Source organism: Lithobates pipiens, unplaced genomic scaffold (genome assembly GCF_037356315.1).
Source record: "Lithobates pipiens isolate NorthernLeopardFrog02 unplaced genomic scaffold, aLitPip1_a1.2 Scaffold_3, whole genome shotgun sequence".
Lineage (NCBI taxonomy): Eukaryota > Metazoa > Chordata > Amphibia > Anura > Ranidae > Lithobates > Lithobates pipiens.
This window is the reverse complement of record NW_027507790.1, coordinates 172,868,546-172,940,634: the sequence shown is the minus strand read 5'-3', so window position 1 is coordinate 172,940,634 and position 72,089 is coordinate 172,868,546.

Sequence of the window (72,089 nt, the reverse complement as noted above, 5' to 3'; positions counted from 1 at the left end):
ATTCATTCTATGTATTTAAATAAAAAACCTTCAGTGTACAGCAGCCCCCCTCAGCTCCCCTAATATTTACCTGAGCCCCCTCTCGATCCAATGATGTTGCACGAGAGCCTCAGCTGTCTGTAACTCACCCTCCTGGTTGGCTAAAACACACCAGCGGGCACTATTGGCTCTTGCTGCTGTCCATCAAAGTTAGTGAGCCAACGAGGAGAGAGAGGGGTGCGGTGCTGAGACACAGCTTCATATCTAAATAGACACAAAGAGCAGTGGTTTAGTTTGTGTGCCCCCCATAGCAAGCTGCTTGCTGTTGGGGCACTTGGCAGAAGGGAGGGGCCAAGAGCAGGGGCGAGAGACCCAAAAAAAAGGAGGATCTGGACTGCCCTGTGCAAAACCGCTGCACAGAGCAGGTAAGTATAACATGTTTGTTATTTTTAAACAAAAAACAAGACTTTAGTATTACTATAAGTCTCAGTGCAACAGTGAATCATTCTCAATGTTCCCACAGTGCAGGGAGCCTCATGCTGACATCATACACTGCTGAAACCTTACTGCCAAAATATATTAAAAATCGATTACATTTTTTTTTACCTGCTGTGTGTTTATTTGGATGTAGTTAAAGTTTTTAATAGCACATTGCAGCTTTCTGTTTCCTGACCAGTTTTTCTGATTGCTATCTTTTGGGGAAGTATCGGTGCTATTTACCGAAGGTATAATAATAGCGTCTTTTATATGCAATGTATATACACACTCTGGATAAACTTGTGAAGAAAGGCTCCCTGTTCATCTGCAGTGTACTGTGCATGTGTGAGCAGCTTCATAATTCCTACTAGCAATTTGTCAAAAAACTTTTCCTCCTAGGGCCTAAATACACTAATTATATCATTCTTCCATGTGGTGAACTGTACAAATAAGCCAGTTTGTACTTTCTTCACAGAGGGAAAAAGGACCAAATGTAAGCCTCAGCCAAAAACGATCCAGATTACAAAGTGAAACCTTTATAAACTGATTCTCCCATAAGCTCTTCTTTATTAACTACCCAAAGGAACAGAATGACTGCTGCTGTAGCTTAAGAAAGCACCGTGGTGGTCCTAACTCCTCACACTGCACACATGCTAAACAGATTAAGATGCCTGGGCTGACCCGCTCCGTACAAAGCCTGGATAGAGTTTCCCCCCCCCCTGCTCCATGTGGAAATTAACCTGTAAGTGTCAATGGTCAGCAGTAAAGAGGCAGTTCCAGGACCGGGCCAGCAGTGTAAACAACCCAGCCCAGGCTTTGTTACTCTTGGCCTACCTTGCCTTGAAACATCGGCCTAAATATTTATTAGAAATGATTTGGTTCTTGTGCTGAACTGAGGCACATTTCTTAGGCACTTTATTTGATTATTTTTGGCACAGGCCTGTCGTCTTTAGACTGGAAAGCTTAGGCAAGCGTTTGTTTTATAAGAGAGAGAGTGGAAAAGAATGAGAGGCGGCCTGAAAGGGAAAAGGGAGAGACAGCAGAGCAAGGAGACTGAGAGGAAAAGATCAGAGGAAAGAGACAGGAAGGGAATAAAGAAATACAGAAGGAGAGAACGGGGGTGAAGGAGATGGGGGAGAGGCTGACAGCAGTGGAAAGAGATAGGGAGAGAGCAAGGAAACACAGAAGGAGAGAAAAAAGGTCAGGAAGATAGGGAAAGGCCAAGAGCAGAGGAAAGAGACAGAAAGTGAATAAAGAAATACAGAAGGAGGGAGAGGAGGTGAAGGAGATAAGGGAGAGGCAGGGAGAAAAGCAAAGTGAAAGGCAGAGAGCAAGGAATTACAGAAGGAGAGAAAAAATGTAAGGAGGATAGGAAGAGGCCAAGAGCAGAGGAAAGTGACTGGGAGGAAAAGAGCAGAGGAAAGAGACAGGAAGGAAATAAAGAAATACAGAAGGAGAGAAAGGAGGTGAAGGAGATAGGGGAGAGGCCAAGAGCAGCGGAAAGAGATAGGGAGAGAGCAAGGAAATACAGGATAGAAAAAAGGTAAGGAAGATAGGGAGAGGGCAAGAACAGAGGAAAACTGAGAAGAAGGAGAGAATACAGAAGGAGGGAGAGGGGGTGAACGAGATAGGGGAGAGGCAGGGAGCAGAGGAAAGAGAAAGGGAGAGAGCAATGAAATACAGAAGGAGAGAAGAAAGGAAAGGAAAATAGGAAGAGGCCAAGAGCAGAGGAAAGCGACTGAGAGGAAAAGAGCAAAGAGAAAGGGAGAGAATAAAGACATAGTGAAGAAGAGAAAAGAAATGAAGGCGGTAGGAGAGAGGCTCAGAGCAATGGAATGAAAAAGGGTGAGAGCAATGAAATACGGAAGGAATGAAAAAAGGTAAGGAAGTTAGGAAATGGCCAAGAACAGAAGAAAGAGACAGAGGAAAAGATCAGAGGAAAAATACAGGGTGAAGAATAAAAAAATAGAGAAGGAGAAAAAGTATGTAAAGAAAATAGGGAGAAGCCAAGAGCAGAGGAAAGAGACAGGGAGAAAGTAAACAAATACAGGAGACAACAGATGTAAGGAAGATAGGGAGAGGCCAAGAGCCGAAGAAAGAGACAGAAAGAGAGTTAAGAAATACAGAAGGAGATGAAGAAGATGAGGAGGATTCAAGAGAGCCTGACAACAGAGGAAAGAGAGAGGGAGAGGGCAAGGAAACATATAAGGAGAGATAGAATAAATGGAAGATAGGGGATAGGCCAAGAGCAAAGAAAAGAGACAGGAGGTAAGAAAGAAAGGAAAGGTGAAGGCATATAGCACTGAGGAAAAAGGCAGAGAGAGCGAAAGAAGGATTAAGAAAGAGAGAAGAGAGAGAGAGAGATGAGATAGGGGGAAGAAGAAAATATTAGGTCTTGAGAGCAGAATAAAAAGAAAAAAGGAAGGGTCTGCTGGAAAGAGACACCAAACAAGCAATTAGAAAACACACAAAGAAAAGATCAGAGACAAGAGAGAGACAGGAGGAGGAAATAGTCTACAAACATAGGTAAAGAAAGCAGAAAAGGAAGGAAGTATGCAGAAAAAAAATACATGAGAAAAGAGACACTGAAGAGAAAAGCAGTAGACGCATAGATAAAACAGAATAGAGACAAGAGGGGTAGAGAACAGCTAAAGACATATAAAGAAATCAGAAAAAAAGACAAAGTGCAAGTGTGCAGAAAAGAGAGATAGAAGAGAACAGAGGAAGAAAGCAGAATGAGATACAAAGGAAAAGAGCAGGGGAAGATAGAAGGAGAGGAAAAGCAGAGGAAAGAAACCAAGAAAAGCAGAGTAGAACAGAGTTACAGAGGAGGAGAGCAGAGAAAAGGTGGCAAGGTGTAGAGCAAAAGAAAGAGACAGAGGAAGAGAGCTGAAGAAAGAGTATAATAGGCAGAAATGACAAGAAAAAGAGCAGAGCATGGGAAGGACACAGAGAAGATCAAAATAAAAAGACAAAGCTTAAAGGGTCAGCCTACCTAAAAGTGATGTATGAGTTAAAGAGGAGTTCTGCCCACCCCATGAAAAAAATAAAAGTCAGCAGCTACCTATACTGTAGCAGCTTACTTTTAATATTAGGACACTTACCTGTCGGGGCTCCCACGATGTCGGCACCCGAAGCTGATTTTTCAGATCGGCTCTCGGATGCTGCCGCCGTCATTCAAGGTAAAGGAAACCAGCAGTGAAGCCTTTTGGCTTCACTGCTGGTTCCCTACTGTGCATATGCTTAAGCAACCTGTGCTTTATAACTGGCCCGGCAGCGGAGGAACGAGGAGGGACGGTGCAGTGTCTCCCAAGAGTTGGGAAGGGGACCTGTCAAAACCAGGTGCCCATTCCCCACTCCCCCCTAAAAGGTGCCAAATGTTGTACCGAAGGGGGGGGGGGAAGCATATATGCGGAGCTTCCAATTTTAGGTGGAGCTCCACTTTAAGCTACTACTTGGATGTTTTGGATGTTCCCACCTACCTTGGGGCTTTTCTGCTGCTCTCCGTGTATCTTGTATAATATAACATGATAAAAAAGTGTGATCCTAATGGCCACAGTGAGTGTGAACTCAATCACAGAATTCTTATGGAGTTCTCCAAAGTTAACCTAAAGGTAACTTTAAGAATGTCAAGCTTGTTCTGTCAGTGAAGGTGGGCAATGGTCCCTCTCCATCATCCCCTTGTTTGTGCATCCCTGTGCAAGAGCAAGGATGGTCCCATGGGCATGAACAGTCAGGCTGAATGGTCAGTAGGTGGGTTATACAATGGTGTACTGCAGGTGATTTATAAGTAAAAATATCTTATCTAGAACTTTTCCAGAATTGTGTAAAACAATTCAAATACCAGTAATTTACTAAAAATTTGTGCAGAAAATGAAATAAACTGTTTATATATCCAAACAACATTTTTGAATCACTATTATTTATTACAGGTCAATTATGTCAATTTATGCAGTGCTTTACATATATATTGTACAGTTTCTCACAAAAGTGAGTACACCCCTCACATATTTTATTTTATTTGTTTATGTGACAACACTGAAGAAATGATACTTTCCTACAATGTAAAGTAGTGAGTATACAGCTTGTATAATAGTGTAATTTTGCTGTCCTCTCAAAATAACTCAACACACAGCCATTAATGTCTAAACCGCTGGCAACAAAAGTGAGTACACCCCTAAGTGAAAATGTCCAAATCGCCCCCCCCATTTAGCCATTTTCCCTCCCTGGTGTCATATGACTCATTAGTGTTACAAGGTGTGAATGGGGAGCTGGTGTGTTAAATTTGGTTTTATCACTCTCACTTTCTCATACTGGCCACTGGAAGTTCAACATGGCACCTCATGGCAAAGAACTCTCTGAGTATCTGAAAAAAGTATTATTGCTCTACCTAACGATGTCCTAGGCTATTAGAAGATTGCCAGGACCCTGAAACTGAACTGCAGCACAATGGCTAAGATCATACAGTGGTTTAACAGGACAATTTCCACTCAGAACGGGCCTCACCATGATCGACCAAAGAAGGTGAGTGCACATGCTTAGCGTCATATCCAGAGGTTGTCTTTGGGAAATAGACGTTTGAGTGCTGCCAGCATTGCTGAAGAGGTTTAAGGGGTCGGGGGTCAGCCTGTCAGTGCTCAGACCATACGCCACACGCTGCATCGAATTGGTCTCCATGGCTGTTGCATTAGAAGGAAGCCTCTTCTAAAGATGGTGCACAAGAATGCCCACAGACAGTTTGCTGAAGACAAGCAGACTAAGGACATGGATTACTGGAACCATGTCCTGTGGTCTGATGAGACCAAGATAAACTTATTTGGTTCAGATGGTGTCAAGCGTGTGTGGTGGCAACCAGGTGAGGAGTACAAAGACAATTGTGTCTAGCCTACAGTCAAGCATGGGTGGTGGGAGTGTCATGGTCTGGGGCTGCATGAGTGCTGCCGGTGTTCTGGCATCATATAGTGTCCGCCCCGTACTGCGCATGCGCAGTACGGAGCAGATGAAGCTTCGGAAAATCTCCGAAGATGAACGGCGCGAGTGGAGGTGGTAGCCCCACCATCCAAGCAGACATAGGGTTGGGAAAATTAGAGGGCCGCTCGCCGCGCTCGGCTCTTTTATATTCCAACTCTATGTCCACTTGGATGGTGGGGATAGAACCTGGACTCACGGCGCAGGTGCCGTTCATCCTCGGCTATTTTTGGAATCTGTGTGTGTTGTGTACTGCGCATGCTGACCTTCTTTCTGTTCAATTTTGGATGATGGTACATTTCCACTATCTTTTTATCTAACTCACTCATGTAATGAGGCCTTTTTTTCTATTTATTCTCTATATACTATCCAATGCGGGACAGTATATGATAGGACACCGGCACTGGGGAGCTACAGTTCATTGAGGGAACCATGAATGCCAACATGTACTGTGACATACTGAAGTAGAGCATGATCCCCTCCCTTTGGAGACTGGGCCGCAGGGCAGTATTTCAACAAAATAACGACCCCCAAACACACTTCCAAGACAACCACTGCCTTGCTAAAGAAGCTGTGGGTAAAGGCAATGGACTGGCCAAGCATGTCTCCAGCTCACATTCATACATACACATACTAGGGACAATTTAGACAGGAGACAATTAACCTTCCAGTATGTCTTAAGATTGTGGGAGGAAACTCACACAGGCACAGGGAGAACATGCAAACTCCAGGCAGGTAGTACTGTGGGTGGGATATTACCTGGATTTTAACCGATGACCCTAATGCTGCTAGGTAGAAGTGCTAACCCCTTAGCCAGTGTGCTGCCTATATTTAGCAATTAATATATTGCTTAGATAATCAGATATATATGATAATATGTACAGTAAGTACACTTTCAAGCAACAAAATATTTTAAAATATTTTTTTTTACATAAAGCATACTTGCCAACAGATTTTCCCAGGACATTCACAGATTTCAGCCACATGTCTCAGGCTGAGGCAGTGCTGTGTCTTGGCCTAGGCCTAGGGTGGCACTTTGCTGGGGAGGGCAGCAAAAAAGCCACCTCCCCCGTGAAAAATATCCCACCTCGACCCCTTCTCCCTCCTCCTGGCTCCTGCCACCTCCCTAACAAATACAGCTTCAGGTGGCCGGCTTGCTGAAGCGTGGCCCTTGCTAATTAAATGGTCAGTATGAGGTGTACATGGTGGGGGGGGGGGGGACCAGTGTCCCCATAAAACAGCCGGTGCCTGGGTAGATTGGGTACATGTCATTTAACTAGCGGAGTCGGAGCATTAGCCTCCACCTACCCACCTCCACACAGCATCCTTACCTTGCATCTTCTCCGTGGCCCAGAGGTCTGTCTGTGACAAGGAGGAGGAGGAGAGAGAGAGAGGGGAGGATGATGGGAACACCCAGGTGGCGGCCAGGACAGCAGCAGGTACAAATCAATTACAATCAATTACTATTACATTTGTAATGCCCCGTACACACGATCCGAAAATCGTACGGAAAATACCGCTTTCGAAGCGATCGTACGATAATCGGATCGTTAGTACAGAGCTTTCGAGAGCCGATTCGGACAGTTCATCCGATATTATTCTATCGGACATGCACGAAAAAAATTTTCGTACGATGCCAGATCGTACGATTTTCGTTTAATCAGTACAGCTATCGTTCGAAAATGCAATACAAATGCATTACAACACATGACATCACTTCCGAATTTTTTTTCTGTCGTGCGGGAATTTTCGTGACTTTAGTAAACTCATCAGATTCGATCTGAGATTAGCATGCAATAAAAAACGGACGATCATTCGTCCGATAATCTCATTGTGTGTATGGGGCATTAGTCATCAAATGTGGTCTGTTTGCATTGATTTCAGTGTGCATGGGGCACTTTGCATTACATGAACTTTTACTGAATGTGGACTGTTTACTGAGTTTGCATTGGTTTCAGCATGTGCAAAGGGCTCCATGCTGAAATCAATGCAAAACCATTAAACAGTCCACATTCAGTGAAATTCATGTACTGCAAAGTGCTCTGTGCTATATTCAATACACAATTTATAAACACTAATCTGTGATATTATGAAACTGATGAGGCAGTACTCTTAATCTGCACTGATAAGGTGGCACTCATAGGCTGCACTGATGAGGCTGCACTGATGGACACTGATAAGGCTGCACTGATGGGCACTGATGAGATGGCACTGGTGGCCCCTTATAAGAACGCACTGATAGCCACTGATGGGCACTAATAAGCTGCACTGGTGGTCCCTGATGAGGCCACACTGATGGGCACTGATAGGCTGCACTGGTGGCCACTGATGAGGCTGCATTGATGGCCACTAATGAGTGATTGATGTAAGTATTGAGTAAATTGTGTGTGATTGTGTGTGCTAATGTACAGATATTAAAAAGTGGAGCTCTAAGAGAAAAAGGTGGAGCTAAAAAGGAAGGAGCTTGGTTTACAGGTGATAGGTGGGTAAACAGGAAGGGGTGTGGTCTTGACAGGAAGGGGTGGGCCATATTTAGATTAGGGGTCTGTATGAGTTTAGTCAGGCCTAGGGCAGCATAAAACCTAAATACAACACTGGGCTCAGGCCGTCTTGGCAAAAATCCCGAAAAATCTGTTTTGTCCCAGGTAGGTGTTGAATGGGCTGGAGTGTCTGTTCCTCCTTAAAAAAAGTTGCACGGCTCCGCCATCACCCAGCGCCACCCACATAGTAATCTGGGTGGGCTGGGAGTTGTACGATACTTGCAGAGCTGCCTACAGCGGTGCCGGTGTGCTGAGTGTGTTCCTGCACAAGTATAGGACCAACCCATTCCCTTTCAGGCAGTCCCGGAGTGATCTTCCCAACAGGAGCTTCCCAGCCCAGCGTCATTCAGAGGCCGGGAGGCAGGACAGGAGAGGAGAGAGGGGTGCTGCAGCTGCTTACACCTGAGAGGAACCTGAGAGCAAGTGATTGAGCAGAGAGCAATACCAACTGTTCTTGCTGGCAGATTAATATTTCTAATGTTTTGTCACAGTGTCAATGTGAACTGTAAGTAACTGAAGTTGTAGTAATCTCCCTTTTTTGCTTGGCAAATAATTTCAACTGTACCTTGTGGAAAACTTTTTTAGAAACCTGTCTTTAGTCTAGAAAAGAAAACAAAGGGGGAGGTGACTAACCTCGACTGGACTTTTAACGGTATCGGGCATAGCATATAATAACAAAGGATCAAATAGCAATCACTCAGAGAGAGTTTTTTAAGAAAAAAGATTTTTTTCAAAAAATGTATTATACAAAAAAATATAAAAACTAACAAATTTTTTTTTTGCTACTAAAACAGCACTATAAATACATACATACCGTATATACTCGAGTATAGGCCGACCCGAATATAAGCCGAGGCCCCCAATTTACCCCCAAAAAAACTGGCAAACTTATTGACTCGTGTATAAGCCGAGGGTGAGACATGCCTGTCCATCCCTGTGTGTGTGTCCGTCCATCCCTGTGTGTCCGTCCATCCCTGTGTGTCCGTCCATCCCTGTGTGTCCGTCCATCCATCCCTGTGTGTGTGTGTGTCCATCCATCCATCCATCCCTGTGTGTGTGTGTGTCCATCCATCCATCCATCCCTGTGTGTGTGTGTGTCCATCCATCCATCCATCCCTGTGTGTGTGTGTGTCCATCCATCCATCCATCCCTGTGTGTGTGTGTCTCCATCCATCCATCCATCCCTGTGTGTGTGTGTCTCCATCCATCCATCCCTGTGTGTGTGTGTCTCCATCCATCCATCCATCCCTGTGTGTGTGTGTCCGTGTGTGTGTGTGTGTGTGTGTGTGTGTGTGTGTGTGTCCAGCCTACCTGTGTCCCGAGCCCGTGCCTTGCCTCCGTCCCGTGCCGTGCCTTGCCTCCTTGCCTCCGTCCCGTGCCGTGCCGTGCCTCCGTCCCGTCCCGTGTCGTGCCTTGCCTCCGTCCCGTGCCTTGCCAGGATCGCCGCTCTTCGTCGGCGCCTCGGCGGCCATTCTATCCTTCAAACGCCGCGCCTCCGCCTCCGCCTTCGCCTGTGATAGGCGGAACACTGAATTTCCCAGCAGCCTGTGTTCCGCCTATCACGGACATCGTCTCATCCTCGTCCGTAGTACGAGGATGAGACGATGTCCGTGATAGGCGGAACACAGGCTGCTGGGAAATTCAGTGTTCCGCCTATCACAGGCGAAGGCGGAGGCGGAGGCGCGGCGTTTGAAGGATAGAATGGCCGCTGTCTGTCTGCTCGACACGCTGATCGAGCAGGCAGACAGCGATGACTCGAGTATAAGCCGAGGGGGGCACTTTCAGCCTCAAAAAAGAGGCTGAAAATCTCGGCTTATACTCGAGTATATACGGTATATATCCATACAATACATTGAGATCAAGAAGAATCGTTTGTGAACTCAGTCAATGTAGTAGGATGCTCGACATGTTTCACTTATAGACGAGTTTCTTCGGGAGCTTTGAATATCATTGACAAGTATAATACTGCATGGATAAACACATACAAGAAAGTGATTAAATAATACAAGTGCCCATATTTACAATAAGCTTTAAAGAAAAAAGCACATAATTGAATCTGATTGCTACAAACAGCATTGATATATACATAGTTATGTGTATGGGGGAACAAAGCATTGGGGTCGTATAACAATCTAGGAGGCTGAAAGATCAAACACTCACCTACTGTGTATTCACACAACTAAAGATCAACATAATCCCATAATTCAAGAAAAATGAATGAAGAGCCTCTGTGGTGAATAGGAAGGGAGATACCCGGACTGTAGATGCGTGCAGGGAGGTGCTTCAAAATATCAGTTTAAATGTATGCTATTAAAGAAAAGGAGAATCATACATATTAACTCCCAGGAATCGCTCTGATTTTGCGACTTCTGAGAGAAGCTGCATGGGTTAATAGGCTAAAATCAATTACCTGATAGGATCCACGTTAGAAAACCTGAACCCATATTTAGGGGTCAGGAACTGCCATAAGTAAATCACAATATCCAGGATGGGCAGAGAAGGTATCCTCCTAGCCACTCTCATACAGGGTAAAATGGACTTTATATTCCCATAGGGCTTAACGAGTCTGGTGTGCATAAAAAGAAAACAAACCAGCAAATAATAGCCAAAAATTAGTTGCAGTATGTTGTTAAGTAAACAATCAAGTCAAGAATAAAGATTGGGCTGAAAATCAAAAGCAAAAAGAAAGAAAGAAAACACCTACATACCTGGTTGCACAGACATAAAAGTCTTGCATGTACATAGCCCTCCACAGTGTGAATGAAAGGCAGACAAATGCTGCCTTATAAAGCCCTCTCCCCAACACAGCGGCATCTGGGAACGCCCACGTTGGGCGGGCGAAATTATCTCAGCACTGAGTCTCGGAAACAACCGAGGGGTGTGCCGCACATGCGCGCCGTGACGTAAACCATCGTCACCCGTGCACGGCGGCCATTTTGGAAAATCCAGATTGCCATCCACAGTGCTGGCAAAACGGAAAATTCCCCAAATGCACCTACATGCGCCTGCAAGGTTCCATAAACACAGGAAATGCCGAATACACCGGGGGAATCCATGATAAACTGTGCATGGATTAGAATGAAGAGAGCAGTGAGGAAAAAGCAGGTGTTGAGAATGAACAATCACTTAGCTCTGATGCTGACATCAGTGGGAAGGAACAATACCAATACCTAACCAACCTGCTCATCAATATATCACAGCGACGGATATACATCAACCTTCATTGAGGAGCAAAAAAAAAATTTTTTTTTTTGCTCCTCAATGAAGGTTGATGATTCTCCTTTTCTTTAATAGCATACATTTAAACTGATATTTTGAAGCACCTCCCTGCAAGCATCTACAGTCCGGGTATCTCCCTTCCTATTCACCACAGAGGCTCTTCATTAATTTTTCTTGCAATATGGGATTATTTTGATCTTTAGTTGTGTGAATACACAGTAGGTGAGTGTTTGATCTTTCAGCCTCCTAGATTGTTATACGACCCCAATGCTTTGTTCCCCCATACACATAACTGTGTATATATCAATGCTGTTTGTAGCAATCAGATTCAATTATGTGCTTTTTTCTTTAAAGCTTATTGTAAATATGGACACTTGTATTATTTAATCACTTTCTTGTATGTGTTTATCCATGCAGTATTATACTTGTCAATGATATTCAAAGCTCCCGAAGAAACTCGTCTATGAGTGAAACATGTCGAGCATCCTACTACAAAAAGTGTGTTAATGAATTCATGTAGAACAAAGTGCACAGAACCTGTATGTAGTAGACAGGAGCAGGGTGTCTCTCTCTCTCTCCCTCCCCCTTCTCTCTCCCGCTCTCTCTCCCTCCCTTCCTCCCTCTCCCTCTCCCCCTCTCTCCCTCTCTCTCTCTCCCTCTCTCCCTCTCCCTCTCTCTCTCTCTCTCTCTCTCTCTCTCTCTCCACACCCCCTTAAGCCATGCCCAATATTCATTTTAAGCCATGCTCATTTGTCCCTACGTGCGCCACGTTTTTTACAAATGAATACCCTGCCCCTAATTAAAATAAGACTCCGAATACAGATTGAAAAAAGTGTCCCTATGCATTTTTGGAGAATGTTGGAAAATATGCATGAAGTGAAACTTATAGTAGAATTCCTATCTAACACCATTTTTAAAAATGTGATCTCCCAACCCTCCCCTACTGCCTAACCTATGTAAAAGTGTATGTACCTATTTGCACCCGGCTCTGGTCTAATCACATGATCCGCAACTATGTGTTCCCTGTTTCAGTAGCTGCGGGGTCACTTCTCCTTCCTCTCCCCTGTAGATGATGCCCATTGACACAGGAGATCATGTGACCATGAGTGGGAAAGAGAAAGAAACTCTGTCAGGCCTTTATTGCTGTGTCACCTGTGCAGAAAGTATCAGAGAAACATCATTTGATTTTTTTTTCTAGTAGATGTAGAAGAGTAGCCCTCTGTCAGGTTTTTATTGCTCTATCTGTATGCCTTTTGTGCTTTGCCCTCACTTCAAGTCCTGGGTGCAAATGTCAAAAGGGAAGCTTTCTGAGGCGTCAATATCAATAGCAATGATAACTTTAAAATATCTAAGTGCCCTTTCACATGCGTGACCTGCTCAAGTCCACCTGTCAATTTTTCAGGTGGACCTGATCGGAAAGGTCCATACATTCCTATGGACCACGTGCCTTCGGGTCTGATCAGTGCCGCTAAAAAAATTAAGGAGAACTGCTTCCTCTTCCATTTGAGAGGACTGGATTGGGGGCAGCCGGGTGTAAACGGACAGCAGAATCCATTTACAGTTGGCTGCCCATAGAGCAGAGTGGGGTCTGTCCGCTCTGTATGAACTGTACAGACATAGATCTGTAATCCAGCAGGCGAACAGTGGACAGATACCCTGCTGATCTAAATGGAAGGTGTCCGTATGAAAGGGCCCTAACCCTTCCCCACTTTGTTAAAGAATATGTTATCCCAAAATTTTATATTCCTGATATGTGCCCGCTATACCATGTACTTGTATGAAAACCTATCCTGTTCTCTTTGTATTGCTTTCTTTGTGTGAAATCCCCGGTGTTCCTACCAGTCCCTCTGCTTTCCTATTAAAAACTGACTACACAAGGCAGGATAACACACCGTGGTTTGTTCTCTAGCTGTGCTGGGACCTCAGCCTGCTCTCCTCCAATGATCAGACTTGTCTTAACAAACCCCGACCCCTTTCCTGAACAGCTTTTCACTGGGAAGCACAATGTACTGCTGTTTCTCCTCCCCTAGCTGCTATGTAGCTGAGAACAGAGGGTATGCCATCACTCATAAAAAAGGGGGAAAATGCATTTATATATATATTTTTTTTTATATATATACACAAATGTTTTGCCTTTAATTTCAGTTTTAAACTGAATGAGTTTTTTTACAAGGTGAAGATTTACTATCACTTTAGGAGGGGTCCACATTGATCTGAATGTTTGCTGACAGCTTACCGATTTCTATAGAGCCAGTTTTATGAAGTTTTATTTGCACGTTAGCATCCCTTACCAACCATTGAAACATTCCCATAGCAATAATTTCCATGTTTATAAAAGTAGTAGAATATTGTACTATGCTAGCCATCAATCAATGCAGAAGGTTTGGAGTTTAGGTGATACCCTTTATTTTTAACTTAAGTTATTAAATATGAAAGCTTTTGAGATAACTCTGTGGGTTTGCAAACCATTTTCAGAAATGTATAAAGCCTTTATAAAGAAGGAATACAATTCATCCCAAATCTTGCATTCATAGCTTGCATCCTTAACCACTTGACAACTGGGCACTTAAACCCCCCTCCTGCCCAGACCAATTTTCACCTTTCGGTGCTCTCACAATTTGAATGACAATTACTCAGTCATGCAACACTATACCCAAATGAATTTTTTGTCCTTTTCCCCACAAATAGAGTTTTCTTTTGGTGGTATTTGATCACCTATAGGTTTTTTATTTTTTGAGCTATAAATGAAAAAAGACCGAAAAATGTGAAAAAAAATATTTTTTCTTTGTTTCTGTGATAAAATTTTGCAAATTATAAATTTTTCTTCATAAATTTTGGCCACAATTTATACTGCTACATATCTTTGGTAAAAATTACCCAAATTAGTGGATATTATTTGGTCTGTGTGAAAGTTAGAGAGTCTACAAACTGTGGTGCAAATCATACAAAATTGATCACATCTGATGTACTGGTGGCCTATCTCATTTCTTGCGACCCGAACAAGCCAGGAAAGTACAAATACCCCCCAAATGACCCCTTTTTTGAAAGTAGACATTCCAAGGTATTTAGTAAGAGGCATGATGAGCTTTTTGATGTTGTAATTTTTTCCCACAATTCTTTGCAAAATTAAGATTTTTTTTATTTTATTTGATTTTTTTCCACAAAATTTTCATTTTAATAGGTTATTTCTCTCACGTGGCATGTGTATTGCACAAATAATGCCCCAAAATAAATTCTGCTCCTCCTCCTGAGTATTACGATACCACATGTGTGGGACTTTTCCACAGCCTGATGACACATGGCACTAATACGTGGCACTGATGACAGATGGCACTATGTGACACTGATGGCATGTGGCACTGATGTGGCACTGATGTGGCATTGATGACTGATGGCACTATGTGGCACTGATGACACATGGCACTGATGTGGCACTGATGACAGGTGGCACTGATGACAGATGGCACTTATACGTGGCACTTAGGGACAGATGGCACTGACAACAGGTGGCACTGGGACAGATGGCCCTGATGACAGATGGCACTGGTGACAGGTGGCACTGATGACAGGTGGCACTGGGGACAGATGGCACCGATGACAGGTGGCACTGGGGACAGATGGCACTGACAGGTGGCAGTGGGGGCAGTGGGGACAGGTGGCAGTGGGGACAGATGGGCACTTTATTTTCATTTTTTTTATTATTTCTTTTTTTTTTCACTAACCGCTGCATCTCTGCAGCGGTTCATCTCTCCCTCCTCACATGCTGTCTGTGTGAGGAGGGAGAGCCGGCGATGAGAGATGATCTCATATGTTTACATATGAGATCATCTCTCATTAGACACGCCAATCACGCTGTAAACGGCCGCTGTGATTGGCCGTTTACAGCGATCTGTGACTGGCTGTGTCCGAGGGACACGCCCAGCACAGAACTTCCCCGATGCGTGCCCCCGTGGCGGTGCACAGAGGGTAAGTAAATAGGAGGACGTCCAGGGACGCCCTCCCGGCAGATAGTGTCCGCGCTGTAGCCGTCTTTTGGCTATAGCGAGGGCACGAAGTGGTTAACTAGTTACATTTTCCGAGTAATGCCGTGTACACACGCCTGGACTTTTCGACAGCAAAGGTCTGATGGAATGATTCCGCCGTACAAATCAATCATGTGTGGGCTTCATTGGACCTTTGCCGTCTTAAAATCAGACGGACTTTAGATTTAGAACATGTTTCAAATCTTTAAGACGGACTCGACTCCAGACGAAAAATCCATTCGTCTGTATGCTAGTCCGATGGATGAAAACCGACGCTAGGGCAGCTATTGGCTACTGGCTATGAACTTGCTTATTCGAATCCAGTCGTACGTCATCACGTTCGAATCCGTTGGACTTTGGTGCGATTGTGTGTGGCCAAGTCCGTTCGTTCGGAAAGTCCATCGAAACTCCACTGATAAGTCCATCGGAAAGACCATCGCACCTAGTCTGCCGGAAAGTCCAGTCGTGTGTACATGGCATTAGGGTGTTACTTAAACTTAAATGCCCGGAGGATTACATAGCAAGGCTGTGCATAGAAGAAGGTGAGGGGGAGAGATTATAGGGTACAGGGTTAAAAAGAACAGAGAGAAGAAAATGAGGGAGAGTGGAAAGTGATAGAGCAATAATATTGGAGAGGGGAAAAGAAATACAGGCAGGAGAAGGTGAGGTAAGTAAGGACAGACCAAAAGGTGAGGGATAGGGATCGTTGGAAAGTAGGGAAATGAAGAATAGACAAACAGTAAAGTAGAGAAAGGAGAGAAAAAAATCAGGAGAGAGGAAAAAGAAGAGCAGACTGAAGATTATAAGACCTAGGTGGTTAGGCTACAAAGGCAGATGGAAGAGGTTGTCCACATGTTGTGGCTGTGATCTGTTCCTTCCCAGCAACGGCAAAACCTTTACCCCCTGTTGTGTCTGGCAAGCTGTACTTCTGCTGAATGTGACAATTCAAGTGAATTGGGCCGTGCTGCAACCTCCCTGTATGGTGTGGGTGTTGCAGGCTTACAGGGTTAAAACTAGGACTGTAGTACAAATCTGCAAAACGCAAAAAGCACTAGAAATGCATAGGTGTGAATCAGGCCTAAGGGTGGGAGATAATAGGGAAGAGAGGAAGAAGAAGAAAGGACAGAAGAAGGTGAAGGAGAGAGGAAAAAGGAAAGTATAAAGGAGAAGGTGAGAGGGAAATAATAGGGGATATGGGAAAAAAAGAAGGGGTAGATGAAGGAGAGAGGGAGAAACAATGGGGGAGAGCGGAAACATTATTCCAATACAAGAGAAGTGTGTTATAAATAAAGAAAAATGCTGATTTATTAAATGGCCTACAGTAATCCAAGATCTTCAGCAGAAATGCTGTTAATACATTAGTATAAGGTACAGGCTCACAGTTTCCATTGTCAAAGCCATAGATGTAGATGTGTGTAGTAGTAATAAGATTGGTGTCAGTAGTTTTTTTGTTTTTATTATTTCATTTTAGTATTTTTTCCAATTTTCTTTTTTTTTTACTATATATATATATATATATATATATATATATATATATATATATATATATATATATATATATATATATATATATATATATAATTTTTACAATTTCTTAGGAGCCCATTTGAGGGGCTTTGGTGAAATAGCAGAGAAAGGGGGAGAAATTCTCCAGTCCCTTTCTCTGTAGCGGCCACAGGAGTAGGGGCATTTGGCAGTGGAAATCTGCATTGCACAGGGGGATTAGGGTGTGCCTTGGCACACCATGTGCGCACGCCTATGGTCAGAGCATACAGTAAGTGATTAGAGTGGAATCTGAGGATGTGAGCATTGCGTGGTACTTATGGGCTTCCTGCTTATCCAGAGTGTGAGAAGGGACTGGGACAGAACTGATCACTATGATAGTGCTCTGCCTACCCAAACATGCAACTAATTCACTCAGCCATGAACTGCTCAGAAACAACTTGTTGTGCAGGTTGATGTAATGTTGAGTAATAAAACTATTAGTGCATGTGATCCACAGGTTTCATCTGGTAAGATCTGTATGTAATTCTGCTTTCATTGTACCTCCTCTTGTAATACATTTAAACGTTTCCCATGAAATAGTACACCAACTGTACCGTATATAAGACAGGTAATTTCTCCTTCATACATATACATCGCTCACCTTCTTCTGTCTGCTTCTCTGTCAGTGAGAGGATTTGGCAAATATGCTAACATCCTGTACGGTCTTGCTAATTCGCACATGTGCATTAGCGAATGCCATTCTATAGCGAATTTGCGTGCGCCACTGGTGCACACAAAGCACGCTAATTGCCAGTATGTACTGGCCTATGTAAGAACTGCAGTTCTTCTCTCAAATTGCTGGATTATCATCACCCCCCCCCCCCCCCCCCCTATGTTTCTGTGCCTTTTGTATCCTGATCTTGGACTTCCTGTTACTGACCAGGCTTGCCTTTTTACCCGATTCACCTTGATTCCTAGCTCTGATCCCTGAGTTGAACTTCTGACTTTGCTCCTGCTTGATCTACTGTGTTTGACCTTGGCTTGTCTCACTGACTCTGCTATTACCTGTCAACCCTTGTATGATCCTGGCTTGCTCCAGTTCCTGCTACCTGCCTATGCTACTGACTGACCCCCCGTGTATGACCCTTGACCTGGCATCTGGTTCTGCTTCCTGTTTTGCCCTGCTGCTAAGTATGTCCGGAACTGCTAAGGACACCTGCCCCTGCATCCTGCTTGTTCCTGCTGCCATTCTGTGATCAACCCTGCAGATTACTACAACTGGCAACCCATGCTTCTTTGGGCACTGCATTCCCTGTACCACCCCCAGGGGTGTTCTGCACTCAGCCGCAAGGGGAGTCCTCTCAGCACCTCGGCCTCCGACCAAGTACATGACATCATCTGTTACAATTACACTGATTACTGGTCTTTATAATTTGTACATTTAAGTCTCCTTTCAGATGGAGCGTAGTCTGTCAGGTGGGTCTGCCTGCTCAGCGGGGATCTCTCCACTGATTCCCACTGACCAGGCAGATGATAGGTTCAGGTTCTTGTTCTTCTTCTCCGTGAGACGATCGTGGGACCTGCGATCACACTCACGGAGCTTGCGGCGGTGAGTGTGCACGCAAACCGCTTCTTAAAGGGCAATGTACAGGTACGTTAATATGCCTGTACGTGCCCTTCTGCCGACGTATATCGGCATGAGCCGGTCGGCAAGCGGTTAAATAGAAATTAGAATGTACTATTTCAGAGATAATAGCCACAAATACTGTTCAGACGCTTTCAGTGGATATGCAGCTTGGTTAGGCTTTAATATAAGAGGGAGAGACGAGGCAGGCTTTTTCTTTCAATAAAAATTTTAGTGAATTACCTGAGAGACAATAGCTATAAATATCATTCAGTGGCCAGACAGTATGTAAGCAGCTTGATTAGGCTGTTATATAAAAAGGAGAGTTGAGGCAGGTTTTATAGTGAAAATAAGAATTAGAGATGACAGCCATAAATATTTTTTAATTCTGGAATAGGCCACAAATGTTAAGGCACATTGAAGGATTTTCCTTGTAGCAAGTATTAGAAATTTGTCAGGTGAGGCCCAGCTGCTGAAACATTGTGTGGCACTTTAACAGTGAATAGACCATGAGAGTTGACAGGAGCTGGTAATGGTGGCAGGTATAATTTTTTCGGGGGGGGGGGGGCGGTTGTGGGGGTGATAATTAAAATCTTAGTCTGCATCATCAGAAGCAGTTGTAGTCATTGGTAATCAATGTTTTAGTTTAGTTGAAAAGTGTTGTTGGTAAACAATAAACAGGAGGGCTGCTGCTGCATGCTATGTCATCTAGAGGTTGGTATTTCAAGCTAGGTTTTGTAGTTTCACAGTCACAAGATTTTTGCATTTTTTTTAGAAGACTATGCATACTAAAAGGCTGGGGCTGTGTTGTATCATATGCTTAGATTTGGATAATTCTGTGTTTTATTCTTTCTAAAAAGAAGGTGGAAATTTGCATTAGAAAAGTAGCAAATTCAACCTTGGCTCACCTGTATTTATTGTCACATCAAAGAAAAGTCATTAAGCTTCTGTTGAATAGGGATGAGCCGAACACCCCCCTGTTCGGTTCGCACCAGAACCTGCGAAGACCTAAACTTCGTGTGAACTTTAGAACCCTATTAAAGTCTATGGGACTCGAACGTTCACAATCTAAAGTGCTCATTTTAAAGGGTAATATGCAAGTTACTGTCCTAAAAAGTGTTTGGGGACCTGGGTCCTGCCCCAGGGGACATGGATCAATGCAAAAAAAAGTTTTAAAAACTGCGTTTTTTTCAGGAGCAGTGATTTTAATAATGATTAAAGTGAAACAATAAAAGTGTAATATTCCTTTAAATTTCGTAGCTGGGGGGTATCTATAGTATGCCTGTGAAGGGGCGCATATTTCTGGTGCTTAGAACTGTCCCTGCACAAAGTGTCATTTGTGCAGGAAAAAAAGTCTTTTAAAATCACTTGCGGCTAAATTGTCGGCTCCCCGTAATACAGAGAACATTCAATGAGTGTTCTCTGTATTAGTCGACAATTCATTCATTCATTGATAAAAAATAAAATAAAAAAAAGCACGGGGGTTCCCCTAAATTCAATTACCAGGCCCTTCAGGTCTGACATGGATATTAAGGGGAGCCCCGTGTCAAATTAAAAAAAAAATTGACGTGGGGGTCCCCCTAAAAATCCATACCAGACCCTTTATCCGAGCACGCAACCTGGCAGGCCGCAGGAAAAGAGGGGGGGAAGAGAGAGCGGCCCCCCCTCCCTCCTGAACCGTACCAGGCCACATACCCTCAACATTGGGAGGATGCTTTGGGGGTCTGTGACCCCTCAAAGCACCTTGTCCCCATGTTGATGAGGGTCTGCGGGCGGGGGGCTTATCAGAATCTGGAAGCCCCCTTTAACAAGGGGACCCCCAGATCCCAGCCCCCCCTGTTTGAAATGGTAAGGGGGTACAAAAGTACCCCTACCATTTCACAAAGAAAGTGTCAAAATGGTTAAATAAGACAAACACACTTTTGAAAAATTCCTTTATTAAAAATAAAAAAAAGAAAAAATATAAAAAAAAGATTCCAGCGGTGCTAATCCACTCTTGCTATCCAGTGACGAATCTCCGGGGTCCAGCGATGGATGATCATATCCAGCGACGGGGGATCTCTCAGTCCAGCGCTGTCCATACATCCTTCTTCTGTCTCCATTGTGGAGACACTGCGGAGATCCCAGCGCTGACGTTTCTTATATTAGGAGGGCGGGGCCACCCGTCACCTGACCCCGCCCCCTCTGACGCTGGTGAAGGGAGCCAGGGGTTCCCCAGTGACGTATGGGTGACCCCGCCCCCTTTGATGTAACGGAAACCTGCGTTACATCAGAGGGGGCGGGGTCACCCACACGTCACTGGGGAACCCCTGGCTTCCCTCTCCAGCGTCGGAGGGGCGGGGTCAGGTGATGGGTGGCCCCGCCCTCCTAATATAAGAAACGTCAGCACTGGGATCTCCGCAGTCTCCACAGTGGAGACAGAAGAAGGATGTATGGACAGCGCTGGACTGAGAGATCCCCCGTCGCTGGATATGATCATCCATCGCTGGACCCCGGAGATTCATCGCTGGATAGCAAGAGTGGATTAGCACCGCTGGAATCTTTTTTTTATTTTTTTAATTTTTAATAAAGGAATTTTTCAAAAGTGTGTTTGTCTTATTTAACCATTTTGACACTTTCTTTGTGAAATGGTAGGGGTACTTTTGTACCCCCTTACCATTTCAAACAGGGGGGGCCGGGATCTGGGGGTCCCCTTGTTAAAGGGGGCTTCCAGATTCTGATAAGCCCCCCGCCCGCAGACCCTCACAACCACCGGCCAGGGTTGTGAGGATGAGGCCCTTGTCCTCATCAACATGGGGACAAGGTGCTTTGAGGGGGTCACAGACCCCCAAAGCATCCTCCCAATGTTGAGGGTATGTGGCCTGGTACGGTTCAGGAGGGAGGGGGGCCGCTCTCGTCCCCCCCTCTTTTCCTGTGGCCTGCCAGGTTGCGTGCTCGGATAAAGGGTCTGGTATGGATTTTTAGGGGGACCCCACGTCAATTTTTTTTTTAATTTGATGCGGGGTTCCCCTTAATATCCATATCAGACCTGAAGGGTCTGGTATGTATATTTAGGGGGACCCCCACGTCAATTTTTTTTTAAAATTTGACACGGGGTTCCCCTTAATATCCATGTCAGACCTGAAGGACCTGGTAATTGAATTTAGGGGAACCCCAACGCTTTTTTTCTTTTTTTTTTTAATCAATGAATGAATGAATTGTCGGCTAATACAGAGAACACTCATTGAGTGTTCTCTGTATTACGGGGAGCCGACAATTTAGCCGCAAGTGATTTTAAAAGACTTTTTTTCCTGCACAAATGACACTTTGTGCAGGGACAGTTCTAAGCACCAGAAACATGCGCCCCTTCACAGGCATACTATAGATACCCCCCAGCTACGAAATTTATAGGAATATTACACTTTTATTGTTTCACTTTAAACATTATTAAAATCACTGCTCCTGAAAAAACTGCAGTTTTTAATACTTTTTTATGCATTGATCCATGTCCCCTGGGGCAGGACCCGGGTCCCCAAACACTTTTTAGGACAGTAACCTGCATATTACCCTTTAAAATGAGCACTTTAGATTTCTCCCATAGACTTGTATAGGGTGTTCCGGCTTTTCGAATTTGCTGCGAACAGCCCAAATTGTTCACTGTTCGCTGAACAGGCGAACAGGCAATGTTCGAGTCGAACATGAGTTCGACTCGAACTCGAAGCTCATCCCTACTGTTGAATATGGGATGTCTTATAGAGAAGCTAGTCCCAGAGAAACTATGCTAACTACGCTATACTGCTTGAAGCGCAGTGAAGTTCAGAAAATACATTTATCAGACATATTTTTATTAAATGGCCTTTACTACAAGAAATTGATTTCTAATTGGTGTTTGGCTACTGACATTTGTACATCCCTAAACCCTAAAATATTACTAAAGCAAGGAATATACCTAACATAAAAGGTTGCTCTTTAAAGTGGAAGTTCGCTTGCAAAGTTTGCAATGAAAACTATACAGCCATGTACCGCAAGCACATTGATAAATTTATTGTACCATATAGGGATTTTGTTTTCAAGTGATCCTACTCTTAACCGATTCAGCCCTGGAAGATTTTACCACCTTCCTGGCCAGAGCACCTTTTGCAATTCGGCACTGTGTTACTTTAACTGACAATTGCACGGTCGTGCGACATTGCACCCAAACAAAATTGACATCCTTTTTTCCCACAAATAAAGCTTTCTTTTGGTGGTATTTGATCAACTCTGCGGTTTTTATTTTTTAAGAGCTACAATTTTGAAAAAAAAAGCATTATTTTTTACCTTTTGCTATCCCTCAAAAATATATAGAAAAAAATATTTTTTGTCCTCATTTTAGGCCGATACCTGGCAGTATGATTATTTCAGATTTTTGGTGCTGAAAGCGGTTCAATTATTTTGCATGGAAATTTGGCATTTTATATTGTAGGTCTGTAATTCTTAGGAATAACTCACTTAAATCTGTCCAAACCAGAGTCTAGTAGACATCCCAGGTATGATCAAATTTGAAAAACAAAATCATAAATTAAAATATAATAAATAACTATAAAGAATTATACCAAATAATAATATAATAATAATAAAAATTATTCAATAATGTAATCAAATCAAAAACACTGACATTCGCTCAGTTGCAGAATTGTCACTGTCATTACTTTTCAGTATTTGATGATGGATCGCAACGCTCGCAGGGAATGGAGCTCGGCTCTGTGATACATCGAGCAGAGGACGAGCCGCTCGCACAGCGGGGGGACATCGCTGGATCCAGGGGATAAGGTAAGCATACTCATCCTGAATCCAGCGATGCGATCCCGAGTCTGGCTCAGGGTTACGTTAGTCAGACACGGGAATACTGCCAGGGGGGTTAATACAGCGTTCAATGCTATAAAAATGCATTTCTTACTGTAAAAATGTCACTGGCAGTGAAGGGGTTAACACTAGGGTGAGATCAAGGGGTTAACGTGTTCCCAAGTGTGTGTTCTTACTGAAGGGGGGAGGGGACTGGGCAGGGGAGATGACAGATCACTGTTTATACTGTTTATACTCTGTCTGTTCTACCCTCAGAGAACCTGGAAACTGTCTACACACACAGATCCCGGTTCTCCGTGTGTTAGCGGTGATTGCAGGATCTCAGCGGTGATCGTGACCAGACACTTGCATCGGCGGGGGGGGGGGCGTGCGCCCCCAGCAGCATGCATGCACCCCTAGTGGCCACAAATAGCGTAGTTTCGCCCAGTCGTGTCATGCGGTGGCTGGTTGGCAAGTGGTTAAACGGCTAACTATCAGCAACATGATGCAACTCTAAAGGGAACTGATGAAGTCACGAGGTGTGCGCCGTGACGTAACATGTAGGACGCAAAACCAGAAGTAAACATCACATATGACCAACCAGAAGTGGATGCCGCGGACCGGAAGTAACATTAGAAGTGGCGTGGAACGCAGTTACACTCTGAGTCTGGCCTACTTTTAGCTACTGACATGTAAGCAGCCATTTTTATTTAATAAAGTGTATATTATTTGGGTAATGCCCCATTTATTTTACATGTGAATACTATTATGGAGTTTGAGTGACCATTCGTTTCCCTACTTAACCTGGATTGACCTACAATCACGGACGTGGGGATAAGATTTCTATAAGAGCGCTTTTTATAAGCCCATGAGGTAAGGGCACTGAGAGCACTTTATAGGATTCACAAAGCACTTTAATCACAGGAAATGGGAGTGAATGGACACAGCTTTTTGGACTTTGGACATTTTGTTGCACTTTATTTGTATTTTGCACAGCTGGTAGCACTTTATCATTTCCACAGTGAGTGCACTTTATGCACGTTAAGAACACTCTATATCACTGGACTATGTTGAATGCATATTGAATGCATCACATTGCATTTTTTTAAATGTAACTGCCTACTCCCAAACTGTCATTTGAAGTAAAACACATTGGGGGTTATTTACTTTGAAAGTGCACTGAAAGTGCATTTGGAAGTGCAGTCACTGTAAATCTAAGGGGTAGATCTGAAATGAGGGGAAGCCCTGCTGATTTTATCATCAAATCATGTGCATGCTAAAATGCTGTTTTTTATTTCCCTTGCATGTCCCCCTTGCATCTAGAGTGAGTGCACTTTCAAGTGCACTTGTAGTGCAAAGTGGATTTGCCTTTAGTAAATAACCCTCATAGCCAAGAATTATTCTATACAATTTTTTTATTGTGCCTTTAAAAAAGAAAACAAATAAAATTAGACATGCTATTTGACAATAGAACTTAACCAAAAAGGGCATTCTATGCATTCAAAAATATAGAAAATATACCAAATCAAATCATTATGCTGTGTACACATGACTGGACTTTTCGACAGCAAAGGTCCGACGGAACGAATCCCTCGGATAATTCGATTGTGTGTGGACTCCATCCGACCTTTGCTGTTCAAAAATCTGAAGGACTTTAGAAATAGAACATGCTTCAAAATTTTCCCCTGGAACTCCGCCGGACCCAGTTCCAATCAAGAAATCCATTCGTGTATATGCTAGTCCGACGGACAAAAACCGGCGCTAGGGCAGCTTTTGGCTACTGGCTATGAACTTCCTTATTACGTCATCACATTCGAATCGACTTTGGTGTGATTGTGTGTGGCCAAGTCCGTTCATTCGGAAAGTCAGTCGGAACTCTGCCGAAAGTCTGTCCGGAACACCATTGGACCTAGACTGTCGAAAAGTCCAGTCGCGTGTACGCGGCATTATTCAACCAACATGTCTGGTTGACGAACGGCCGTTCAGAAACAAACTGAAATTGAAATGAAAAACGCGAACTGAAAAGTGCTACATTAAAAGTGCGAAAAGAAAAGTGTGAATCAACACTCACCAAACTTCAACTAACATTAAATTAGCAGAAGGAGCCCAAAGGGTAGCGCTAAAGAGCTGAAAAATCATGTAGTACGTCTAGTACGTCACTATGTTCGTAATTGTGTGACCGTGTGTATGCAAGACAAGTTTGAGACAACGCCCTTTGGACAAAATTCCACGGTTTTGTTGTCGGAAAGTCCGTGTGTACGAGACTTTAGAATCACTCAGCCCTCCTAAGGAATTATTCACACTGGCAGTGTCAAACTTGTGTTTATATGCACTAAGAAGACATTTCTAAATGACTATAAATGCATAGTTACATAGTAGGTGAGGTTGAAAAAAGACACAAGTCCATCAAGTCCAACCTGTGTGTGTGATTATATGTCAGTATTAGGTTGTATATCCCTGTATGTTGTGGTTGTTCAGGTGCTTATCTAATAGTTTCTTGAAACTATCGATGCTCCCCGCTGAGACCACCACACATGCATTTAATGATTTTTCAATACTGCTATTAACCAGGGGTACGCAACCCCTGGAGATTTAACTTGGAGCAACATGGAAGATATTAAAGATCATCGAGGTACAGCAGCCATTTTTTCCATTTTTATTTTTAAAGAAATTTACTAGCAAGGCCCCAATAAAAAGGATTGCACGAGGAAAACGTATAAAAATATAAACAAATCTCACTGTAAAAAAAAAAAGTATATATTTACCTATTTTCAGCCTGCCCTGGTCTGGTTATGTGATATTCCCTGTGTCAGCCAGTGGCTGCTGCAGAGGAGAGAGCATTCTCTGCACTGATGGTTAGTAGTTGTGCTATTTCAAACTACCCTCCCTATTAGTGTGCAGCGGCAGTAATTAACAGCTTTGTGCTGCATTAGCGACACCAGTGTCAAAGTAAATTACCACTTTATGCTATATTAGTGGTCAGTGGCAGTGTTTAATAATCCATTCATGCTGCAGAATAAGGGGGTTAATTAATGCTGATACAGGTGCCACTAATGCAGCACAAAGTGGTTAATTAGCTGCCACTGGTCACTAATGCATCAGTGACCAGTGGCAGAACAGTAACCCTGTTGCACATAATTAATATAATTATTAACCTCTTTATGCCCCCTCCCTCCAGGAGGAGTGCACTCGGCATCCTGCTGCAGCTCTGCATGTCTGATGTGATCTGGGCAGTGGCTCGGTTAGGTTGTTGTATCTGACAGTTGGCAGGCGCGATTTTGAGCATGTCAGGTTAAATGCTGCTAAATACATAAGAATGGCTAAATGCATCTAAATGCACCTAAACACCATAATTCCTGCTTGCCTCAATTACAGCATGTAGAGAGTGTAAGACCTCATTCACACTGGCACTATTGCATTTAGCTTTTCTAAACCCAGAAGTCATTTGGGAGGTATAAACAACTTTTTATGCTTCCCAGATAACTTATTCCTGCTTTTAGATGTTCATGCTTTAGGAACTCATTCATGTAGCCAAATTGGCTATGGTGCTACAAATACCTTGTAAAAATACTGCAGCAGGGAAGTCCATGGATGTGCGCTGAGAGCTGTGGCCAGAAAGCCTCTACAAAGCAATGACAGACTGACTGCAACTGCTGAACTGGTGTTTAGATTAGCTGCAGTTAGGGAGCGATGATCGCCTCCAGACACAAGCTGCTGGCACCCAAGGGTGATCATCTGTCCCTAACTGTAGGTATTGATCCTTCCCAACAGTCCCCAATTATTCATTGCCCTGTGCACAGGGGCTGTTTCCTGCAAAGGATTTGCCCCTTTACTCTATTCCCACAGCTCATTTACTGTATATGCAAATCACTGTAGAATTAGCATATTGAAGAATTGGTGCATGATTTGCATATGGATGAGTCAGCATTGAAATTTTCATATGAATGGGTATGCACTGGTAGGAAAGGAGTGGAGGGGGGGTCTGTACTGGTAGGGAGGGAGGAGGCATGTGAACGCTGACTCATTGACCTGGAACAAGTATGCAATTTGTGCTTTTTATTTTTATCAATCGTTGACTTCAAAATAGTGAAACAATTTTGGTTAGCGTGACATTTAAGCAGTTAGTCAGTTGACACAAAAAACTGCCAGGGGTATTTGAATTGAACAGAAGTGTTTTAGAACTTGTCATTAATTAATTAATTTGTTCATGGGGTTTCTGTGTGTGAAAAGAGTTGGGGGGGGGGGGGGGGGGGTTCAGAGGAGGATGCTTTAAACTTTATCTATTATTGTTACCATATTTTTTTATTGCGTGGAATTCTGAGTAGTAACATAGGAATCTTGCACAAGGTCATTGTACGGTACGTTGTGTTCTATGACAAAGCCTAATGTTTGATATGTTGGTTTTGTTTGTGTTTAGAGTCCTATTTTACACCTAGTTTAAAAAATGTTGCAGTAGTTTGTCTGTTTTAGGGTGCTCCAGTACTGAACCTGTGCTGCTTGGACAATAAACACTAGCAGTTGGGGAGGAAGTAATTCTGCAGTTGAGAGAATATTAGTAGTTGACATAATCCTGACCCCTGTACTCTATACATTATGCATTCTTGACGCCTGTACTCTGCATTATGCACTCCTGAGCCCTCACCCTGTGTAATTGAAACTCCTGATTCTTGAACTCTGTATGTTACCTACTTATGAACCCTGCACACTCTGTAACCTACTTCTGACCATTGCACTGTGTATGTTACACAGTCCTGACCCCTGCACTCTGATTTATGCATTTCTGACCCCTGCATTCTCTGCAATAACAATTCCTGTATTCTGTGCATTACACACTCCTTACCCCTGCTCTCTGTGCAATATGTACTCCTGAGCTCTTGAGTCCTTCATTCCATATTTCTGACTACAACACTATGTATCCTGTTCCTCCTTAAGGTATGTTGTGTGCAGAATAGCATATGTAATGGAATAGTTTCATTTTTTAAAGATGTGCTGGGGGTTGTATGTGTCAGCTAGACTCCTAGTTGCGGCACAGTCATTAAAGCATATTTTGTAGTTAAAGGGACTATGACATATGCATGCTGTTAGTTGGATCAATAGGGGTCACAGTGCTCATATGATGTCAAATTATATTTTCTACATTTCTGATGATGACAACAGTGGACCATGCTCAAGCAATGCACTGTGTATTAAACACAGCAGGCAGCATGAGTGGAGCTTGTTCCTTTAAGATAAGGATTCAGTGAGGGTGGTAAAAGGTTAAGGATTTGGAGACTAATGGGAATGGCGTAGGCAAAAGGTAGTAGGCTATTGGTAGGAACAAATAAGGGAGGGATTTTAAGTCACCTTAATAAACAGGAAGTTTTGTAATACCCCTCGGTCTGCACTTTTTTTAAGCAAGAGAACATGTCCCTGCCCTCCTGCCCTTGTTACAAAAATGGAGTGTTCCTATGCAAGGTTTCAATATTTAAAAAAAAATGTTTTGGTTGTACTTAATTCCAGAACACATGTTGTGTCATTGTAAATTGAATATGTTTGTTATAGCACACTTTTTCCCATGTCACAGATGGGGGTTATCCTTTTTGCAGGCTGATGTGGCAGGCAGCTGAAGGAGTTAGTATAAAGTCAATCTATAGAGTTGGTGCAATCTTACTTTGGGAAACTTCCTTGGTTGGGTACTGAGTCATCGGTAGTGCTGATGGCAGGAAGGTCTAATAAACACCTGAGCCTAAAGTCTCGTACACACGATGAGAATATTGGACAAATGTTTTTTTTTTCTTCTTTTTTTGCATGCTAGTTTCATATTGAAAATTAAGAGGTTGCTAAACTTACGAAAATTATCGTACAGAATACAACTTTGGTGATGTAATGTGTTGTATTGTAATGTATTCTTTTGTTTCCGAGTATGCATGGTCTTGCTCTTCCAATTATTTTCGGATGAATACTGTACTGATTAAACGAAAATTGTACAATCTGGTATCGTACTATAAAAATGTTCGTGTTTTTCCCTTCAGATAATTCAGATGAACTGATGTTATTGGTTCTTGAAAGCAGTGTATTAACGATCAGATTATCGTACAATCACCTCGAAATCTGTATTTTTCATCTAATTTTCTGATCGCATATACTAGGCATAACCTTGGCACTGGGGGCTGAATTGGTTCCTGATAAATATGAGAAAAACAAAATGGCAAATAATGGGGAGAAAATTACAAAATGAAAGATGCTGAGAGAGAAAGAGGGGAGGCAAAAGTAAGGCAAACCCCACGCTTTAGAGGGATGAAATAGGGATATCACTCATAGAAATGAGTGCTATCTCACTCAAAATTGGGACCCCCGGGAATATGGATTTGAAGATAAAAAATCTATAGCCTACATATAATCCAGAACACATCCCACCCATCACCTGACACATTAATATTTGTCATGCAGATTGTTGAGTGAGTTAGAGCCCCTGAGTGGGGTGGGGATGTGTATCAGTGGCGTAACTAGAACCTTCAGGGCCCCGATGCAAGAAACCATGAAGGGCCCCCCTGAACCCCAGCCAGGGCCCTTCCTTCCGAGTCCAGCGGTGGAACTCCAGGGCGTGGTCACAGGTATGACCTTTGTGAGCCCTGTAATTCCTCCACTGGCATCAGTAGTTTTTTTTTTATTTTTTTTTTATTTTTAGGTGCCCCATTGGGGGACTGTCCCTAGGCAGGATGGGGTTCCTGTCCCCAGAAGAGATGAGGTCCTTTTCTCCAGGGCAGATGAAGTTACTGCCCCCAGGTGAGAAGGGGTCCCTGTCCCCAGGGGGGGTGGGGGTCCCTGTCCCCACGTGAGAAGGGGCCCCTGTCCCCAGGGGGAGATGGAGGGGGTATGTAATGGTGTGTGGGGGATGGGGTCCTCTCACTCACCATGACCAAGCTGCAGGCCGCGCACTCATCCAGGTTGGCCTGGGCTCCATCCAGTGTGCTGGACGGGCAATCAGCATATCTCCCAGAAAGACCTTTCATCATCTGTGTATGACGGGGGAGGAGGGGGGCTGGCAGACAAGCCTGCAGTGTCCTCCGGGGAGCTCTCATAGGGCTGCACTGCATCTGTGTGCTTAAAGTTTGTGTACCCGGGAGAAGTATGCAGTGCAGAGTGGGCTGGACTCGGGGGGGGGGACTCTGGCTGGGGAGAACAGACATCAGACTGAGTGGCAATGCATGGAGCAGGAGAGGGGTACTCTGAGGAGCTGGCCGAGGAAACAGGTCATGCGGGGAATGCACAACTAAAGAGCAGCCAGTGCGATAGTCGAGCATGGAGCTCTACTAGTCACCCTCCACCTCCAGCCACCCATGTGCATGGTGCACTGGTACCCTTAGCTGCCTATGCTGCTGCCGGCCATATGTAGAGGGGGCTGCATGGGCCCCCTGCAGCACAGGGCCCAGTTGCGGTCGCGACTGCTGCACCCCCTATAGTTACGCCCCTGATGTGTATAATTACAAAATCTGTAAATAAACATATAATTTTAATGTTTCGTATACAGTAAATCAACTTCTTTTTCCTGTGAAATGTGTATGGTTGTGGCTCTTGTGCCTCAGTAATAATTACATATCATTTTGGCAGTTTGCAGTGGGTGTGTTTCAAAGAAATGTAAAATTATCCATGCAGTGGACCACACCCATATTCAGACCAATATGTGGCAAACGTACAGTGATGCAAAAAACTATATGGCATTAAACTGGCAGTAACGCACACAAAACTATATGGTGTTAAACTGGCAGTAACATACTGTACACAAAACGATATGGAGTTAAACTGGCAGTAATGCACACAGAAGTAAATGGCATTAAACTGGCAGTAACACACATAGAACTATATGGCGTCAAACTGGCAGTATCGCACACAGATCTATATGGCATTAAACTGGCAGTAACGCACACAGAAGTATATGGCGTTAAACTGGCAGTAACGCACGCAAAATTATATGGCGTTAAACTGGCAGTAACGCACACAGAACTATATGGTGTTAAACTAGCAGTAACACATACAAAATGATATGGCTTTAAACTGGCAGTAACGCACACCAAACAATATGGCGTTACACTGGCAGTAATGCACACAAAATGATATGGTGTTAAACTGGCAATAACACACAGAGAAGTAAATGGCAGTAATGCACACAGAAGCAAATGGCGTTAAACTGGCAGTAACACAATCAAATAGACGGTGTTCAACCATCACGACACTGATGCTATCTGAACTGTCCCTACTCTAGCTATACACTAATGTAAAGATTACTGACACGGTCTCACTACACTACACTGAAAATATCTGAGCTGTCCCTACTCTAGCTGCACACTATGCAAAGCTGAATGATGGTACTCCTCACCACACTCACACTATCCCTAGACTGACACTAAACTAATATTCTACACTGACAATTGAATAATAGCACAGTATAGCACACTAACTAATAACACTGAACAGAGCCCTGTTCTATCTCTCTCCACGCAAAAATCACACTGAAAATGGCTGCCATTGAAAGAATACTTTTATACTGTGGGGTGGGAATGAGCCATGATTGGATAAAATCCTGATGGCTGTTTGCCTAACGACCGAACAACGAAAGTTCGGCCAAACTTATGCTCGGTCTGAGCCGTTCGCCCATCCCTATTAGCAACCCTCTTAAAAATTCAGTGTCAGCAGCTACAAATACTGTAGCTGCTGCCTTTTAATATTAGGACACTTACCTGTCCTGGAATCCAGCAATGTCGGCACCCCAGCTGATGTTTCCATCGGCTCTTGGGTGCTGCCACCATCATTGCCTGTGAGGGAAACCATCAGTGAAGGCTTGCAGCTTCACAGCAGGTTCCCTACTGTGTGTGCATGAAGCGTGCTGTGCTTTGTGAATAGCTCAGAGGCAGGGGAAGGAGGAGGGGGGCTGAACCTTCAGGGACCTCGCCGCATCTCTCCACAGCCAGATCTCCCAGAGGTGCGGATGGGTACCGGTCAAAAACAGGTACTCATTCCCCCCTCCCCTTGAAAGGTGCCAAATGGCACCAGTGGGGGCGGGGGGTGAGGAAGCCGATAAGCAGAGCTTCCCTTTTTGGGTGGAGCTCCACTTTAAATTTGTTCTACTGTCTGTTCCCTCTGGGGAGGTTTACCCTAGTAATCACTGTTACCCAGACTAAAAGTAAGGTAAAACCTAAAATTCTGTCACTGGAACACGAATAAAAGGAAATTTAATTTTTCCAATGGGGAAGCTTGATATAGTGACTGATTTGAACACAGATGGAGAAAAACTGTCAGGGATTTTACTATCTCCTAGTTTAACTATAGCCAAAAAAGTTAGTCCAGCTCTAGAACCCTAGGTTTACTTCAAACTAGGGTTCTAGAGTTGGACTATCCCCATGGTTGCAAAATAAAGCCTTATAGAGGCATGACAAAAAAGATCCATTAAATTGAAAGTTTATGCACAGGTACTTGGTGTTTCCTGATATTTGGGGCTTATCTGGCACCGCTTTTAGTAAATCTTCCCACTTACACTGAATAGTAAATATCTACGTTAAGCAAATGAAAGATCTTCTGAAGGTCGGAGTGATCACAAACCCCGTGCATGGCCAGCCTAACATGTAAAGTCTAATCACATAACACTATTTGACATTGATCTTGGTTTATTTTAAATCTATAGACTGTATATATACAGTTGAAAACGTCAGCATGCCATTTCCACCCGCTAACCATATGGAAGAAATATATTAAAGCATATGGCAGAGAATAAACTTGGGCCAGTGTATGAAATAATGTCCAACAATGTACAGTGTTTATAGGGCAGATAAAAAGACTCTGGACAATGTATAAACACAGCTACAATCCACTAAACCACATGCATGTGTCCAGAAATATAGGTGGAATTTAAATACGGTAATGTTCTAAAAACCTAAAAAGGCTTAATGAACCTGTTTGATAGATGTTGACTGTACTCTTGAGAGGTTTTTGGCCTTACTAATGCTACATTAATGTATGCAGCCTGTTCAACACTTACTCATGGAGGAAATGTACCTTGAAACTGTTATTCTAAGCTCTCAACCAAACAAAAAGGCAGGTTTTCTATACTATATGGCACGACACGTGTTTTATTCTATTATACTTCATTATAATAAAAAAAAAAATAAGGCTCAAATTTTTCCTATCCTACCTTCTGTTAATTTATTTTGGGAAAATAGAAAAAGATTTGTGTTAGTGGTAACTGACATTAAGAGTTATGAGTATTGTTGAGAATGCCATGGCATGGAATCTCCACATGGTCATATTATACTATGCTTTTATAGGATCTATTTCCCAGTGGCTCTCCCATCCTGACTTTACATCATATGATGTCCTGTCAGAAAGCACCGATTGCATGGCCATGTGGACATGCAGTGGCACAATCTGTCACCGGCCATGTCCATGGGACAGAGTACCAGCTTACTGGCAGAACCATTTGACCGCTTTGATGATTCACAGCAGGTCACGTGACAGTTGTACACAATGGATGACTTTCATTCATGCCATCCATTATGTTGCTAGCTGTGTTTGGTCAATTTGATCACATGGTACAGACAGGGTCAATCACAGCCCACCTGTATCATGTAATTCGCTTTTACCAATCACAGCTAATCACAACAAAACAAACTGAACGATTCAATTTCACTGCTATAAGCAAACATAATGTTTAAAAAAAAAAAGAAATCCTGATCACTTTCCCAGAGTAGTACAATGTTACTATGGTAACATTATATTGCTCTGATCACAGTGTGTAAAAAAAAAAAAACACGAAAAAAAAAAGTTGCTACAAAAAAAAAAATTCTAACTTTTTTTTTTGTCGTACTGTCACCAATCAGTGTCCCTGATCACTGCCACACCAGTTATGGTAAATGAAAAATTCTTTATTTTCCAAAAAACAATGACAAAAAAAATTACAATTCAAAAAAACTCCCATGCTTCATTTGGGGTTATTTCTACTGTCCTGATATTTTAGGGCCTCAAGAAATTAGATACTATTGATGTACATTAATACATTAGGATTGATCAATTTTCTGTTTGTAGTTTGTGAACTCTATATCTTTCCTACAGACTAAATAATATACACTGACTTGGGTTATTTTCACCAAAGAGATGTAGAGAAATAAATTTTGTGCCAAATTTCCGAAGAACAACTATTTTTGCTAAATTTTCTAACAGAAATGAAGAAAAACTATTTTGTTTTTCGAAATTTTCATTTTTTGTTTTGTTTATTTAGCAACAAATAAAAAACCCAGTGATGATTAACCCCCCTAGCGGTAATCCCGAGTCTGGCTCAGGTTAGGAATTTACTGATAGAAGCGGTAACCCTGAGCCAGACACGGGATCGCTTCGCTGGATGCAGGGGAGGACACAGTGAGATTTACTTACCTTGTCCCCTGGATCCAGCGATGTCCTCCGCGCTGTGTGATCGAGCTGTCCTCCGCTCGATTCACAGTGCCGAATGCCGCCGAGCTCCGTTCCCTGCGGCGTTACGGTGCACGGGAGCGGAGAAAGACGGCAAATTTAAAAATGTAAAAAGACACAAAACACACACAGCACTGTAATCTAACAGATTACAGTGCTGTATAAAAATTACACACCCCATTTGTCCCTATGGGTCTGTGCAGTGCCCTGCATGCACTTTTATATTATAAATACTATTTTTTCTGCCTGGAATTTGGAGATTGTCCATAGCAACCAAAACGTGTGCCTTTTTCAGTGTTTTAGGATTTGATTACATTATTGAATAATTTTTATTATTCTTTATTATATTATAAACTTTATCATACCCGGGATGTCTGCTAGACTCTGGTTTGAAGAGATTTAAGAGCGTTATTCCTAAGAATTACAGGACTACAAAATAAAACGCCAGATTTCCATGCAAAATAATTGTACCGCTTTCAGCACCTAATTCCAGACTGAATCATACCGCCAGGGAGGTTAAATACCACCAAAAGAAGGCTCCATTTGAGTGAACAAAATATAAAAATGTAGTTTGGGGTATGACAATCCCTCTTCTTCTTCCTTCTCCTTCTCTTTCTTCCTTCTTCTAATGCTAAGAGTTCTCTAGGGATCCCTTGAATCACTAGAGTAAGTTAACTTGCACTGTCAATAACTAATGTGACGTAACAATAATGTACAGATAGCTCCGTGACACTTTACATTTTTGGATTGCTATGCATCAATCTTTGTCATAGAATGTGCGAAAAAAAGTAAATAAAATAAAAATTGTTATTTGAAAAAAAAAAATGTAGTTTGGGTAGGGTGTTGGATGACCGCGCAATTTATTGCGACAGCGCTAAAAGCTGAAAATTGACCTGGGCAGAAAGGGAATAATAGTGCTGGGTACCTAAGTTATATAAGAAAGGAGCTTTAAAGCATCACCTTTTTGGACATTTAATATCCTCTGAAAATTTAGTTTTGCTACTGTATTTATGTCTATTGAGGTAGAGAATTACAGGTTAAGTGTGCATGTATTCATACATTTCTGTGGAGTTTTGATTTTGAAATTTGGGTCGTAAGATTTAGGGCTTCATTAAATCTGCTCCCCCTGAAATCCTAAAAGCTGCTTGTTAGCAATGATCACATGATTCTATTGTCTGATATTTACTAGATTCACCAATAATAGAAGTCCTTCTGGCAAAATACATAATTGCTAGATGGCCAGCTCAGGCCTGCTCCAATACTTTATGATAGAAAAGCCTGAGTTTAAGAAGTATTTATTGTAAAGCTCCCAAATGGTTTTAAATGCTAATGTAGATTAAACCACATTGTATACAGTACATTTTCCAAATTATGTACACTGTTTCAGTTACTGGCATTGAAACAACCAGATATATATGTATTTACGGATTGAAGGAAAAAATGTGTTAATGTTTCTTTAAGTGAACTTGGCTAATTCCATCTCCCCTTTACTGGCTAGACGTAAGCTCAGTACTAACACGTGCTGTGCAGAATTCTCTGCACCGCTTTCCAAACTTTGCTTCATCCAATATAAATTTATCAGAAACCTGTCCTCAACTTAAATTATACCTCAGCTGAAGTGAACTAAGCCAGCCACATATCTATATATTTTTATAACGTGCAATGCTTGCTGTGGATGTCACATTCTGCCAGCATTTATAACTTTGAAAAAGACTTCAAAATGCAATAAGTAAAGTGATATGTCTTACTTTCCTCTGATTCACTGTTTCCATGTGATCAATATAACAGGTGAAAAGTTCTCCCATTTCCCAACTGAAAGCAATTTTCTACACTGTGTTCAGTGCACTTGGAACACTTGAATATATGCTTAAATCAGACAAATACCCTTTAAACAGATCTGTGTTTTATATTGAGTTGAAAGCATTGAAGGAATTTGAAGCAAATAGGGGTATTTCTTCATGGTCCCTCTGGCAGCCAGAACCAAAAAATTGCAAAGTCTGTAACGGAAATTTGCTAGACGTAAGCCCCATACACACTATCAGATTTTCTGCTGATTTTTTCCTTCAGATTTACCAAAACCATATAATATGAGGTCAAGCCTTAGGAGTTTCAATTTGTATGCAATCAGGCAGGCCCTTGCACTACATGGTTTTGGATAATCTGAAGACAAAAATCAGCAGAAAATCTCATAAGGCTGACTATGAGGAGGAAGATGGGGTAATTAACCACTTCAATACTGAGCGCTTTCATCCCCTTTCTTCCCAGGCCAATTTTCAGCTTTCAAAGCTCTTGCATTTTCAATAAGAATTGCGCGGTCATGCAACACTGTACCCAAATGAAATTTTTATCATTTTGTTCACACAAATAGAGCTTTCTTTTGGTGTTATTTATTCACAAATCAGTTTTTTTTTTTTTGCGATATAAGGAAAAAAAGAGCAGACATTTAAAGAAAACAACAACATTTTCTACATTCTGTTTTAAAAGAAATCCAATAAAATAAAATTTTGACATAAATTTAAGCCAAAATGCATTCTGCTACATGTCTTTGGTAGTGTATAATAATTGGTTTGGGTGATCACTGACATATGTACGCAGATGATCATTGGGACATATGATTTTACATATGTGGGACAGGTATTTCTACTGTGTGGGGACATGTGTGAGGGGACATGTGTTTTGGGGACACTATGTAGGGGACATTGTGTGTTTACACTGTGTGGGGACACTAGGCCGGTGATCAGTGTGTAAAAAGCTGTAAAAAACAGCTCATTCTGACTGATCACCAGCTGGCTGCAGCGATCCCCTCTCTTCTCCTTACTGACAACTTCCATGTGAGTAGAGGAGAGCCGATCGCCTAGCAACCAGATCTCTGTTTATATCACATGATGGCTGGGATTGGACACAGTCGTCATGTGATCAGGAGGGCTAATCACAGAGCCCTCCTGCCGATCGGAGATGCGCCGTGTCTGGGTGACACCTCCTTCCGAGGGACGTTCCTGAACATTCACTCAGAAGGAGGAAGCTCCCACCCAGTCGTATATGTGCAGTGGCTGGGTGGAAAGTGGTTAAAGTAAAAATGGAGTCATCTATAAGCTTTTTTTCTTCCTCCAAACACAGCGAGTCAAGTTAATGCCAAAGAGCTCCATTTTGGTCTCATCTGACCACAGCACTTTCTCCAAATCCTTCTCTGAATCATTTAGATGTTCATTGGCATGACTGTACAGGTGCCTTCTTGAGGGGGGAGACTCGCTGTGTTTGGAGGAAGAAAAATGCTGACTATGACCCTAAGAACACCATCCCTACAGTAGAGCACAAAGGTAAAAACATTTTGCCTTGGGGCTGTTTCTCTGCTAAAGGTTAGGTTGGCACATGGAGGGGCCAATCAACAGGGCCATGTATTGTAAAATCTTGCATGAGAACCTTCTTTCCTCAGCCAGAATACTGAAGATGGGTCATGGATGGGTCTTTCAGCATTACAATGATCCAAAACATACTACCAAGGCAACAAAGGAGTGGCTCAAGAAAAAGCGGATTAAATAGGGATAAAACTTTTTCGCAAAAGGGAATTTAATAAGACAGGTGGCCATTCACTAAAAGTAGAAGAAAAGGGGTTTAACCTTAAACTGCATAGAGGGTTCTTTACTGTAAGAGCGGTTAGGATGTGGAATTCTCTTTCACAGGCAGTGATTTCAGCAGGGAGCATTGGTAATTCAAAAAAACTTTTACATAAGCACCGACCACAATATACAATGTAATACTGACATAAAATAACACACATAGGTTGGACTTTTTTCAACCTCACCTACTATGTAACTATATGTAAGGTCATGGCGTGGCCTAGCCAGTCTCCAATCCTATAGACAATGTATGGAGGGAGCTGAAACGTCGAGTTGCAGAGTGCAGCAAACAAACCTTAAAGAAGAAGTAAACCTTCCTGTATACTTTGTACCTATAGGTAAGCCTAGACTAAGGCTTACCTATAGGTACTGTAAATATTGAATAAACGTCTGCTGTTTAGGAGATATTTACTGTATACTGCGCCGATGATGTCATTGGTGTATGCGCTCTGAAAGAACAGTCGCCCGTGCCGTATTTTCAGAAGTGTGTGCCATGACTGGCAGCTCCCGGGGGCATGTGCGGGAGTGACGTCACGAGTCTCTGGCTAGTCACACATCCGGAGTCCACGGCTTCGGAAGGAAGACAGGCGAAAATGAATGCGACCTCCAGCGGGGACAACGTGAGCTTCCTTTGCAGGTAAGTGTCACGTAATGTGCTAGTATGCAATGCACTTTACTTTGCGGATAAGAAAAAAAAAAAGAAAAGAAAAATCTGAGTTTACTTCCTCTTCAAGGATTTAGAGAAGATCTGTAAAGAAGAGTGGACCAAAATCCTTCCTGAGATGTGTGCAAACCTGGTCACCAACTACAAGAAACGTCTTACTTCTGTGCTTGCCAACAAGGGTTTCTCCACCAAGTACTAATACATGTTTTGCTTGAGGATCAAATACTTATTTTAATCACTGAACTGCAACTTAATTTATAGCATTTGTTTTATGTGTTTTGTTTTATTTTTTTTTCATGGATTTTCTGTATCTATCATTTAAAATAAACCTATGATAAAAAATATAGACCCTTCATTTCTTTGAAAGTAGGCAAACTTACAAAATCTGCAGAGAATCAAATATTTTTTTTTTCAGTAAATCAACTATTTTATTATTTTCTGTGTCACCAACATATTCCACAGCAGAAGAAAATTATTAATCAGTCCCTGCCCCAATCTACTGTTGCTAAGAGGGCCCATTCACAATTATGTGCATATTAACATGTAGTAAGGTATGTATGTGCATTATAGCGTATTGCCATTTATTTTTAATCACAACCCTGTGCATACATGGACCAAACAAATTCACTGGACCGTCAGCCCAAAAAAGTGAGGCAGATATGTTTTTAGCCCATGGGCATGTTTTTCCCATCGAAAGTGGATGGGCATGCAAAATATGTGAAATCACACACGTGTGTGCATATGTATGAATGGGCCCAGAGACACACAGTGAAAACATCCAGGGAATCCTCAGTCCAATATTTGTATACAGATATTACTAGGGCAGAACAAGAGTGCTTTCCATTACACCATTACAATGCCCATACATAGTAAGTAATAGAAAACTTCCACTTTAAATTAGTCAGTGTGAAAAAGAAAGCATTTCCCCTCACCAGGTTCCTTCTCTTCATAAGTAATTGCCTCTGTCATATTTTAACCAAAGCAAAACTTTTTTCTGGTGAGTTGTAAAATATTTGTAATTTATTTTCTGTGTGCTTTGGCTACACTGACTTTCCAAGGTCATGTTTCTGCAATTGTTGGAGAAGACTGTACATTATTTTCCACTTCATCTTTCACTTTTTGCTCTCAGTTTATCAACAAGGGGAAATATGCATTGTTTTTGTGGTGACTAGGGATGGTCCCAATGTTCGAGTTGAACGTAAGTTCAACTCAAATATAAGATGTTCATTTGTTCTTAGAACAAACAAACGTATGGGGCACTCGCGGAAAAATTTGCCCGCCGAGGAGTGCCCCATAATGGACTGTGAGATCGCAGTGCATTGGCGGCTGTTGACTGGCCAAAGCATGCACCTGACCTGTATGCTTTGGTCAATCACAGCGCAAAGTGCTGTGAGAGCCATGATTGGTCAAAGACAGGGTGTCTTTAGCCAATCATGGCTCAGGGGCTAAGACCACACCCCCACACTATATAAGGCTGCTGCTTACATAGCTGCCGTATATAGTGAATTCATGGAGATTAGGCAGGTAGTTAGTGTAGTGTGCAGTCAGTGTAGTATATTTAATACATGAAAGACAAAAACAGAACATTCCATAGCTCAACTAACCAACCAGTCTGCCAACCGACCAAATTAATCTGTCCAACAGTGTGCGTTAAAAACAGGGGTTTAGTTAGTACGCATTTGCAAATGCATACGTAAGCTGTGGGGTTTCTTCCCGTCACACTGTGTATTGCTTGCAGTCCTAATGCTACTGAATTTAGAAGCGTCTCCACAATGGAAGCACATGCATTAAATGGATAGATATGGGGCAGGTGGGCCTGGAGGGAGCCCAATCCCCCTTAAAGTAACAGGTGCACACTGGACATCCAGCAATCACACAATGGCAGCAAAGGCAAATTTCTGATTGGTTGCTAGAGGTTACTGAATGTCCTCAGTTGCTAGAGGTTAAATGCTTACTGCTCACTGGTTGCTAGAGGTTACATGCTTACCGCTCACTGATTAGTTGCTAGAGGTTACATGCTTAACACTCACTGCCTGGTCGCTAGAGGTTACATGTTTACCGCAGAGTGATTGGTTGCTAGAGGTTACTGTGCATCATTACCACTTACTTATTGTTTGCTAGAGGTCACAGCACATCAATACAGCTTACTGATTGGTTGCTGAAGGTTACAGCACATCATCTCCTCACTGCCTGTACATCATGGACTGGGGAGGTGGGGGGACCCGCCAATAGACAGAAAAATCCTAGAACTTGCTATTAGCAATGAGCAGAGCAGAGCAGAGCATACACTGCTATGAAGGTTAACTGAGTGTAGCTAGGAATAGACCTCAATAGGAGCATTATCCCCTGAAGTCTGCAGTAGATTAGTGTGGAGGGGTGAGCTACATATAGAGTGTAGGGTTAAGGGGTGTGCTATGTACCGAGTGCAGGATTGAGGGGTGAACTGTGTATAGAGTGCAGGGTTTATGGGTGAGCTGTGTATGGGGTGCAGGATTGAGGGGTGAGCTGTGTACGGAGTGCAGGATTTAGGGGTGAGCTGTGTATGGAGTGCAGGATTGAGAGGGGAGCTGTGTACAGAGTGCAGGGTTTAGGGGTGAGCTGTGTACGGGTTGCAAGATTGAGGGGTGAGCTGGATCTTGTAAGTGGAGGAATTCGGCTGAAAAAAGCCAATGAGCAGCGCGGGCTCTGAAGTCAGACGATTTGGGCCCCCAACGATGGCAAGGCCCTGGGCAGATGCCCCGTTTGCCCTGTGGTAAAGACGGCCCTGATAATTTAGGCAAGGGTGGGCCACCCGGTAACCAAGTAACCCTGCACCCTTCAGACATCATGTGACATAATGTGTTGTCAGAGGGGGTGGGGTCAGCAAGTTTAAATGAAATTTTTTCCTTTAAAAATGTCATTATTGCTGTGGCACTGTTCTACACATTGCATCGCACAGATGCGCCACTTTACAGGCAGACTAAGGAGTCCCCCAGCATGATATTTAAAGGAATATTTAATTTTATTGTTTCCCTTTAAGTATCATTAAAATCACTGCTCATGAAAATACAATTGTTTTATGGCAATAACTTGCATATAAGCCTTTAAAATGAGGACTTTTGATTTTTCAATAGGGTCCACATGCTCGATAGAACTTTTGGAGTGTTCGAGGTGTTCTGGTGCAAACTGAACTGGAGGGTGTTCGGCCCATCCCTAGTGGTGATGGCTTCTTCAGATTCAATTGTTAAGATACAGTAAAGGCTAATTCTACCCAGAGCTGAAATTTTTGTTTTGTAAGAATGCTATTCAAGTTGAATTAATATATCTCTTAGGGACCATTGGTGATAACTGTAATTCACAATTACCACTTCTGCCCAGCTTCCCAGCAGCCACCACAGTGCCAAATGATGGTGTCATGTTCCATGCTTGCCCAGTAGATTCTCTATAAAATAGAATAAAAATGATTTCAGTTTTGAATTCAAAAGCATGACACCTTTACAATGTAAGAACATAGACGCAAAAAATTCTATGGGCAAATCATAGCACTTCTCCGAGTCTTTGAAACCTATATGAAGCTGTAAGGTGTAAGGTGTAAAACAAAAAAAATAGTTTTTAGTGGAGTTAGTCTTCAAATATTTTTGTAGTCTACGTCAATTTAATTTGTAAAGATAGATTTTTATGATATTATGCTATTTATTGGGTTCCAGTTTTAAGGAAAACTGGAAAGCAGCCTACCTTCATTGACATCTCTTTATAGACAGATGCTTGCAGTGTAGTTAATTCACTAAAAATAAATGTATTGTACAGGAATGACTGCAATGCGGATTTTCGCCTACAGGAGCACTACGGAGAAAAGCAGAGCTCCCACCACTGTTAATATTAACCTCCCTGGCGGTATGGTTTTAGGTGCTGAAAGCGGTACAATTATTTTGCATGGAAATTTGGCATTTTATATTGTAGACCTGTAATTCTTAGGAATAACTCTCTTAAATCTGTTCAAACCAGAGTCTAGCAGACATCCCGGGTATGATGAAGTTTATAATATAATAAATAATAATAAAAATTATTCAATAATGTAATCAAATCCAAAAACACTGAAAAAGGGACACTTTTTGTTTGCTATGGACAATCTCCAAATTTCAGGCAGAAAAAACAGTATTTATAATATAAAAGTGCCTGCAGGGCACTGCACAGACCACTAGGGACAAAGGGGGTGTGTAATTTTTTTTATACAGTACTGTAATCTGTAAGATTACAGTACTGTGTGTGTTTTGTGTGTTTTAACTTTTTTGAGTTTGGCGCCGATCTCCGCTCCCGTGCGCCATAACGTTGCAGGGAACGGAGCTCGGCGGCACTCGGGCACTGTGTGAATCGAGTGGAGGACAGCTCGATCACACAGCGCGGAGGACATCGCTGGATCCAGGGGTCAAGGTAAGTAACTTCTCCCTGTGTCCTCCGTGTATCCAGCGATGTGATCCCAAGTCTGGCTCGGGGGTTACCGCTTATGTTGCTAAAATCCCAACCCAAGCCAGATTTGGGATTACCGCTAGGGAGGTTAAAGCTGAACTACACTACATCGGAGCAACCTAAAGCAAAAACACTATTTAATTTATTTTTAATGTTCAAAGCAAACTCACCTATCCATCCATTTCTCCATGCTTTATTTTGCTGAGAAATCACTTTGAAAAACACCCCTAGTATTTCTGGCCATGGCCATCTTGAGTAAGGGCAGAAGATTCATTTAGCATTTACTTTCTATAATCCATCCAACCTTAGCTCAGGCACGCAGGCAGGAGGTTGTGCTTAGCTGAGAAACCCATCTTCCCCTTCTGAAGATTCCTGCAATGTATGACATCTTTTGCCTAGTCCTGGAAACCAGAAATGTAAAAAAAGTTTAAAACAAGTAAATATAATATACTTTCCTATCTATCTACTAATACTAGCAGCATAAGGATTAAAAAAAATAGTCAATGTTGATTGTAAGTGTGATGCTCTGCTTAAAATGGTGGTAAGCAGCTGGAAGTATTGGAACCACAGTGGCTCACTATGTAGAACTGGGTGCTGGTTTGAGCTTCAGTTGTCAGTAAATAGGGCATTTCATGAAACAGAGATTATTTGTATTCAATGTATATTACAGTTGGTTTACTAAAGGTGTGGACATTTCTTACTTTTGCAAAGTAAATCTTCACTCATCTTCAAGCAGAACTTAATAAAAAAAACCTGGAGATGTACTTTAAATTATCCAGTCATGTACAAGAAAAAAGCTCTTGCATATGATTGGTATTATTGGTACACAACTCCTTTTTTACGTGAACATTCCGTTCTTCTTTAGCAAATCACCTATATCCATTTTTCAAAATATCACATACAGTATATAATACAAAGTGAATTAAATAATGCTTTTATCTAGTAATCCTTAAAATCCATCTCTGAAAAATAGTTTTCCTTAATTGTTTATTTATTTGTTAGTTAAATATCATTTCTTTTTAAAATTCATTGACATACCTAAAATTATACAAAGAGGGTTGATTTCTTTTCTCAGATCCCTTTGCAAATGTCTTGGTCTGGCAACGTCTCAAATTTAAATAATATTCACATCTAAGCTAAATTTTTTGATGACCCATGCTTACCTGCCTTATCATTTTACATTTAATTTGACATCTCTTCCAGATATTATCTTCTGACATAGAGGACATCCCCAAGTACATGCAGATAATGTTGAAAACTATCCATTTACAGTATATGATTTTGTTAAAAAAACATACAGTAAATATCCCCTGAAATATCTGCAGTGCTGCTGTTACGCTTGTACTTAGTTTGACTTTATCATCTGCAGGATGTCATATATTTAAGCTATGGAAAAAAAAGATATTTGTCTGATGACATTTTAAACTTGTGTAGAAACATTGACCACCTGTAGAAACAAGCTCTAATGTTAATGCAGATGGACACACTAATTAGAACATTATAACTGACGTCATGAGGAAGCAGAACCTGGATACAACACTGCCTTTCTAAGCTTGCCAAAGGCACTGCTGTTCTGTGCGGCCTCTGAACATTTGGTATATTTTACATTGCAGGGCCTACTAAGGTCTGATGGGCTTCAGAAATGCTCCAGTTAGACTTTTGTTTGCACTAGGGATTGGGCAAACTGGTTTGGATTAACACTGACCTTCCTCTTTCATAAGGTCATGAACATTTGCTCATAAAACACATTGAAGTAAAATTAGGCAGCATGGAATATTTTGGCAAGTACTCCTCAGCTAACACATTAATGTCTTAACATAGACAAGGTGTGAGTTTAATTTGAATCAAATCCCTCGGTGCATGTACCCAGTTTGTTCTAAACTAAAAAGGATTTAGAGTTTAGAAAGAGGGATCGAATAGACTCGTACCAACATTAACCTTTGCATTACTTCAGAGCATAATGGGAATTCACATCACAGCTCGCATGACATGATAGCCAAGGCTTGATCATTATACATGAATATGCATGTGTACTGTAAGATTATATGAAATAAATCATCCTTCCTACTTTTTAGTGTTAGATTTGTACCTACTATTTATTTTAACATTATAAAGCATATATAATCTTAACCTGGTCATAGTTTATATCCTGTTCAGAATGTTATGCCGCGTACACACGATCAAATTGTCCGGCGTACTTAGTCCGCCGGACCGCATTTCACCGGACAATCCGATCGTGTGTGGGCTTCAGCTGACTTTTTCAGCGTAAAGTCCGGCGGACTTAGAAAGTTGGACTTGGGCTTCAGCGGACAATACGTTTGTGAGTATGCTAGTCCGGCGGACTAAGAATGACGCATGCTCAGAAGCAAGTACGAAAGGGAAGCTATTGGCTACTGGCTGTTGAACTTCCCTTTTCTAGTCCCGTCGTATGTGCTGTACGTCATTGCGCGAGCAATCGCCGGACTTTCCGTGCGTCCGTGTGTGGCCAAGTCAGTTCGGTAGAAAGTCCGCCGGACTATCCGCTGGATTGTTTGCCGGACTAAGTACGCCGGACAATTCGATCGTGTGTACGCGGCATTAGTGTGTATAGAAAATCATAAGATACTGGATTCTTGAAAGTGCGTAATGTGTGGGTAAAGTTTAAAAGTGCTCAATTAATTTGAAATAAAACGAAAAAAATGGAAATCCACCCCAAAAAGCTTCATGGTTATATGTTTATGAATACCTTTATTAATTTCTTGTGTTTTATTTCAACGTGAATCAATGTGCACTCCACTGCTCAAAATATTAGTGCTCTTTATTGAAAAAAAAATTAGATCCTGTTCACTCCTATTTTATTAACTGTTATTGAGGCTGAGATGAAGAATATGGTCTTGTAAATGGAACTCTTTAACCTCTCTGGCAGTATGATTATTTCAGATTTTAGGTGCTGAAAGCGGATTAATTATTTTGCATGAAAATTTGGCGTTTTATATTGTAGTCCTGTAATTCTTAGGAATAACTCACTTAAATCTGTCCAAACCAGAGTCTAGCAGGCATCCCGGGTATGATAAAGTTTGAAAAATGAAATCATAAATTATAATATAATAAATAACTATAAATAATTATACCAAATAATAATATAACAATAATAAAAATTATTCAATAATGTAATCAAATCAAAAACACTGAAATTTGCTCAGTTGCAGAATTGTCACTGTCATTACTTTTTAGTAATTGATGACAGATCTCCCCACAAATCGTTATCGCTCAATTCTGCGAGTGATTCTAATTTATTATCTCTGTTTTCTAGCTGGTCTAAAACCATTTTTGATGTAAAGGGACAGTTTTGGTTGCTATAGACAATCTCCAGTTTCCAGGCAGAAAGAACAGTTTTTATATTATAAAACTGCATGCAGGACACTGCACAGAACACTAGGGACAAAGGGGATGTGAAATAATTACATACAGCTATGTAATCTGCAACATTACATTATACTGTATGTAATGTGTGTCTTTTACTTTTTGAATTTGGCGCTGTTCTCCGTCCCCGTTTGTTGTTCGGCTCCGTGATAGATCGAGTGGAGCACGGCTCCCTCGTACAGCAGGGGGACATCGCTGGATCCAGGGGACAAGGTAAGTAACCTCTCCCTGCATTCAGCGATGCGGTCCCGAGTCTGGTTCAGGGTTTCAGGGAGGTTAATGATCTTTGTTTTTTCAGTCTTACTATTATTTCAAATATATAGAGAACCCATGTTCTGAAACACACTGCTCTAGAATCATATGGTACCATGCTAGATATGCTGCTACATCTGTCAAAATGCCATCCCCTCCCACAAGGACACATTGCAATATGCATCCTTCTATCCACCCGAAAGGAATTGCAAATTATATTTTCTGAGCACTGCAATATAGTTCCATTTTCAAACATAGAGCCACACAACCACCACTTACTCAACAAGTTTCCAGGGTGGTGTGATGGCTTTTATACAATGGAAAGGAAGAAAAGAGAGAAGGAACAAGTTTTCCAAATGAACATTGACATTTAGAACTATTTTTGAGCAACTCAGTAGCTACTAAAATAAATAGCAATTAATTAATAGTTGTGATAGATTATTAAACAAATGACTCACTTTGGTATATACAATAATGGTATAATATACTAATGATCCACAGTGCCAACCAAATTCATACAACTGGAGAGTTTTGCACTCATGCAACATTAATCACCTCCACATGGAATTGGGCGTCAACCACGTCAGTCTCGGAAGGTTTACTCCCCTTCATGATCAGGCCATGATTTCCCCCACAAATAGTTTTGATGGTAATTGAACACCTCTGCAGTTTTTAGTTTTTGTGCTATAAATAAAAAAAGACTGACAATTTTGAAAAAAAAACCCAATATTTTTTACTTTCTACTATAAAACATATCCAATAAAAACATTTAAAAAATGTAATTTCTTCCTCAATTTAAGCCAATATGTATTCTGCTACATATTTTTGGTAAAAAATAAAAATCCAATATGCTTATATTGATTGGTTTGCACAAAAGTTATAGTGTCTACAGTAATGGCGGTGATCAGCGACTTATAGCAGGACTGCGACATTGCAGCAGACAAATCAGACACTAAGTGACACTTTTGACACTTTTTTGGGGACACTTTTTTGTGGACCAGTGATACAGTGATCAGTACTGAATAATATGCACTGTAACTGTACTAATGACACTGGCAGTGAAGGGATTAACATCAGGGGCAACCGAAGGGTTAAATGTGTCCCTAGGGAGTGCTTTCTAACTGTGGGGGGGGGGGGGTGCTTGTGCTGTAAGAAGTCAGAAGATTCATGTTCCTGCTTAGCAGAAACACAAGAACTCTGTCCTGTCACAGAATGTGATCTGCCTTGTTTACATAATCAGACCGCCGTTCTGTCTGCCCCGGGAATGATTGGCGGGTCCCGGCAGACATCTGGTCCGCCAGACCCGCTGATTGGCTTCTGCTGTGTCCAATCACAGTGGGTGCTGGTCACCGGCGGCCAAGACCAGGAAGAGCAAAATCACATACCGGTACGTAATTCCATGCAGAGAAGACTCTCTGCTGCAGTAAATGTACGTGGGGCGGTCCAGAAGCAGTTAACCACTTCCCGTCTGCCAAATAGCAAAATGACAGCCGCAAAGTGGTTCTGTTATCCTGACTGGGTGTCATATGACGTCTAGCAGGATAAGCTTGGCGATCGTGGTGTGGTGTGTCAGTCTGACACACCTCATCTTCAATTGAGGTAAAGAGCCTATAACGTAGGCTATTCACCACATGATCAGCTGTGTCAAATTACAGCTGATCACAGTGTAAACAGGAAAGTTGCGTATTGGCTTTTCCTCTACTCGCGCTGACAGACCTGAGTAGAGGAGAGTCGATCGGCTGCTCTCCTGAAGGGGGGTGTCTGCGTTGATTGATTATCAGTGCACCTCCCCCAGAATACCCACCAGGGATGCCCACCCATGACCACCAGAGGCCTACCCATGACCACCAGGTAAGCCCACTAGAGGCCACAAGGGATGCCAATCAGTGCCCATTAGGAATGGCACTCTGTGCCCATCAGTGATCAGTGCTATCTATCAGTGCCAACCACCAATGCCCAACAGTGCCACCTATAAGTGCCACTTATGAGTGCCCATCAGTACTGCCTATGAGTGCCCAATTCCACTTATCAGTGCCCATCAGTGCTGTATATCAGTGCCACCTATCAGTGCCACCTATGAGTGCCCATCAGTGCCACCTATCAGTGACCATCATTGCTGTATATCAGTGTCACCTATCAGTGCTGCATATAAGTGCCTCATCATCAGTGCCACATCATCAGTGCCAATCAGTACTGCCTCATCAGTGCTTGTCAGTGCAGCCTCATCAGTGCCCATCGGTGAAGGAGAAAACATACTTATTTAAAAAGTTTTGTAACAGAAACAAAGAATTTTTTTTTTTTCATGCATTTTTTTATTTGTAGCACAAAAAAAGAAAAACCCCCAGTGGTGGAATACCACCAAAAGAAAGCTCTATTTGTGGGAAAAAAATGCTAAAAATTTTGTTTGGGTACAGCTTTCGCATGACTGCGCAATTATCATTCAAAGTGTGATAGTGCTGAAAGCTGAAAATTGGTCTGGGCAGGAAGGTGTATAAATGCCTTGTATTGAAGTAGTTATTATGCTTCCTGAACCTGGATCCAAGGGCATAGTAGAATCTGTCACTCTCCAAAAGCTGGCCCATGGACACGCCTTGATGAAGAATCAGGCTAGTTCGCCCAAGAACATACCTCCATACTTGCCATACCCCAATTACAATAAATTACAAAATAAATTACAAAAGAAATAGAGATGTCCACCTTGATAATATTGAAGGACATCTTCACACATCACAAAATGTAGAAAACTGTGAGGCATGCCTGCTTCTCTTTTATATTACTTTTATTTATTTTCACTTTTATTCTCTTTTGTACTACTTTTATTATTAGTTAGTTTATTGTTTAGATGAGGTTTAATATCTCAGTATTTACCAACAAAATTAAACAAAGACCACAAAGGAGAGAGATAACTGTACACACATTTTAAGACATTTGAGTGAATTTAACATAACATCCCTGTGGTGGTCAGGGAACAGCAAGGTGAGTTTACTGACACAGGGCACCGAAAAAAGTATACTTGCTCATCTTTTAAAAACTGCGGTGACAGATTCACTTTAACATCTGGCAGGACTATTAATGATCCCTCCATAGATTTCTATTGTTTCATACATTTCATGAAACAGGTGAGCAAAATAACAAATTGAAGAGGGAAAGTAAAGAAGAAAAGAAGGGATTTACTTTTATCTCCATTTTAGGGGAAATATTAAAAAAGGATCCTAAAAGTCAATCTGACCTTCAGATAAATACACATTTATTCCATGGCTCACATATACTTTCAAATACACTACTCCTATCAAATAATATACTTGTCAATCTTTCAATCACCTTAATCCAATTCATCTTGGATCTCACTAGTATAAAATTAACTCATGAGGCTTTCCATACCCTTTCTAATCACAATTTTGGCTGCCTAGAAAATGTGATAGATGGTGTAAATGTGATGATGACAGAAGCCTTTGGAATCTCAAAGAGGTCTCTGGTAACAGCTTGTTTAACAGTGTCCTACTTGGGTCTTCTTTCAGGTATAAATCCATATACAGAGTCCAGTGATTTTGGACAGGTTCACCAAGTACCTTTCCCCAGTAAATCCAAGATCTCAAATGCATTTGAAGAAAAATTGTGGGATTATTTTTGATAGTCTTGCAGGAATTAAATATCATCTCATAAAGATTTTATAGCTGCACTCAGGGAGGTGTAGATTGAAACTTTAGCAGTTTTCCAATCTTGTGTTTCTGTGTTTTCCAGTCACATTCTCTCATGACTCTGTATATGATCAGTTACTATATTTGGAGATTAGCAAAGTGTAGGTTTTTTTAAAATTCACCCTGAACTTTGAACCCGCTTCCTATATAGAACATCAGTGGTTGTTGTAACCATGATATAATTTGTAGAATTTCACGGAGCGGCCCTGATCCTCCTATTCTTAGATCCCCTATTGCTGCTTCTGGCTCCTTCTCTTTTGCTGGTGCCCCAATAGGAAACCAATTCACATAGAGACACCTGTGCCAGCTCTCCTCCAAGTCCTGCTGCTGCGTCCATTGACACAGACAGCAGGACTCAGCTCTGCCCCCCGTCACTGGAGTTGATGGACAGGAGCAGGACTTCCCTTTCTATTTGCTAGCATCATGAAAATGATCAGTGTTGATTGACATAGTAAAATTCAGATTTAAATTGCCTATCCTCAAAAAACCTTATTAATTCACCACTGACATTCAAGTTTGTAGTTCTCGCTCAAAGTCAAGGTTGCCAAATATTGGTACAATAGGTTTATGGGAGAATTTTAGGAGGTATTATCTGGTGATTCTATCCTAAAGAGAATATGACAATGTTAGACACAAGATAGGAGGTTTTGTTTAGGTGACATCCAGATGATGAACACTAGAAATTCTTCTAGGGACACTCACTGAGGTGGGATTGATTCTGGAAAGCAAAGATCAACTATGTGTATTGTGCCCCATTATAGTAAGTTGTCAAATTTGCCTTCCCTAAACTTTTCATGCTTTTATTGCTTTATAATGTGTGTTTTGTGTTCCTTCTCTAACTAAATAGATTTCAGAGAACAGCCAATGGAGGAAAAAAGTTACTATTTGCAATGACTCTATTGCACTTTTCTGCTTTTCCTGACACTATAGAATACATTAAAGAAGTGCAGTGTTTTCAAGTGTAAAATATGAAACATTTTAGTCACCACACAGCACACCCATACCCAACTATATTTTAATAAAGTAATGTCAGTTTGTATATAAGCAAACATATGTTTCTATGTAATGTCAGTAAGTATCATTCTTTATGGCAAACATCTCTGAAGGCATATTAAAGGCAATGGGATTGATTTACTAAAACTAAAGTGTGCAAAATCTGGTGCAATTCTGCATAGAAAGCAATCAGCTTCCATTTTTTTCAGCAAAGCTTAATTAAACAAGCTGAAGTTAAAAGCTAATTGGCTACCATGCACAGCTGTACCACATTTTGCACTATCCAGTTTTATTAAATCAACCCCTGTATGAGTATGCCAAAAAGAGGGCACTCATGTAGGTTTTACCTAGCTGACCTTCCCTGGGTGTAGAACAGCAGGAGCTGAATTCATAAGGCATTAGCACTAGATCTAAGTTAAGCTTGCCCCCACTGCTAACCTTGAAAATATTCTTCAGACACCCATGGCTTTATACACAGGCTGTTTTACTTGTTCTAAGCAGGAAATAAAAACATACAGAGTTTTGGTTATGAAGAAAAAACTCAACATTCTTACCACAAGCATGTTTTACTTCCCGTTATGTCAGAATGTGGAACTTGTATTATTTATTGCTTGTACACATGGTGAACAGTACGAGGTTTTAGGATCATACCTTGCTAAGTGTGATTAATTACCTACATAATGTACATCATAGACCTATTTCAGAAAAATAAACAGTACAGAAAAAACAAACATAAAAGCACATTAACACATGCTGGTCAGAAAAACAATTCCAAGAGAAAATTAATGGCAACACCGTTGTGTGTTAATATATCGCCATGCTTGCACCCCATAGCCCCCTGTAGCTTCATGTACCCTGTGTAACAGAGCCGGATATTGTTACCTTACAACTAATGGACAAAAGTAACCTACTCTCTTTCTCTCTCTCTTTCTCTCTCTGTCTCTGTCTCTCTGTCTCTGTCTCTCTCTCTCTCTCTCTCTCTCTCTCTCTCTCTCTCTCTCTCTCTCTTTATATATATATATATATATATATATATATATATATATACACTGGGCAAAATTGCAAAATTATAAACGCAACACTTTTGTGTTTGCCCCAATTTATCATGAACTGAACTCAAAGATGTATGACTTTTTCTATCTACACAAAAGGCCTATTTCTCTTAAATATTGTTCACAAACCTTTGTAAATCTGTGTCACATTTCCTTTCCCAAGATAATCGATCCACTTCACAGGTGTGGTATATCAAGATGCTGATTAGACAGCATGATTATTGCACAGGTATGCCTTAGGCTGGCCACAATCAAAGGCCTCTCTAAAATGTGTAGTTTTATCAACAGCACAATGCCACATCGTAAAATCGTAATCGTAAAATCTAACTGCCTACTCCCAAACTGTCATTTGAAGTAAAACACATAGCCAAGTATTATTCTCCACATTTTTTTATTGTGCATTAAAAAACAAAACAAAATAAAATTAGACATGCTATCTGCCAATAGAACTTAACCAAAAAGTGCATTCTATGCATCCAGAAATATAGAAAATATACCAAATCAAATCCTTATTCGACCAAAAAAAAAATGTAAAAGCAATAACTCCAAGGCTAATAATAAATAACACGTTATCTCCTCCGATTCCGCAACATGTCTGGTGGACGAATGGCCGTTCAGAAACGAACTGAAAAGCACAAAATAAAAAGCGCAAACTGAAAAGCGCTAAATGAAAAACGAGAACTGAAAAGCACGAATCAACGTTCACCAAACTTCTACTAACATGAAATTAGCAGAAGGAGCCCAAGGGATGGCGCTAAAGAGCTGAAAAGCCACATAGTACGTCTAGTATGTCACTACGTTCGTAATTGTTGGCCAACATTTGTGTGACCATGTGTATGCAAGACAAGTTTGAGCCAACACCTTTCGGACAAAAATCCACGGTTTTGTTTTCAGAAAGTCCGATCGTGTGTACGAGGCTTTAGTCTCACAAAGTAAAAATTTAAGATTTTCTTGAAGACAGACTTCACTTTCTGTTAAAGGCCTACATCTTAAGACATCTCATATGTATTTTTCTGGACTTCTTTGAATATTAATTCTTCATAGAGGAAGTTCAGGCCCCGATGGATACTCCATCTTTTATTACAAGAAATCCAGTAAGCAGTTAGCACCTAAACTATGCGACTATTTCAATGCAATAGGGGAAGGGGAGAAGTTCAGAGAGGAGGCACTTTTGGCACATATCACCTTGATCTTGAAAGAGGAGAAAAGACCCTGCAGCTTTAGATAGCTACAGGCCAATCTCATTATTAAATGCAGACATAAAGCTCTTAGCAAAAATAATAGCAAAAATGTTGAAGTTATATCTGCCAAAATGGATCCACAACGATCAGGTGGGGTTTGTCCAGGGAAGGGAGGGGAGAGATAACTCATTAAAATCTATATTGCTGGTGCAGGTAGCCATCAGGAGGGATACCCCCACGATTCTTATGTCAATTGATGCCGAAAAGGCCTTTGACAGAGTAAAGTGGGGATTTATGTTTGAGACGTTAAGATATCTGGGGTTGGGCGAGAAGATGATGGGACGGATTGAGGCCCTCTATTGTCGCACGACTGCTAGAATGAGAGTGAATGGCACCCTATCTTGCCCCCTTGAACTTTTTAACAGGACAAGATAGGGTTGCCCACTCTCCCCACTCTTGTTTATAGTCACGTTAGAACCCCTCCTGGTGGCAATACGTAAAAACCAGGACATTCAAGGAATTAGGGTTGGAGATAGGGAATACAAGTCGTCCGCAGTCGAGGATGATTTGTTGCTCTATATCTCCAATCCTAGAACAATGATCCCCATAGTGTTAAAGGAATTTAAACAGTTTGGGAAGCTATCCAACTTCAAAATAAATATGGCCAAATCTGAGATCTTAAATTTAACCTTATTAGAAGAAGAGTAGAGAGTAATTCAAGGTAAACTACCGTTTAAGTGGTGTAAGAAAGAATTGGGGTACCTAGGTATAAAAATAATAGCACAACTGAGTGATGTGTTTGAAGCTAATTATATCCCCTTGCTCAATAAAATTAAAGATCAATTGAGTAGGATACATTATAAAGCACTCTCTTAGAGCGGAAAGATAAATGCAACCAAAATGTTTATATTACCCATGTTAATTTATACGTTTCAAATGATCCCAATTCCCCTCCTGCAGAACTATTTTAGAAAACTAAATTCTATGGTCTCAAAATTTATCTGGGCACGTAAATGGCCCCGCATTGCATACAAAATAATAGTTAGAGAAAAAGATAGTGGTGGATTAGCAGCACCAGAGTTTTTAAAATATTATGAAGCTACTATAATATCCAGAATAGCAGACTGGATTCACAACAAGAAGGAAAAGAGTTGGGTAGAATTTGAACGTACGTTAAGTAATACAGATACAGGGAAAATGATATGGAGGCCACCACAAGAATTAGGACCAAACATTAATATTTTGATGAAAAATACATTAAAGATTTGGGACGGGATAAACAAGAGGCACAGATGGGATTATAATTCACCATTGATGTCACTGTTAGACACAAGTTTTTTTTTTACAGGGAAGGAGGAGCACTTATATTTTAGTAGGTGGGCTAAAAAGGAGGACATAAGATTACAGGATGTGATGGAAGGTAACAGAATATATACCTATAAGGAAATCATGCAGGAATGGGGACACAAACCATTAGACAAATGGAGGCACGTCCAAATACAACACTTTGCACAAACTCTGCCACAACCACTATGAGGAAAGGGACAACTGAGACCCCTAGAGAAACAATTGGAGTCCATCCAAAGCTTAGAGAGAAGGATATAAAAAATATATAAAATATTGATGCGGGAGGCAGACCACGAATATCCAACTTTTTTTGAAAAATAGGAAAGGGAGATAGGCCCCTTAGGTAGAGATGAACAGAGGAACAAGATAATCAGATTAGTCCACTCAGTAGCAAAAGACATACAAACAGCAGAAATGTCATACAAGCTGCTGGCTAGGTGGTACGTAACCCCACAGAGAGCGCGTGGTTTCAGAGGAGATAACACCCAACTTGTTGGTGGGGCTGTCCTGCATTGGGGACTTTCGCGCATTTATGGTGGGAGTGCCCCAAAATGCAAATTTACTGGGACAAAATAATTGAAGCAATTTTTGACATAATGGGCGAGAGGACTAAAAAACAGCCATGGGTATGTTTGTTCCATAAAACAGAGAAGGGAGTAACACAATATAGATGGACCTTAAGGTGCTGATTCCATGCCTCTGGAAAACTCAGGAGGCCCCGACTATGAAAGAGTGGATAGGAAGGGTAGAGCGGAAAAGTACTATAGAAGAGTCGATACATATGACACAAGGCACAGGAGTTAAATACCATAGGATATGGGGAAAATGTCTGGCATTTAGGAAAACAGAGAGATATCTGTGGCTAATAGAACAATAGTGCTGACAGAGAGGGAAGGTAGTAAGCGAGGGGGTTGGGAAATAGTTTTTTTTTTTCCTTTTTCGAGTAAGGGAGGGGGGAGGAAGGGTGTGGAAATTGTTATAAAAAATGTAAATGACAATTATGTCTGAATAAGATGAATTGTTTATAATTGAATGTCTATAAAACTTTATAAAATCCGAAAATAAAGAATCTAAAAAAAAAAATTCTTCACAGTTCAAACTTTGTTTTTGTATAGAGAACTCTTCCTATAGCTGTAAAAATAGCTTTAGGGAATTACTATAGTACAATTGCGCAAATCTTAAAATATGCCATTGTTTCCAAAGAAAAAAATGCCTCTAGCTCTACCACAACTTTATAGTTATCTCAAATAGGTGTAAAATAAGTAAACCACTTTATCACTAGTACCAACAATTGGAAAGTAGGGGCACCACTCGGAGAATTAAAAAAATCCCCTTCTCTAGCATCTCCTTACACTAGCCCACAAAATCTTACACCTGCATCAGTTGCATGTTGTAATATTTCTATATGTAATCTAGGAGTATTTTTCTTATAAATTAATTCATTATTCAAAAGGTTTTCTTGATTCTGAATTTTAAAGTATATATATGTGTAATAATTGAGGCATCCCAATCATATTTATGATGTTGGATCTACCAGCTATAGACAAAGGAAGTTTATACCAGGAATTGCACTGTACCAAAAATTTGACAATACGTGGATTCATGTTTAAAGCATTTAACCCCCCCCCCCAAAAAAAAAATATAGATCCTGATCCCTTAATGCAGATTACACAGCATAGAGCTTGTGCTGTGTATTCTGTCCCCCTCTAAACTGTAAAAAAAAAAAAAAAACAGAAAAGAACATTGCACTTCCTGTGTGGCCTCTCTAAACAGACCACGATAACCATGGCAGCTCCGCCCTGATCACTGTCCCTCCATGATAGGCTGCCCTGCTCTGCTATCCTCTCTCCACCCTCACCCCCCTCCTTCCTGCCTGTCATCTGGCTCTCTGTCTGTCTCCAGCCCAGCACCGCCTCCCCTGCCACTATTATTCTAAATATAAAAACTTAAAATTGTTATTTGCAGTCCCTCTATTAGAGGCTGGCATAGCACATTGTGTATGTTGTTTTTTTTAAAACGTGAGTTGTAAATACTGAATTTCAGCTGTCTTCAGGCCAGTCACGTGACTTGTGGCTGCTTTACAGCTACAATGGATGGCTTCTGCGGAGGAGACGAGTGGCCACGTGATCTCTCCGGCTGACATCAGAGGGAGATCACGACCCATCCCGCAGAAGACATCCATCGGAGCTGGAATGCGGCCGTGAGTAATGTGACTGACCTGAAGCTAGCTCAAATGAAATATTTAAACTGCTTATTTTTAAAAACAACATACTCAGTGTGCTATGCCAGCCTCTAATAGAGGAGCTGGCATAGACTTATATATTTGCCTTAACAAACACTTTAATGAAATGTACATTTTAGGATTTGTAGAAATTTTCACTCCTAAATATTTAACATTCCTAGCGGTAATCCCGAGTGTGGCTCAGGATGAATTTTCTTTACCAAAAGCGGTAACCCCAAGCCGCACTCGGGATTGCATCGCAGGATCCAGGAAGAATGTAATTACCTTGTCTCCAGGATCCTGGGATGTTTCCCCACTGTGTGTGTGTGAGCCGCTTCCTTCGCTCGATCTATCACAGTGCCGGGTTCCATTCCCTGCGAGCATCGCCAAAAAGTGATAAACACAAAATACATACAGTACACTGGAATATTACAGATTGCATTACTGTATCAAATTATTTCACATCCCTTTTGTCCCTAGTGCTTTGTTCAGTGCACTGCATGCACTTACTATAATATATATACTGTTCTTTCTGCCTGGAAACTTGAGAATGTCCATAGCAATCAAAAAGTGTCCCTTTACATCAAAAGCGGTTTTAGACCAGCTAGAAAACAGCGATAATAAATTAGAATCACTTGCAGAATTGAGCGATTGATTTGTGGGGAAATCCATCATCAAACACTGAAAGTAATGACACCGACAATTCTGCAAATTTCATTGTTTTTGATTTGATTACATTATTATTATTATATTATTTGTTAGAATTATTTTTTATATTATAATTTATGATTTTGTGTTTCAAACTTTATCATACCCGGGGTGTCTACTAGACTCTTGTTTGGACAGATTTAGGTGTGTTATTCTTAAAGTGGAAGTAAACCCATGAATTTAAACAGTTAAAAAAAAGGCATGCCGGGAATGCTAACTGCACATTGGCTGTGCTCTCAGCCAAATTATCAAACCATCCAATGGCTGGTGTCATAACGAATTGCATGTGAAGCACCATAGCAGTTGAAGATTAAACAGAGGCAAAGATGGCAGCTTCCTTGGCTGAAAATGATAGTGAAGTTTACTTCCACTTTAAGAATTACAGGCCAACAATATAAAACGCCAAATTTCCATGCAAAACAATATACCATTTTCAGCATCAAAAATCGGACATAATCATACCGCCAGGGAGGTTAAAAGAGGTAACCATTCTAATGGATGTGATAGAGTTGTGTAGCAGGGATTTCAGTTCAGCAATGGATAGCAATACAAACTTATTCCAATAAATTATTAATTTGAAAAAAATGACAAAAAATGAAAATTAGAGTCATAACATTTTGTAAAGAGTGGCTTGTGCCACCTAAAAAATAAAGGAACGTCATGTGCACCTAGCACAATTTTTTCTTCTATAGGACCTGAATGTGGCATTGTCACTGCCAGTGGTTCAGTGATTATTATTATTATTATCATTACTATTATACAGTATTTATATAGCGTCACAGACACAGCGCTTTACAATGTAAAAGGGAGACAATACGTTACAGTACAATAAAATACAAGAGGGTTAAGAGGGCTTATTAGAGGGTTATTGAAAATAATATGGGAAATAGAGGGCATTCTTCAGGAGTGCTACCTTGCAATTTAAATGACAAAGACAGACAAGTGTTTCATCCAATTGTTATACTAGGACCCTTGCATAAAATTCAAACCCATTTTATTATTTGGGACCGAAATGAAATGATTCCATCGCTGCCAACAAGTAAGACTATGTAATTCTCACAAAGGCTTTAGTTGCATCTAAGAACAAAAAATCAAGTGATTGGGTAGGGCATGCAGAAGGAATGAAACATGTCACATTCTTTTCACATAAAAATGTAGTTTAAACTGCAGTCTTCCAAGACAAACTAAATGATAAACAAATGCTAAAATCAGCTGTATGTATCTTTTAGACATGTGCATTCGTTTTCGTCCGAATGCATTTTCATCCGAATTTCAGCTATTTTCGTTTTCGTTTTGACAAACGATAACGAAAGCACAAAATCCGAAAAACGAAAGATCCGACATAAATAAATGCTTTATTTTCGTTTTCATTGTTACAACAGTTCGATATAGAATAGGAGATTCGATGTGACTCTGACAACAATCTGTGTCTATAGAACCTGTGGTCGAATGTGCTTAACCTTACCTCTATTAGTCCAAGATTATATAGAGAAAATATTCGACAGAGAAAAAAGATTTGACAGAGAGAAAAGATTCTGCAAGTTACTGTCCTAAAAAGTGTTTGGGGACCCGGGTCCTGCCCCAGGGGACATGTATCAATGCAAAAAAAAGTTTTAAAAACGGCCGTTTTTTCAGGAGCAGTGATTTTAATAATGATTAAAGTGAAACAATAAAAGTGTAATATTCCTTTAAATTTCGTAGGGGGGGGGTTGTCTATAGTATGCCTGTGAAGGGGCTCATGTTTCCCGTGCTTAGAATTGTCCCTGCACAAAGTGTCATTTATGCAGGAAAAAAAGTCCTTTAAAATCACTCGCAGCTATAATGAATTGTCGGCTCCGTAATACAGAGAACACTCATTGAAAGTCATTGATAAAAAAATAAATAAATAAAAAAGCGTGGGGGTCCCCCAAATTCAATTACCAGGCCCTTCAGGTCTGGTATGGATATTAAGGGGAACCCTGCCTCAAATTTAAGAAAAAATTTGACGTGGGGTTCCCCCTAAATATCCATAACCAGACCCTTCAGGTCTGGTATGGATATTAAGGGGAACCCCGCATCAAATTAAAAAAAAAATTGAAGTGGGGGTCCCCCTAAAAATCCATACCAGACCCTTTATCCGAGCACGCAACCTGGCAGGCCGCAGGAAAAGAGGGGGGGACGAGAGAGCGGCCCCCCCTCCCTCCTGAACCGTACCAGGCCACATGCCCTCAACATTGGGAGGATGCTTTGGGGGTCCGTGACCCCTCAAAGCACCTTGTCCCCATGTTGATGAGGACAAGGGCCTCATCCCCACAACCCTGGCCGGTGGTTGTGGAGGTCTGCGGGCGGGGGGCTTATCAGAATCTGGAAGCCCCCTTTAACAAGGGGACCCCCAGATCCTGGCCCCCCCCTGTTTGAAATGGCAAGGGGGTACAAAAGTACCCCTACCATTTCACAAAGAAAGTGTAAAAAATGGTTAAATAAAACAAACACACTTTTGAAAAATTCCTTTATTAAAAATAAAAAAATAAAAAAAAGATTCCAGCGGCGGTAATCCACTCTTGCTATCCAGTGACGGACGGTCATCTCTCCAGCGATGTCTCATGTCATCCAGCGCAGTGAATACATCCTTCTTCTGTCTCCTCCACGGAGACACTGCAGGCATTCCGGCGGCTGACGTTTCTTATATACGGAGGGCGGGGCCACCCGTCACCTGACCCCGCCCCCCTCTGACGCAAGGGGAAACCCGGGGTTCCCTGTGACGTAGGGGTGACCCGCACCCCTCTGATGTAACACAGGCAGGTTTCCGTTACATCAGAGGGGGGCGGGGTCCCCCATACGTCACGGGGAACCCCGGGTTTCCCCTTGCGTCAGAGGGGGGCGGGGTCAGGTGACGGGTGGCCCCGCCCTCCGTATATAAGAAACGTCAGCCGCCGGAATGCCTGCAGTGTCTCCGTGGAGGAGACAGAAGAAGGATGTATTCGCTGCGCTGGATGACATGAGACATCGCTGGAGAGATGACCGTCCGTCGCTGGATAGCAAGAGGGGATTACCGCCGCTGGAATCTTTTTTTTATTTTTTTATTTTTAATAAAGGAATTTTTCAAAAGTGTGTTTGTTTTATTTAACCATTTTTTACACTTTCTTTGTGAAATGGTAGGGGTACTTTTGTACCCCCTTACCATTTCAAACAGGGAGGGGGCTGGGATCTGGGGGTCCCCTTGTTAAAGGGGGCTTCCAGATTCTGATAAGCCCCCCGCCCGCAGACCTCCACAACCACCGGCCAGGGTTGTGGGGATGAGGCCCTTGTCCTCATCAACATGGGGACAATGTGCTTTGAGGGGTCACGGACCCCCAAAGCATCCTCCCAATGTTGAGGACATGTTGCCTGGTACGGTTCAGGAGGGAGGGGGGGCCGCTCTCTCGTCCCCCCCTCTTTTCCTGCGGCCTGCCAGGTTGCGTGCTCGGATAAAGGGTCTGGTATGGATTTTTAGGGGGAACCCCACGTCAAATTTTTTTTAAATTTGACGCGGGGTTCCCCTTAATATCCATACCAGACCTGAAGGGTCTGGTTATGGATATTTAGGGGGAACCCCACGTCAAATTTTTTCTTAAATTTGAGGCAGGGTTCTCCTTAATATCCATACCAGACCTGAAGGGCCTGGTAATTGAATTTGGGGGACCCCCACGCTTTTTTATTTATTTATTTATTTATTTTTTTATCAATGACTTTCAATGAGTGTTCTCTGTATTATGGACCCGACAATTCATTATAGCTGCGAGTGATTTTAAAGGACTTTTTTTCCTGCATAAATGACACTTTGTGCTGGGACAGTTCTAAGCACGGGAAACATGCGCCCCTTCACAGGCATACTATAGACAACCCCCCCCCTACGAAATTTAAAGGAATATTACACTTTTATTGTTTCACTTTAACCATTATTAAAATAACTGCTCCCGAAAAAACGGCCGTTTTTAAAACTTTTTTTTGCATTGATACATGTCCCCTGGGGCAGGACCCGGGTCCCCAAACACTTTTTAGGACAGTAACTTGCAAATTAGCCTTTAAAATTAGCACTTTAGATTTTGAACGTTGGAGTCCCATAGACTTTAATAGGGTTCTAAAGTATGCTATATAGTTAGCTCCGTCGAATCTTCTTTATACATTCGACAGACACCATAAGCCTTCCAAGACAGATTCGACCGTAATTCATGTGGATTTTCGGACGAATGCAATTTTTGAACGAAAAACAAAATAAATAAAAACGAATTTCGGGAGTAACTAAATACTAAATATTTTACTCTGCACATGTCTAGTATCTTTGTATACTTCACTTCATCAGTCCTGTCTACTACTAAATACACATGCATTTGATTATGAAGCAGAATGTGACGTTGCTGAGCCTATCAGCACTGTCAAAAGAGTCCATAGCCTTGTCCAAATTTTGACTCCAGGGACTAGTAGATTACAAAGGAGTTTACTGCTTTCTGTGCCTCCATTAGGGAGATTCAAGCCGGGTACACACTACAGCTGACAGCTCTGGTTGGGAGCTGCTGTACTAACATGCGAGGTTAGTCCAGCTCTCTCCCCCACTGAGCAGTTGTGTTTGGTTGTGATCAGCCCTCCCTGCCATTGGTTGAGAGTGCTGATCAGGAGTCCAACAGCTGCAGATTTTTCGGCATGCATGTTTGAATGAAGGCAGCCAAATGGCCAGCTTCGGTCAGACAGACCAACATAAACAGGGGCAGAATGTCAGCTGATATTTTTTGTACTGGCAAAAGTCTACCGACATTCTGCCCATGTGTACGGGGCTTCACCTTCTTTATTGGTCATGTTTACCCTTATCAGAGAAGGAAAGTGAAATAAAATCCCAAATTTTGGGTTGTCACCAGAACAGTAATAGAAAGGAAATCTTCCAATACAGACACTAGTTCAGGTGACAGCCAAGGGTTCCTTCACTTTGGAGAGATTTCCTCTCACTTTCTCTTTTGTCTATGGGACAGGAAGTAAAGGAAAATCTCCCCAATGGGAAACAGATGCCAAAAAAAGCTGTCAGGGGTTAAAACCCACCCCCACTCTATACAAAGATAAAATTAAAATTCTGACTCTGAGTTCTAATTTAACAGAGGTTATAATCCTTTCTAAATAAGGTTTACTTGTGTTGGACTTTAATAAGAAATATAGAAAAGTCTCACTTTCTTGTGGTAGTCATTCATCTGTCAAAGCCATATGAGCCTTTCCTAATATTAACCAAAACAAGCAAACCTCTGAGGTCAGTATCTAGTCTGAGCACAGATTTTCAGATGTGAAAATTGCATTTCACTTGGATGTGACATGATAATAGACGGAGATCCAGCTGAATAACCACTGGCCTGATTACTAGCAGATTCTGCAGAGGTTTTCTGTGATCCCTCTCACAATGTTAATCATCCGCAGCTCTCTTCCAGCATTTTAATGGAGTTTGCACCTGTGCTAATGTTTATTACATCCATTCCATTTTAATATATGTTCAGAAGCTTGATATGGAATGTCTACTTTTTATTGTAACGAGATCAAATGGGCTGTAAAACGGATTGGAAACATGGCAAGACAGTAGTTTATTGATCTTACGTTTTCTGTTTTCTTTGACTATTCTCTGTGCACAAAAATAATGAGCACGTCCAGGTTTCCACAATATTTACTGTTCAACTAATGGTCGTATATTTTGTACCGGAAGAGACTCAGGCTTAATTATCATTGTATATTATATTGCCTTTTTTGTATTTGAGGGAATGCACTTATGAACTTCCATCCTGCGCATTCTTTTCAGAGCATGTCTGCTGATTTCTAAAACTAGTTGACTTAGTGCGTGAAAATGAATCTGAATGTACAAGGCCTGTAATAGCCCATAGGCCAGAAGGACTTTGCTCATGTTCCCTATTTTACATGCATGGTTTACATGGTTCAATTACCATGAAAACTGGTAAATGAATTAAAGTTGAACTAAAGGCAAAACTTTTTTTTTTTTTTTGGAAAACCATCAGGTTTTTTTTTTTTCTGTACTATTGGGTATTACAAATCAAGCTGGCAATAGTTTGCCAAAAAGAGAGAAAGTTTAGAACAAAAAACTTGCAAAAGTTTTATTTTGCATGCTCTACTGACTGCAACTGAGGTCCCCTGTTTATTTGCTTTCATGGACATTGGAGGTGAGATTATTCCCAATGATGTCTGCTAGGAAGCTCCATGTTGCCTTTTATACCCTCCTATTCTCACATGTGTCTGCACACCCTTTCCAACAGCCAGTCAGCCAGTGTTTATGGGCCACCACCACTCTCATTTAAAAGAATTTCAATGTACTGGGGTTGAAATTGCCTCCTAAAAATTGTTACCAATCCTATACTTCTATACTGCTAATTTTAAATATTTAATAAATAGGATGAATTTATTTTGCTGCAAAAAGTGTAAACTCTCAGTCTTGGGGGGAGTAGATTTAAAAAAACAAAACAATAAGGCCCCCGAGGGGCCATTTTTTGGTCCAGGTGCAGGTCCAATATAGTTTTTAAAGCCCACTGACCCCTTAAAAGCCAACAAAGACCACCATCTTTGTACCTAAGCGAATTACTCCAATGCATAACACCAAAATGTCAAAAAATCACACAAAATCTTACCAGTTTGCTAATATTTTTGGGGAAACGAGTACTCTCAGTCTTATTCATCCCAAATAATTAGCTTTTTATTTGGATTTGAATGGATTCAAAAGGCTCACATTTTCAAAACACTGAAACAATTTTTGAAGCTATTATTAGTCTCCAGTTCTACACATGAGGTGGCCCTTATTATGCATTTACCAGCTGTGTAAATTGCAATTAAGTTGTCACTTAAGCCCTATAAACAGGGGCCTAACTGCTTAAAATAACAGGAATGGTGGATCTTTGACATAACCCACAAGTGGTTCATGATTAGACTGCAGGTGTGTCTACCACTAGCGTTTATTTATGCCAGACTTTTACATGTACTCATGTATATTTCAAAGTAGGGGATTATTCACCAAAGAGGACACAATACCTGTTTGGACACCTTTTCTGTTTTATCATCTGTTTGTAGCATCTCACTGTAGGCTTTGTAGTAAGTGGATTCATATCAACCAGGGAATAAAGTGTTTCCAATAAACTTTAACTTTTTTAGATACCACTTTGCACAGGAATAGACCAATAGCATATAAACCAAGTACGCATAGTAACCAATCAAAATTCTTAATTTTAATTTAATTTTAGTTTAATTTAATATTAGTTTAATTTAAACCAAAAAAGGTTAAAATAGCAAATACTTCCAAGTTATTTTTTTATTTTTATTTTTTACAATGCATGTGTAAAAACAAAAAACAGATATACACGATTGTAAACAAGCAGTGCATTGAGGACCCTCACTACTGCAGCACACAGCACTTTTGGATTTGGTTTTCATAGTTCCTTAACTAATTATACTCTAATGTTATGTGTTTACATACACATATTACAATATATTTTGCACCGATTTCTGTGAAACGTCTTTGATTAGGTCTCTCATTTCATTTGTCTACACATGTTTGATAACTTACCAGTTGTGATACATTCCTTCTGTGTGTGCGCAGCGACCTTATTTTATCTATTACTTGAACTGAATATGAACAGCATATGTGAATGCATTTGGAAGCACTGATTTTGTTACTTTTTACCCATTTTAATGCTAATAAAAACTCTTTAGGATTAAAAGAAGTGTACTACTGATCATTGTAAAGTTCAGCTGAAATGGTAGCCTTAAAATTATTGTTATTCCTCTAATCAATATGGAGATACTTAGCGTATGCATTTTGTTTGTTTTGAATATTTGTGGGTTCTGATGGTCTACATACTATATATATGTTCTGTGCATTTTTTAAATTATGTTTCATATATTAGATTTTTATTTGTTAATACATTTTATGTATTTTCCAATTAACTTTATAACTGTTAGAAAGAATTTGTCTTTCCCCCACTTTAGACAAAATACAAAGGACATGATTGAGAACTCATTTATTTTTAATAACAAATTGTTTCTGGACCACTGTAAGGGGTGGTCAAGATTCATTGATGACATGTTCGCTATATGGACAGGCGACATAGAATCACTTTTATTGTTTCATTACCAGTATTATATGAATTATCTTGTGCCAGGTCTGCGATTTACTATTACTTATGGTACAACACAGGTGTCTTTTTTAGATACCATGCTTACCATACAGGGATCCAAAATTATGAGTGATCTGTGTATAAAAGCTACAGATCGTAATCAGTTATTACATTATATCAGCTTTCACCCTCCAGGTGTATTTCAATCTATTCCTAAAAACCAATTGACTCGGGTAAATAGGATTATAAATGATCCAGAAAGACAATATCAGTGACTTAATGAAATGGAAAAGAGACTCACACAGAAGGGTTACCCTTCAGAGGTGGTACATAAATAATGGGAGATGATTTCATCAGATATCAAAATCAAAATTATTAGACAAAGTAGGATTCCATTTGTGGCTCAACTTCATCCCTTTTCCTTCAGGATATTTAGTATTATCAGAAAACACTGGTCTATATTGGGTGAAAATTATCCTAATATTTCAGAATTTTATCCACCTCCTCTTCTGTCTTATAGATGGGGTAAAACACTGTAATGCCCTGTACACATGATCAGACATTCCGACTAGAGTTGAGCGGACACCTGGATGTTCAGGTTCAAGGGGTTCAGCCGAACTTCAGAAAAAAGTTTGGGTTCGGGACTGAACTTGACCCGAACTTGAGCCTGAACCCGAACCCCATTGAAGTCAATGGCGACCCAAACTTAACCAAAAAAGTAATGGGGAGGGCTAGAGGGCTGCAAATGGCAACAAAATGTTGTTAAGAGCATGACAAGTGCTCTGCAAACAAATGTGGATAAGGAAATAACTTAAAATAACATAAATTTTTTTTTTATAATATATATATATATATATATATATATATATATATGCTGGAGGCCCCATTCTCAGAAGAAGAGGTACAGGAAGTGATTAAGAACCTCAGAAACTTAACGGCACGATGCCACACATATGGTGGGAATGCCCCAGAATACTCCCTTTCTGGAAAAAATGATTCAATTTAATGGATAAGCTAGTGGGAAAATAAAATACTTTGAAATAAAAAATAAATAAATTATAATCTTGACCTAGGAGGACGAGGTCCATATGGAGTAGGAGGTTGAGGTGGCGGTGGATGTGGTGGTGTAGTTGGAAGCGGCGGTGGAGGAGGACGAGGTAGCCAACACTGATTTAAAAATACAACAATGGCTGGGTAAGGCTGGTGATGTGTCGAATTCTGTCCCCCGTCGGATAGTGTCCGCCCTGTACTGCATTTGCTCAGTATGTAGGACAAGGGGTTTTCGAAAATCTCCGAAGACGAATGGCTCTGCGCGGTGAGTCCAGGTTCAAGCCACACCATCCGAGGTTCAAGCCGAGCAAAGCGAGGCCCTACCCGAAGCGTGGGGAGTGAAGTGTGTCGAGCGAAGCGAGCCTGTGAGGAGCCCTGTTACTATGTGCTACTGTATGTCCACTTGGATGGTGGGGCTTGAACCTGCACTCACTGGGCAGGCGCCATTCATCTTTTGAGATTTTCGGAATCTCCTTGTCCACGGGCCGGACACTATCGTTGGCCAGACAGTTTTTGTCAGAACACCGGTATACATGTCTATTCTGCACATGGTTCGGACAAGTCCTGTGGGATCCATGCCTGGTTCATTTTAATGAACGTGAGCTTGTCCACATTGGCTCTGGACAAGCGGCTGCGCTTGTCTGTGATAACGCCCCCTGCCGTGTTAAATACACGCTCAGATAATACACTGGCTGCAGGGCAGGCCAGCACCTCCAAGGCATAAAGGGCAAGCTCAGGCCATGTGCCCAATTTGGAGACCCAGAAGTTGAAGGGGGCAGACCCATCATTCAGTACGTGTAAGCGTGTGCACACATACTGCTCCACCATGTTGGTGAAATGCTGCCTTCTGCTAAGACATTCCATCTCAGCTGGTGGTGCTGGTTCTTGTGGCGTGCTGACAAAGCTTTTCCACATTTCGGCCATGCTAACCCTGCCTTCTGAGGTGCTGACAGTGCCCCGGCTGCATTGGCGACCTCTTCCTCCTCCTCTGCCTTCGCCTTGTGCTTCCACCATACCCCCTCTGTCAGGTGGGAATGCCACCAGCAGCGTGTCTACCAGCGTGCGCTTGTATTCGCACATCTTACGATCACGCTCCAGTGAGGGAATTAAGGACGGTACGTTGTCCTTGTAATGGGGATCCAGCAGGGTGGCCACCCAGTAATCAGCACCAGTCAGAATGTGGGCAAATCCGCGTTCGTTGCGGAGACACTGCAGCATGTAATTGCTCATGTGTGCCAGGCTGCCCAGAGGCAACGAAAACACTGCAACATTTTTTTTATGTTTTTTTTGCACTAAATGGATTTTTTGCAATAGCAGAATACACCCAGAGTATGTAAATGTGTATCTTAGAGCTGCAGAAATTGCGAAAATGCTATTCCAAAAAATTGTTTTTGCCCTAAAATTTTTTTGGGGAATAGCACAATAGAATAAAAATATATAAATTGTGTAACACACACCTCCACATATGGCGAAAACACTGCAAAGTTTTTTTTTTGCACTGAATGGGTGTATTTGCAATAGCAGAATACACCCAGAGTACGTAAACATGTATCTTAGAGCTGCAGCAATGACGAAAATCCCATTAAAAAAAAATGTTTTTGCCCTAAAAAAATTTTGGGGAATAGCACAATAGAAGAAAAATATATACAGAGGAGTCCTGAGTCCGCAGATGATGGGTCGTACGTGAGAGGGGAGGGGCCTGACGGCGGCACTCGTGTGAGTGGATGGAGGAGGCCCTGCCGGATCAGCTGGAGCAGAGCGCGGTGAGAGAGTGCGATGCCCCATAGATGAAGCCTCATCTCATCTCAGTTCCCTATGCCTGCCTGCCTGCACGAGCCTGGGAATACAGCTAGGGGGACCTGGTGACACGCACCAGCGGTGGATAGCGCTGGGGACCCTGCCGGTTTGTGCGAAACCCCCCGATCTCCCTGTGAACCGATGGACCGCAATCTCCCTGTGAACCGATGGACCTTGAAAGAACTACAGACAGGTCAGATTAAAGTACTTTTTTTTTCTGGTTACATCTTGTGTGGTAAATTGTGGCTTGCTGTGGTCTGAGGAGTGCAATAGGAGTGCAACAGCTACCAGGAAGTCCCTGGAGCTCTGGAGCCTGGACGAGCGCTCAAAATTCATGGGTGTATGGGAGCCTGCTAGAGGAGGCTGAAGGACAGAGGAGCTAACTAGAGCCCTCATTAGGACCGCCCAGGCACCCTCCTGACATGCACTCTGAAAGCCCTGTTTATGAACTATATTATACTATAAACGATATCTTTTGAGCCTTGAAACAAACAAGATAAGTTCAGATAAAGTGTTTCTGTACAGTGCTTAGGGGAGTGTGCATCCCAGACTGAATATCAATGACAGGATGAGATGATGATGAAACAAATGCATTAAGTGAAAAATGGTAAGCATCTGAATTGTTTTGCTGAAGCAACGGTCTACTGAGTAATATATAGTACTGAGTAATTTATGAGTAGGACTCCCCCTGGGATGGATACTTGGATACTTGGATTGGTAGCCACTCAATAGTATGGCAGCAGCGGGGATTACCACTCTGATTTAATCTCGATTTAAATCGCTGAGGTAAGGACATAAAAGTGCTGAGTTCTGGGTTACAGAGAAGAGCAGGCGGCATAGTGATCCAAGATTTGAGCTAACTACCAGTGAATACGTCTCTGAAGAAAGGAGCTATACATATATATATGTCCCCAGTGGGGTATTAAGACAAAAGGAGTTCTGACCCCGGGGCTACCCTCTCTTTGGTTTTCTTTTTTTCTCTATCTTTCAAAGACAAATAAATAAAGGGGAACCCTGGGGAGGAGAAAGACAAAGAGGGAGAATATGAGGGAAAGAAACCAAAAAGCGAATGATCCTAAAACCCCGAAAGAGAGTCTAAGTACAAGCACGATCCAGAAGTATCTCAAGGAAACGAGTTTAAAAAGTCCCGGTCTAGAAAAAAACAACAGGGGGTAAGGGAGAGGAAGAAAGAGGCAATAAAATCAGCTGGGACACTGGGAGATACTTCCGGGGAGGAGATGGACTCAGACTTGGAGGGTAAAAGAAGGGAGCAGAGGGATACCTCTCAAATTCCAACAAAAGGCGAAATGATGGAAATGTTTACTAAATTAGAAAATACAATCAAAGCAGAGATCTCAACTGTAAGGGCGGATATGGGACACTTGCTGAGGAGAATAGAAGAAGCAGAGGAACTAACGGGAAAACAGGCCCAGGAAATACTTGAGTTAAAAACGTAAGCAAGGAAAATGCAAGAGGCCCACAGGGACATTTTATACAAATTGGAGGAACAGGAAAACCAAAGCCGACACCAAAACCTGAGGATTAGAGCCTTGCCAGAACAGCAGGGGGAAGATTTAGGGGCAAAAATGGGGAAAATATTTAACCCTATATTGGGAAGAGAGGAAGGAGAAGAATTAAAGATCGACCGGGTACATAGAGTGAGGAAACCCCCAGGACTGAGGGAAGGGGTACCGAGAGACGTGATTAAAAAATTTCACCTTTTGGAGGATAAAGCTAAGATCTGGAGTAAACTTAGAGGTCTGACCCCGGTTCAATATGATGGGACAACGTTGCAAGTTTTTACAGACTTGTCCGCGGGCACTCTGGCTCGGAGAAGACAACTAAAACCTCTACTGGAACAAATGAGATGGGCAAACATAAGATATAGTTGGGGGTTTCCAGCAGTCCTTTTAGTTCAGAGAGATGGAAGAACAATTAGACTAAAGTTCCTAGATGAACTGGAGGATTTTTGTAATAAATTGGGAATACCAACCCCCAAGATCCCCAAAGATCCACGTGAAGATTCATGAAAATGGTCATTGGACGATGAGGGGGGGGGGGGTGATGATGGTTTTGGCTTTGGTTTTCTAAGTTTCTTGTCCTTACTTTTGTGGTGGGGGGAGAGGGGGGGGGGGTGGAGGAGGATGGACCGGTGGAAGCATTAGGCGGGGCCCTGGCTTCACCACTCTTTGTCTGCAGTGGGCGACCCCTCCTCCCAAGGGGTAGAGGGAAGAGGGGGCCTAGAAGTGGGGGGCCGCAGCTGGAGTAGCACCCTAGTAGGTAATGCTCGCAGAATGGAGTGGATCTCCAAATGCAAAGTAGAGGCCAGGATCGGGCCGGGGGATTGGGGGGGGGGGAGGAGGAAGGGGAGGGAGAAGATATTCCTTGCAGAAAGAAAAAAAAAGGGGTTCAAATAACAGGCAGAACCAAATGGCGGAGGTTAAGCACGCCATTGGGTAATTATAGATGACAGAAGTAAAATTGATGTCGTATAATGTTAAGGGTCTAAACTCTTAAAGGAACTGCAGCAGTACAGAGCAGAAGTGGTGTTTCTGCAGGAGACCCACTTAAAGGGGTTGTAAAGGTAAATTTTTTATTTTCTACATAGGTTCCTTTAAGCTAGTGCATTGTTGGTTCACTTATCTTTTCCTTCGATTTCCCTTCTAAATGTTTTTTTTTCTTTGTTTTCTTTGTCTGAATTTCTCACTTCCTGTTCCTCCTCAGTAAGCTGTTCAGTAAGATGTTCTGGCTGACTAACCACCGCTCGGATGATGGTGAGAAGTTTACTGAGGAGAAACAGGAAGTGAGATATTCAGACAAAGAAAAAAAACGTTTAGAAGGGAAATCAAAGGAAAAGGTAAGTGAACCAACAATGCGCTAGCTTAAAGAAAACTATGTAGAAAATAAAAAAATTACCTTTACAACCCCTTTAACTCAGGATACGAATACTAAGCTATATTCAGATAATTTCCCAAATTGGTTTTACAGGGATTCTCCAATAAGGAG